A 69,745-nucleotide genomic window follows, 5' to 3' on the forward strand; every position below is an offset into this window, starting at 1 on the left:
CACTGAATCTCATAACAATGTACCTCTGGAGCTGGTGTGGTGTTTTTACTCACCCTGTAGCACTCAGCTATGGATCCAGCCCCACCAGAGTGAGGTGAAACACATGTGTGAGTTACACTGCCATTTAACCCCGGGCACATCAGTGACCTGTGCCACTGTTAACTCCTGAGGCTTACACTGCCCAGGGATCTCTCCAGGAGTCTTGCAAGAGTCAGCAAGCTGTTCTTCCCTCTAATGATGTTATTTCATCGTTCTGCATGGGGATTTTAAACCGTAAAGCAGTTTTGCACAAGCTGCTACCAAAGCTGCACATCCCATACTAAAGTTCCACACTACAGTCTAACCAGGGGAAGAGTCTGAAAAACAGGCAGGAGATAAAAAAGCCAGAAGTTAAGGAAGTCAAGAGGGTATGCAATGAGTATTGATAGTTCAGATAAAAGACAGAACAACCTAGTGAAGATTTCATGTTTTATTGTTATTAAAAGTTCATTATGAAACCAGCACAACACATAAAAATAGATCTGTGGTGAATGATACATATTACTGTTATTGCCCGGGCGTTTTGTGCACACTCTCACTTTTTAAAATCAGAAGCTAATGAATACAAGACATTTCACCAGCGAACTGTGAAACCAGTGTTCCTGCAGCACAGAGAGGCTGTGCTTCCTGTTGACTCTATCCAATGTATAATGCAGTCAGAAATAGTCCTCTATTCACACTTAAAAATAAACTCAGTTTTAGAGTATGCCCCAGCTGAAAATAACTGGAGAGTGAGAGCTAGAAATAACTCTTTTCTTAGGGACCTATTTCCATGAAAGTCAAAGGGATTTTTGACATGGATTTTAACAGCAGAAGGACATAGCTATTTGTTGACAGACGGATGGAGAGGCCTAGCAACAGGAGCTAGGGAGGACCTGTGGCAAATAGGAGTTTATTATTTTGATCTTGCACATGCTGCTGAATCTCCTTGTTGCAGTAATTGTCCATGTTCATTGCAGCAGTGATTGCTGGGAGGAGCTGGGAGGGTGTATCAAAGCCAGATAGGGCGTCTGCAGCTCGTATTTTTTTTTCTCCCTGTTTGGGTTGGCCTTGCTTCTAACGCTGCACGCCATTCATTGCAAAGTGACTTTCACCCGTGTGCTTTGTGATCCATGTGAGAAAATCAGAACAATACCACGATTACAAAACCCCTCACCAGGTCACTTGCTGTTCCTACACTGGTGTAAGCTTTTCTTCCTTACTTCTGTGCTTATCACAGCAGTCATTTGAGGCTGCCTTCAGCCCCTGACTTTTGCTCCTTACGTTGTCACACCAACTCCAGGGCTGCTGGGAGGTTGCTGACCAGCTCAGCAGAATTGTTGTTCTGCAGTTTTCTGCTTGGAAAGGTCTCTGTGCACCCTCAGTGCAGAAAAAAGTGCTGGAGCTCTCTGCGGGGAGCATCTCCTGTGAATAGGAGGCCAAATGAGTCCCACATCAGATATCCTGCTTGAATGTCTATGGGGGAAAAAACACCTTAGTGGTGTGGCTACTCCTACACTCTCCTGTTATTTATTTGGGACCTTCTTTTACATCAGGCAAGTAGGAACATGAACCAGTCCACGCTGTCCAAGCTTGTAAGCAATGCTGTTTTTTTTTTTTTTTTTTTTTGCCACAGGTCCTGGTAGGATGGCAGCTAAAAATGTGGGGAAAAGCCCATCCCTGGGAAGCTGCCCTGCATCTCCAGAGCCTGTGCCCTTGTCTGGCCCTGGAAATGCCCTCTGAAGTCCTGCTCTCTCAGGAATACAGCACATTATGCTCACTACCAAGCTGGAGAGCGCTGTGGCCACTCTGGCCTCGTTTCCTCCACACTCAACAGTTCCAAAGCCAAAGATAAAAATCTCAGCGCTGCTCCTTGCGCTGTGGGAAATCTCTGGCCTTCAGCCTCAGCCTCGCAGCAGGAGAGTGGCAAGGGTGGAAAGCTGTCACAGCAGAATGGTGATTAAGGCTCTGCCTTTGTTTTTCAGGCTGTTTGAGAAAAGCAGCCCTTGAGAAAGATGCTAGGCCTCAAGCACATGTCACATTCAACCGGTTTAGCAATATTAACGCCTGTTTCTGCTCAAAGTAGCCAGGGAGGGGAGGGAGAATATAATATGCTAGTGCAAGTTCTCATACACAACATAAGAATATTTAGTACAAAATGTTCTTTCAAGGTGGGGCAAACACTTCTAATTGTGACACAAAAAGAAGGTATTTTGTAACAGTTTTAACAAGTTGCCTGTGAAAAAGCGTTTGTGTGAAATATGTTTAGACAGACTACCTCACATGACACTGAAATATTTCAAGGCTCTTTCTGAGCAGGCAATAACCTAGTTTTGTTTTTTTTCTTAATCAAATCAGCTTTATCACAGCCAATCCCAAACATAATTAAATAATTTGGTTGTGATTTTTTTTTGTTAGTTGTATTATTTTCTTTTTCTTCTTTCAAAAAATAAAGCTATGCTGAGTGTTTCTGCTCCACATGGGTTTTACCCATTCAAGACTTCTTTCATTGCAGAATCAACTTCCTCATTCAGAGGAAACCACAGAAATATTCAGCTAGTAAATTTTAGCATAAGATTTCAAAGCTGGTTCATTCACTCCTGAAGTCCTGAAGAATTGCAGCTTCCAAGAGGCTCACAGACTCCTTCTCCCTACTGAAAAGCATTTTATAAACCTGGCCTAATCTGGACATAGTCTTTATTTCATGTCTACTAGGGCTTACATCCAAAACTAAGATATGAATAATCCCTAAATTGTGGAGAATGAAAAATTCAGGTATAAATTTTGCAGTGCAGTCTCCCATTTGAAACATTTGGATTTGACCCAAAGTCCAACTAAATAGAAACAATTAAGGCCTCAGTTTTCTATGATTTACACTGCATGTGCAAGTGTTCTGCAGTTGCATTTTAACATGATCAGCCAGTGTAAGTCAAGCACGAGTGGAACAGCCCTTGATTACACAGACATCATCCTTTTTTCGCCTGCCAACGCCTGGTTGTGCCAAGAGCAAAAGAAAAATACAGAGGCTTCCAATCAGGTGATAGACAGATAGATGTGTAAGCTTTCTTACAACTGTGACTTTCTGCCCTTTCTTGAGCTCTCAGCCAAGCCATAACCCATCAGAAGAGGATTCACAACCATTCTTGCCTTGAAGCTTGCCTCAGAAACCACAACAGGGCAGGTGGTGGAGTTATGCAAAGGCAAAACCAGAATTGGGGTCAAAAGAGCATTTTCCCCAGAGAGCAAACTCCTGGAGCAGGAACAAATGGGAGTGCCCAGCACAGCGGGTGGGAACAGGAGCAAGGCAGGAACACCAGGCCCTGGCTCCAGCAGAGATGCCCCTGACACTGCACTGAGCTCACCTTGGCATCCCTGGCATAGGCACCGTGCTGCGCCAGGCCCCCGCGGGAGAGAGAACGCGTGGGGGCTGTGAAAATCCAAGGCAGCCAAAATGCTTTTTCCAGGCTACAGTAAAGGCATGGAGAGGGAATCTCTGCTGGTGGGCTGGCAGGGAGATTCCCTTTGGGTTTGTGCTACTGTAGGGTCATGGTGCTACTTACATTTCCCACTGGCCCTGCATCAGCAAACCTGGCTTTGGATGTCCAGCTGGAGAAAGCACTAGGCACAGAGGCTGCTAAATTTCTCTCCAAACAGAATTCATCCCCTGCCTGCATCCGCTTTGGAACCATTGGGAATTTCCAAGCTGGAGAAAAATCCAAAATACCTCATGTAGAAGCACCTTTCCCTTGGATTTTTATTATAATCATTTTTAAGAATATATTTTGTACCGAAACACTGTCAGCATTCTTTATACAATGGAAAATGACACAGTCATTATGCATCATGTAAAAGAGTAAAAACAGAGCGAGACAGGAACATTTCAGTTCAATCTGGAATACAAATAGAATCTGATGTACAGCTTAAAAGCCACACACCAGACAAAAAGTTCATCTGGAAAACAACAGGTTCTCTTTTCTTTTGGGAGTAGGAAGAAAAGTCAGGGAACGTCAAATGTTAAGGCTAAAAATTAAAATTTTAACTTGTATTTTACAGGCTACAGGTGGTAGCCTGATTCTTAATTCATCTGCAGCAGCAGCAGCAACCCCACCTCTTTACAAACAGATTTGCACTTGCAAGAAGTAAGAATCAGGCTTCTATGCTCAGAGGACTCTGATTGACCTCAACAGGCTTTGGACTAGAGCCACAGTTGGAATTTCAGCTTGCAAGTCTAAGGCTTCTTAACTGCAGGCCAAATTAGCACAAAATGAGGCTTTGCATTGGCATTCTACCCTTAACTTTGGATATTCCAGTTCTGGTTGCTTTAAACCACACTTTTATTGCAGGTTTAACATAGTTCCATTTGTAAGATACTTTTTTTGTTTTTTCTTATATACTCTGCTACAGAAGATGTTTTTGTAGTCTGTTTTTTAGTCCCTATATTATGTGTTCTCAAAATTGCCTAAATGTATGTTTATATCATGATTACAACTACTCAGAAAGACCCATTAAAGTCCACTGTGAGTAGCCAAGGAAAAAAGTGTATTTAGACCTAAGGAAGTCAAAAAAAGTGGCTGTGTTCATTTATAGTGTAGCACAATGACTGTGTTTATACAGCTATACCTACTATTTAAAAAGCTACTTGAAAAGTTATTATTCATGTGCCGTAGCTGATTTTCAAGCATTATAACTTGGCTGTCTAGACAAGTTTTAATTGTCATATCAAAGGCCAAATATGTTCTCAAACAAGTGTAAAGAATCTCCCTTGGAAAGAAGCTGGTTCCCTTTCTGAATGAAGAGATTGCCAAATTTAACTTTTTCTCAGGTTATGAAAGCACAGTAAATTTAGTTTTGCTGTTTAAATTTTTTAAATGGATCGACTTCCACTCAAACCTATCCTGTGCAGCAAAGTTAGTAAGCCCTGAAAAACAGATTCTAGTGAATATGCAGAATTCCCCCCCACCAACTACCATGCCCACGTTTTCCCAGGGCCTAGAGGGCTCCATTAAAATGTAACTAAATGTGCAATAGGAAACATGGTTTTTCAAGAAGGATATGTAAAGTTTACCCGAAGAACCTAAGACATTTTGTACATTCAAAATGTTTACACTTTGCTGTTCTTAATCTTAAGATTGTTCGTTTTTACTAATAATACATACAATGAGTATAAATAAATAAACTACAGATAAGTTTTAAAAATTGTATTAACAATACGTTGTGCAAAAACTCATAACAATCTACATTCTATGCAAATACCCTGACTAAAATACACAGGCTGTGTCCACACACCCTCAGTCAGTTTTTGCACAGTCCTTGGGCCAAACCAGCAGCTGGGGGCAATCAGCAAAATTCCACTAAGAGTTATGGAAGTAATGCTGATTTACACCAGCAGAAGGACAGGCCCCAAGGTTTGTGCAAAAATGCCATAGAAATCAGTGGGAATTGTGCTTGACTAAGGACTAGACAGTTTGATTGTACCCCATTAAAGTGAGTGGGAGTTTTGCCATTGATTTCCATGGAACCAGGCTCAGGCCCTGGGTAAGGACGTCAGCACATGGCCCTATGTTGTGCTACACTACTCCACTTCAGTGCAGAAACAATATTTGCAAAAGATAAACTTGTTTTTGTCGTCACTACTGTTCAGTAACCGGTTTTAGCGCTGCATTGCAGAGATTGCCTTTTCTGTGAGATTTGAAACGGGACTGCAAGTCTTTCTGAATCCATTCCAATTTGATTATCCAGCACAGGTGGGCTATTTTGATCCAAGAAAAACGGCTCAATGTCTATAAACCAACAGTGCTCTTCATTAGGATAAAACACAGCCCGGTTCATCGGCACAGGAGTGAAGAACTGCATGCGGAAAAGGAACAGGGCAGCCTTCCTACCACAGCTGTGTCCAGAGCCGGCTGTCGCTGCTCCCAACGGACCACGGCACCTGAGCTGGTTTGGAATCTGCAGTCCTAACAAGCTCAGCCCAGTTTTGTAAGCTGAAGATCTCCATTTATCTTTATCGTGTCAATTGCTGACAGTGTTTCAATACGGTGGTAAAAATCAAAGAGTTGATGTCCGTCCACAAATATTCTAAAACGGGGATGCTCGCAAAGTATCTCAACCTGCAAAAGATAAAATGTTGAAGCATGTTGCTCACAGGGTAACTGGGGAGTTGTTTTACAGCACACAAAGAGCACTGGTGCAGCTGCACATTGTGCTACAATGTGCCACACAAGAGACACAGGTGAGACCAGTTTGCCCCCTTGACACCAGTTACACTCTGATGGATCTGCTCTTACCGCACAAGGACATTCATCCAATCTCAAATCTCATGCTGTCCTAGCAGTAAGCACACTGCAACCCAGTCCACTGGCTACTGGGAGGTTTTGTGTCCTGGAATAATGCCAGAAACAGACTCAAACTGCTAATCACAGCAGGAGGAAATTTAACCTCCAACCCAAACCTTGCATTCCTTGTGTGGCGGTTTCAGTTTGAACCAGGCAGGAAAGACTACAGACTACTTGTTGGTTTTGGTGGTGGTTTGTTGTTTTTTTTTTCTTTTCCTGCATAAGGAGGCAGCTCCCTCTGCAATGCTTTCCACACTACTTTTAATTTACTGGAAGGGAGTAAACACAGAAAGGGGATATTAAGTTTGTTCTCCCCTCCCACACACACACAGCTGCTGCAGAACTAAAACCCCTTCACTCCTGAGGCTGCAGACAGTCCCTGTCAGACTAGACTCCATCCTGGGGCTGCAGTGAAGGAAATGCAGTGCAGGATTGCTGGGAATTCAGCTAGACCATTCTCAGGAGGCACTAACAGAATCAGGGAAGGACACAGCTCATCCCTCTTCCTGAGAGACCAGCAGAAATGCTCTGGAAAAGCAACAAAGCCTGGAGCTGAACAAGCTTGGACACGTTGGGAGATTCCTGATGTTTGGGGTGGCTTGAGAGGGTGTCCTGTTGTTAAGCTTTGCTGGAGCTGCCCCAGCAGGAAGCTGGGACATGAGGACACAAAACATGCACTTATACAGGCTTTTGGAGACCTCCAGGTCTAGACACACTAAGGAGAAAATCTCCAGGGAAGCCACATGTAAATCTTGGGTCATTTCCAGAAGCTGGAAGTCCAGAGTGAAGTGCTGCTACCAGACACTTGACTCTGCTGCTATTACAGCGTATAAAAATGGGAACAGGGCTGTGACAAACTGACTGTGCCAAAGCCCAAGCGACTTAAAGCACACTGCACCAGGAGAAGTGGCAGCAGGCAGCCCAGGAGAGCTGGAACTCCTGGATCCCTGGTAGTGCACCAGGTACCAAGGAAGAGGCTGTGCAGCCATGGAGCTCCTGTGTCACTGCAACAGAGCCTGCCTGAGGCCTTGTTATGTAAAAGATATGGTTAGCACTGCTCACGGTCCGCTTTTCACGTCACCCGCGGCCACGCCACGGTGCTAATTGGACTGGATCACAGGTAATTGGCAAGAACACTTAATAGTCTTAATTTATTCACTGAGATGGAGACCATCAAAGGTACAAAGTCAATTGGGAGCCTCAATTCTGTTTGGGAATTTGGGAAAAAAAGGAGGAAAAAAAGGAAAAATAACTCCCCTTCTACTGTCTCCCATGATAGATGTGCAATATTGCTGTCCTCTAACATCGTCTCATTAGTGGGACATGCACAAAACTTGCTCTGGGTAATTTGTCTGGCTTGTCTGAGGGCCCAGTCACCACCCAGTGCAGAAGGCAGTGGAACCCTTTCAGATGCAGCAGGACCCAGCCTCCAAGCCTTTTCAAGTGCATTTCCCACACCACCAAAGGGTGTTGCCAGTTCTGATGGGAGGGTGAGTTTGTAGAAGCAAGTAGAGCGCAACCAATTTGCAGCAAAACCAGTCATGTAAACACCCTCTTAACATCAAGCATCTGGGGAGATGGTGAGCTTTTGGGGCTGGGGGAGATTATCTTGGGGGCAAGAAGGATTAAGAGAGTTTGGCAGCTGGTCATAGTACTGGCATTTAGCAGAGGGGCCAGTGAGGTTTTGTAAGAGGGACAGGGAGGAGGAGGGGTTTTCTGGGTCAGCTGCATGGAAAAGGCATGCAGCCTTTTTTCCTCAATGTAGTGAGAGGGAAGCAGCCCTCTGCAGCTGCATACTTTGTTAGTGCTGATTTGCAAAGACATCTTCACATAACCATAAACACTACAGATGGGAATCTGCTTCTAGGTCAACCCAGTCCATCCACAGCACCACAGCACTTCCATGTACACTGTTTTCAAGTGACTACAGATTTAAGTTTGATGGAAGGTTTAATCCCAGGGTTCAGAAAAGAATGCCACTATTGCTTAGCTGTTTAATCTGCTAACACGAAGAGCTACGGTCAACCTTAACGTAACATCCCTGGGGACAAAGGATGAACATGATCCTTATTAGCTGCACTAAATTGCAAACAGTATGTCCATTAAAAAACCCATCAATATTTACAGCAGCCCCACTGAACATTAACATTCTCCAGTAATAACTTGTAATGCTCTAATGACATAGAGGTACCTCTTAATTTATGGTTATAAAACTAAGCTCAGGAAGTTGCGCTCCATCACACAGTATTACAACCCTGTCATAGCGCCCAGGTGAGGTGCTCACAGCCCCATCTGAGCCGCCTGCAGCTGCACGTAGCAGCGGGATCTCCACGCAACTCGATGGATACAAACAAACCAGCAACTGGTGTCTCAACCGGAGCAGTGCCGGCTGCACTGTGATTTCATGAAAGGCACGTCAGGTTCTGCTGCGACTCGTGTCAAATGACACTTTATCAGACATGGTGCAAGCCACTGCCATCCTGGTACTCACCCTAAAAGGCTGGTCCGGTATAAATGGAAAGTAAGGAATAGACGACTGCTCTTCCCCCCATTCTCCGGCTACACAAGAGTTTCTGACAAACTGTCTCTCTGTAAACACAGCTTTCAGTTCTATGGCTACATCCGCAGGAGGATCTTCTGACTCCCCACAAGTCAGACTGATGCCAAAGCTGCAACACAAACAGAACAGCTCTCATTCAGCCAGAAAAAAAAGCAAACAAGCCCCAAATGCCACCAGTCTTATTTCTCAGCTTATTATAGCCATATAGTGGCACAGGCTGGAAGACAGCTCAGCTCATTCAGAGCTCTCTGAAAGCTCAACAGGGACAACAACATGGTTATGGAGTACATATGTGTGTGTGTGCAAGGCGTTGGGCATATATTTGTACATATATGCAGATATATATGCTTGATATGCTTCACTCCCCAGTGAAAACGGAATCCCTTGAAGAAATGCCCCCTCTATGGGTCAAAGGAGAAACCAGCATGCTATATTTAAAATGATAAAAATAATCCTTTCCAGAAAGCAGGGATCCGTGCGGATGTGTGTGTGTGTACGTGCGGGTGGCCGCCCCGCTTCGCCCCCTCCCCAGCACCGGCAGTCCTGTGCAGGTGTTACCTCTCGGGGTTGAGGTCCACTATGCCCATGACCAAGATCTTCTTTCCCGGCCTCATTCCTCCTTTGATGTGCCCGCAGAAGGGGACGATCTGGAAAGGACGGGCGGAAGGTGGTGAGGGTCAGCTCGGCATCACCAGCGGCCGGAGCTGAGCGGGGGCGGGGGACAGTAAAGGCATTGACAAAATAAAACAGACCACCAAAAAAAAAACAAAAAAAACAAAAACAAACAAACAAAAAAAAAACCGAAGAAAGGTGATTTACCAGGCGAGGGAAGTACACATCAGCCTGCACCGGAGATCCCAGCGAGTTGTTTAAATGCCCGTCCTCTATTTTCTGCAGGTGAGAAGGAGAGCGCTGAGGCAGGGCCGGCGGAGCCCCCAGCCCGCCCCGCTCCGCGGGAGCCCTGCCCGGCGCCCGGCCCCGTCCCGGCCCCGTCCCGGCCCCGTCCCGGCCCCGTCCCGGTGCCACGGCCGCACTCACCAGCGCGTCCCGCTCCGCCACGGTCCCCGCCATCTTGTGGAAGCGGCGGCGCTGGGGACAGGGCGGGGGAGAGGGAGGGAGGGAGGGATGGAGGGAGGGAGGGGGCTCTGTGGCGGCCCCGGCGGCGGAGGGGTAGCGGCCGAGCCGGAGCGGAGCCGCTGCAGAAGTAGGCAGGCGAGGAGGAGGAGGAGGAGGAGGAGGAGGAGGAGGAGGAGGGGAGGTGGCCGGCTGGCACTGCCTCGCCCGGCGGGGAGCCCAGCCCTCGGCCCGAGGGGAGCCGGGCAGGGCGGGGCGGGGGCTGCCGCCCTGCTCCGCTCGCAGCCCCGCGGCGGGGCCGGCCCTCAGCGGGCGGGCAGAGCGCGGCCCCGCCGGGCCCTCACCTGGCGCCTGCAGGTGATGGCTGCCGGGGGAGGGGCCGCAGCAGCCCCGCGCCCGTCGTGTCAGGGATCGCCTTTCTGTCCGGGCTCGCACGCCTCGGCGAAGAGAATGTGCCGAGCCGGGCGTCCTGGGTGGCTCCCTTCCTCCAGAGGTGTTGGGTGGGACGCTGCTCCGAAATGAGCCTCCACGCCTCTCCCCTCCGTGGGGAGCCCTCAGGGGGTGAGGCCCCGAGCGGGGTCGGTGGGCAGAGCCCCGAGGTGCGGGAGTGACTCCGTGCCGGCCGGTGCTGCCCCGGGCCCGCCGTGCCCGCAGCCTCCGGCGAGCTGCGGGCATTGCATAAGCCGGGCCGTGCCCGTGAGCTCCCGCTGACACGCCGTGGCCGCGGGTGTGCAACGCGGCGGGGTCTGCGGTGTGCCCTCTGCGGTGTGTGTGCCCTCTGCGGTGTGCCCTCTGCGGTGTGTGTGCCCTCTGTGGTGTCCCTCTGCGGGTGTCCCTTCTGCGGTGTGCCCTCTGCGGTATCCCTTCTGCGGTGTGCCCTCTGCGGTGTGCCTTCTGCGGGTGTCCTTTCTGGGGTGTCCTTCTGCGGTGTCCCTCTGCGGTGTGCCCTCTGCGGGTGTCCCTCTCTGTGGTGTCCCTCTCTGCGGTGTGCTCTCTGCGGTGTGCTCTCTGCGGTGTGCCCTCTGCGGGTGTCCCTCTGCGGGTGTCCCTCTGCCTGTGTCCCTTCTGCGGTGTGCCCTCTGCGGGTGTCCCTTCTGCAGTGTGCCCTCTGTGGTGTGCCCTCTGCGGGTGTCCCTCTGCGGTGTGCCCTCTGCGGTGTGCCCTCTGCGGGTGTCCCTTCTGCGGGTGTCCTTTCTGGGGTGTCCTTTCTGGGGTGTCCTTCTGCGGTGTGCCCTCTGCGGTGTGCCCTCTGCGGTGTGCCCTCTGTGGTGTCCCCACTGTGGTGTGCCCTCTGCGGGTGTCCCTTCTGCGGTGTGCCCTCTGCGGTGTGCCCTCTGCGGTATCCCTTCTGTAGTGTGCCCTCTGCGGTGTGCCCTCTGCGGTGTGCCCTCTGCGGTGTGCCCTCTGCGGTGTGCCCTCTGCGGGTGTCCCTTCTGCGGGTGTCCCCTCTGCGGTGTCCCTCTGCGGGTGTCCCCTCTGCGGTGTCCCCTCTGCGGGTGTCCCTTCTGCGGTGTGCCCTCTGCGGTGTGCCCTCTGCGGTGTGCCCTCTGCGGTGTGCCCTCTGCGGGTGTCCCCTCTGCGGTGTCCCCTCTGCGGTGTGCCCTCTGCGTTGTCCCTCTGCGGGTGTCCCTTCTGCGGTGTGCCCTCTGCGGTGTGCCCTCTGCGGGTGTCCCTTCTGCGGGTGTCCCTTCTGCGGGTGCCCCACTCTGCGGCAGCTCGGCCACCACCGGCCCTGCTCGTGCCTCACCTGGACCACAGCAGGGGTGACCCGCCCCGCCGAACGCGCTGTCATGGTCCTTTTGATGAGTTCAAGGTCTTGGGAATTGAGGAAGGCTTTCTTGTCGCTTGGGATTTGATGGCATGAGCATCCCCTTAGGAACGTGACACAGCAACTGGAATTGGCCTGTGCTCTGCAGGAGCTCACACAGGGACTGGGCTTTTTGTGGCTCTTGCTTGCACACTGGGCTGGGTTGGTGAGTGTCCTCGTCCTTCCTTCCTCTGAGGCACTGTCAGGGTTAATTACATTGGGTAAAGTGGAGTGGGGGAAGCAAAGTCACTGCAATATTTAGGGTTTCAATATGATGGTGTCTGTTGGGAAACACCTGCAATCAGTAGGTGATGCCATTTGGGAAATCGAGAGGTACTGAGTGTAAAGAACAGATTGTGCAAGTGTTTAGCTGTGGCTATTTTTTCAGTAGTGCCCACTAATTTGGGCATGTTTTCCTCTCTGGATGCCCAGTTGGAGATGGCTCATAGAAGCTCATGTTTGGAAGTCACGTACTGAAGTCATGGCTCCTTCAGGGTGTACCAGCACAGCTGGGCAAGAGGCAGCGAGCATCCCTGTGGCCCAGGTCTTGGCATGGGAGAACCACTGGACTGTTTTCTTCTTGCCAAAACCCTGAATGTCTCATCACCACATGGAAAAGCATCTTGCTGGAGAATGAATTTGTAAATAGTGCAGTAACATGAACCCATCACACATGAGAAACAGCTGGCTTTACAGTGGTCAGGTGAGTGCATTCACAAGTTTACCACAAAGTGGAACTGGAATTAGCTTGATGTGTTTCACCTCCTGTATGCTGCTCACCTCACCGTGATGATGATGCCAACTGCATTATGTTATCTTTTTCTGTTGGCCGAAGAGAGAACAGAAATCATCCTAAGCTTTTTTTTTTTTTTTTTTTTAATTTAGTTGTATGGTGTTACATGTTATCCAAAAAGCTCTTTTCAGAACCCTTTGTCTTCTCTGCTGTACAGAGAGACACTTTGTTGGATAAAATTAAATTCATTGGACATAAAATCAGGCCAGCCAGTTGTTTGTGCCAAAGAACGATGTTTTATGAAGGGAGAGGCCATCATTATGTATCTATTTTGTAGCTGCTTTTAAATGAACTTTTTCATTTCAAAACAATTAAATAACAAGACTTGTCCCTTTGGCTAGCTGCTTTGCCTTGTGCTTGTCTTTTTGGCATGTTTTCCCAAAACTAGCACAAATGCAGCATTTGTTTTGTTGGCCATGGACTGACTGGAACAACCCGCACTATTAAATTTTGATGGAAAAGGACATTCATAAGATTTTAAAGCTCTGGTGGCCTGTGCCTCTGTGTTTCTGTGCCGTGTTATCCTCATAGCCTGAAACAGTCCAGGAGGACACCAAAATCTTTCTCTGTATACCATGAACAGTGTGAGGCAACCAGAGAGGAGCTCTGCCTCGGTGTGCTGCTGTCCTGCCTGTGGGATGGTCACTCCTGTAGGGAGGTGTTCTCCAGCAGAAGATTTCCTGCATTGCCCAGCAGTCCATGGAGCAGGATTCCACCATGTTTCTCACCCACGGAGGAGCTTCCTTGGGACCCAGCTTCCCAGGAAATCCCCCTCTGCAAACAGCTGCAGGGTGAGTGCTGCACCTAAGCTCCTCTGCTTGTTCTTCTGAAAATGTAGACATCTGAGCCAAATCTGTTCCTTCACCCATGTAGTGCTTGTAAAATCCTGTACAAAATAGCCCCCAATCAGTATTTTTAACAGCTTTCTTGGCAGGGAAGCTCTTGAGTTATCCTGCTTGAGGGCCTGAGCTTGCAGACCTTGTGGTAGTAGCTAGGGCAACATAAATATTTGTGCACCACTGAAATGGTGCTGAAGTACAAGCTACTAAACTTGTCTCGTTGGCCAAGTGCAAAAAACCTTGTGGACAGGTATTGTCTTTCATTTCTGGGTTCGTACAGCCTTTTGCTCAGTGAGAGCCTGGGACTCTTGAAATGCAGAGAATCATGTAAAGATTAAAAAGAAGTGGCATGGTGTGAACACCATTTGGGAGCAATTAATGACATGCCCAGCCACCAAAGCCATTGCTGAGAACTGGCAAACCCAGAACTTCATCTTAATCCCAGCACCTTGTATCTTGCAGCCACTCCCTTTGATGATTTAAAAAGGTGTATCTAATTCTTAGCTGGCCTTCACTGGCAAGGAATGCAGTACGATTGCAAATTTGGTGTGGTATAATTACCCTGCCTTTCTTGCCCCATTACCACTGACATTACTCTCCTCATGCCTGGGTTTATAGGCTGACTTGTAGAACCTCTCTGGTTTGTTTTGCTTTTTTAATGACAATGTTGAGAGGATGGGAGGTGTTTGCTGGTTTCATGGAAGCTTCCTTTGGTTTCTGGGTGGCAAGGCACCCCACTCCTGGTTTTTGTAAGACTCGGAAAAAGCTGAGTAATACAATAAAGGAGAATGTTTGGGAATACATGTGATTCAGTGGTTGGAGCCAAGTGTTTAACAGTTAGAGGAAGTGCTCCTTTCAGGATTACACCTGAATGGCAGTGCTGATAAACAATTATTTGGATTGCACAGTGGTTTTGGGGTTTTTTTTTACCTTTGTAGCTTTGCCAGTACAAATCCTCAGTTAGAGGGTTTTTTTCAGGTACAAATTTACCCTGGGCAGGGTGTCCAAGGCAGGACTTGGGAGAGGGTGGTACTGCCAATTACAGGGGTTTGGCAGGGGCTGGAGAGCAGAGCAGGAGATGTTGTTCATGCCGTCTTGCTGCGTGGCTTCAAGGCGTTCCGAGGGCAGGTTCCTCTGGCACCGTGCACCAAGGCGAAACCACTGCTGTGTTCTGGTGGAGTGTCCCTGGACCTGTCCTCCCATGCTCACCCGTGGGAAACACAAGTGACAGTTATCAGCAGGGACAGAGTGGAGGGAGTGTTCAGCAGCCTGTGTGCTTTCACAGCCTCGTGCTGTCACATCCCTGGGCAGGGAGGAGGGAACCCAGGGCCAGGAGCAGCAACCCTCTCTTGACATTTATTTCATGTGGCTTCACTGCTTCTTGTTGCCCCCTGAATCATTGCGGTCGAGGGTTTTGCCCTTAGGGTTTGAGCTCTGGCTGTGTGTGAATCCCCTGGAGAAGTTTGTTCTCTGAGGCTCCCAGTAACAGATTGTGTAAAGTGGTGTTTAAGGAGGTGGTCCTGGTGGCTGAGTTGGCTGGTTGCACACAGAACTGCTGCACATGTGGTATCAGAAATATCTAATAGTTTTAAAGACTGTGTACTGAAGTTTGCCCCAGGATCTGAGGGTATGTACATGAATGCATGTCAGACACAGTGGAAGCCACCTCCAGCTCACTGCTTGCCCCTCCTTGTAGCAAACAGGGCACCAAACTGCACCCACAGCTCCCTTTGTCCCCTGGACCAGCTGTGGGTGCCAGGTGGGAGGAATGAGCTGGCTGGGGAAGGAAAGCAGGGAGGTCACCATGAAGACAAGACATTTGTTACCTGCATCTTTCCCACTGGCTCCTGCGTTGCCAGTGTCAGGTGAGTCGTGCTTCCCACATTAAGAGGCAGGCAGGAGAGGTTCCCAGCTGTGCCCATGCCACACAGAGGGCAGAGGAGGGAGCCAGAGCTTGGACAGCGCCTCTATTCTGCCACTGTGCCCTTCCCCAGGAGTGCAAAGACCCATCTCTGCTCTCCTTCTGGGGTCAGCAGGGCCTGAGGCTGTTTCTGCAGCAGAAAGAGCTGTGGGTGGACATACCATTGGGGTAAGCTGGGGGATGCTCCAGGCACAGGTGGGATGGGGAACACAGCTCCCAGCTGGGGAGAGGGGTCCCTGTGGCTGCAGCAGGAGTTGCCTGACAAGAGAGAAGAGGTGGCTTGGAGCTCAGCTCACTCCATGTCCATTCCTGCTGCACAGGACACCACAAGGAACCAGGAGAGCCTGGGTGACCCAGCTGGAGCTGAGCTGCCTCCATGCCAGTGGGAGTCTCTGCTCTGGGCTGTCACTGAGTGCTGGTGCTCCAGCCAAGCTGTAGAGGCATCTCTGCACACCTTCTCCTACTCCTCTCTCTCCCAGTGGAGTCCAGCCAGTGCTGGGAGCCTGGAGAAACTGGTGGAGGCCAGCAGAGGTGACAGTGGGAAACTTTCAGCTGCCTCTGGCTATGCTGTGGTACAGGGATGTGCAGATTGAACTTGTGTAGGAGGAAGGGAGCAAAGTGGAGTCCCACTGGTGCCAGTCAGGGAGATGGAGAGGTCTGGGGAGCCACCAGCAGCACTGGTATGTGCTCCCTGGCAGTGCTGGGAGAAAACCTGTCATGCAGGACAGGGAGCCTGGGAGCACAGAGTCCTGGCTCTGCTGTCCTCAGGTGCCAGTGCCAGGTGACAACTCACCAGTGGTCCTTTCTGCTGAGGGGCTGCTCTCCCAAAGGGAACAAAATCCTGCCTCTTTCTGCCTTCTGGTTTTCTCAGAGTTCTGGGACTCTGTTGCTGCAGGTGTGGATTCGTGTTCAGCAGCTGAAGGCTGTGACTCCTGGCCCCCCAGGAGTTGATGTCCACAATAAAATGGTCTTTTCTGAATGTGTTGCCACAGGATTTTCTGGAGTGGGGAACTATTGTTTGGGGATGAATCCTGAAGGAGGATTGAGTTTGAGATCATTCCTTGTCCCAGCATTCTTCCTAACAGCTGGTCTGAGTTGAGGTGCCTTAGGAGACAAACCAAATCATAGTATCCCACCCAAGTGTAGAGCATAAGGGACCTGTGGAGGTCTCCTGGTCCAACATCTGTCCCAGGTGTATTCCCTGGAGCAGGCTGGCCAGGACCATGTCCTGGTGAGTTTAGGGGATCTCCTTAGAGCAGGGCTACGTGCTCAGAGTGGGGGCAGGACATAGACAGGGCATGGTGCCAGGAAGGGCTGTTATGGATTAGAGAACCTGGGTGTTGGAAACCTAATGAATTAAGTGGTGAATGAGTGAAATGACATGTTAGATTCCTATGTTTAAAGGGGATTGAGTCTTTATTTGCCAGGTTTTCCTGTTTGCTTTCCTAATGAGCTCATAAAATATAGTTGAATTTATGAAGTACCTTGTACTGCGAAGATGAGGTATCCAAACATACCATAACACTGCTCAGTCCAGAAGAGGCTTCCTGTAGCTTTTCACTGTCTGCAGGACAGGGTGAGGGCTGTTCACTATTTTTAAAACCTCTGCAGGGAATATTCTTCACCTGTAATTTTAAAAAAACTGCCTTAATATTCTTGCTTTTAAAGTACTTTCTGCAAATGAAATGTGGAACATGGGAATCTCATCTTTACGTTTTAATTGGTGGCCCAGCAGTCCTAGTTCTATGCAGAGCAAATTCTGCACTTAGTCATATGTGGGCAATGCAGTCCCTGCTGGATTTCCTGCACACCACTGGTTTGTCCAAAGTGGTTTGCTGGTTTTGGTGCATCAGGAGCAGAGCCAGCATCTGACTGAGTCCCAAACATCTGCAGGTACAGTGTAAAACTCACAACGTCCACAATGCCTTCAGAAGACCCCATTCAGTCAGCACATCTGCCCAGGCTGGGAACAAGGCCATTCCTGTGAGGAAAAGGAGAGCTGGGAGCTGCACTGAGGGGCTGATCCAGCCAGGTTTCCCAGCCTGTGCACATGGGTTTCAGGTACTGCATTCCCACCCAGCACTTGTTGCAGTCTGAACTCCTCTTCCTGTCTGGGTCATGTGAGGTACCCTCCATGAGCAGCACTTTGCTCTTACAGGCATCCTGCTGTGCATTGCAGCAATTCAGGGCTAAATAATTTATCTAGGAAGAATGTTTTCTACGTGACTTAAAAAATGGAAGAGGAATATTGCAACAGTAAACTGCGGGGCGGACAAATACATTCTGCCTCTCAGTTTCTGAGCATTGCACTTTGCCACTTTTGTTTCAAAATTGCTTTCTCTCCCATAATTATCTTCAAAAGAGAAAGCTGATCCAAAATGTTTCCCTTTATATATATATATATATATATATATATATATATATATATATATATATATACACATATATTTTAGGGTGGTTCATTGATTTCCATTTTTAATAATCAAAATGAATTAAACAAAAGAAAAAAGCCCCACAGCAATATATTGCCTAGTATATTTAAAATAGAGAGAATGCTCATATGTGCTGCAGCACACTTCATCTGTGGACATCAAAGTGTCTCACAGAGGTCGTAATCCTCATTTCAAAGATGAGGAAACAGAGGTGCTGAGAGAGAAAGTGGCTTAGCAGGTCAGTGACAAAGCAGGACAAGAGTCCCCTGAGCCTGTACTGCAGGCAGAGGTGAGAGAGCAGAGGAGAACAAACCTGTCCTCACCTAATCAGGACAGCTGAGTCCCAAGTGCAGTGAAGGAACAGTGACACTGCCTTTGATGTCACAATAATGAGGTTCCACTTGTCTTTCTCTCACCAAGGGTACTGGGGGAGTCTAGCTTCTCAGCTTTGTCTGTTTTCCCAAAGCATTTGGGGTACTTGAGAATTTTTGAGCCTTCCTGTTGTCTGCGATCACTGTGGCAGTGGAGTCACAAAGAACTCATCCTTGCATGTACACACAGGCACGTTTGTCTCAGCATTGCAGTTGGGGGTTGCCTTATCCTATGGAACTACTTGATCAGTCAGCACTTTAATGCTGCAGATTTGTGGCTTTTAACATTTTAAATTTAACATTTTCTATTCTGTAACAGAGTTCTGGAACTGGATACAGTGTGGTGCAATAAGGATGTTCACAATGTTCGTCCAGTAACCACTTATGGGAGAATATTTCCCAAGGGGAGAGACAAAATTGGACTTTCAGCTCTGTAGCTTCAACTTCTTTGAGACCTGGGAGGCTCACAGCACAGTAAGACTCATTCATGTTATTCATTTGATGAATAACTTGAGTGAGAAGGCTTCTTCATGCCTGCAGCCATGCCCCCTTGGGTCATGGTCCTCTCACATCTAGTTACCCAGAGAGGGAGAGGTTCAATGGGAATTTTGATGGGAAGATCTAACACAGCAGGTTGTAAGCTGTCTTAATTTGTAAACTCTGGAAATACTCTGGGTGGGCTGGTAAATTGAAACCTGCTGATAAGAAGTTGGTTTCCTTAACTTTAACAGACCTGTGAAAGGTAGACCATGGGAGGCACAGGTCTGCTGGCCAAAAACTGAAGGCACATAGACTAAAGAATCCCCCTGGTATTTTAGGAATGCTTCTAATGGCTCAGAAGAGAGCATTGTGCTCTCTGAGGACTAGATGACAGCTGCTGGATGAGTGGCATGAGTTTCATGGTGTGATATGGCTATAAGTTAATTGAAGATCTTGGAGTGCTCTCCATAAAGGGATTTGCCTCTGAAACACAGACACAATTTGGGAGATTGTCCCACTCTACTCATATTGTAGGAAGCATCAAAATCAATGGGAATTTACAAGTGAAAGCAGGTTTGCTAAAGATATTTTTTTCTCCTTCCAGGTGCTGTGAGTGACACTTCCAGTGGGTGCTGCAGTGGGTGGGATCCCTGTGTATCTGCTTACTCCTGGCAGGATGCTTTATCTGGAAGGTAAGGCCCTCACCCATTAGCTTCTAGTCCACTGGCTGTCTACTGAATATTTTATATCCCCAGGTGCTTTAGTAATCTTCCCTTAATACCAAGGCTGTTGTTCACAAACAATTATTTGGACAACATGCACAAATGATGCTCAGGGAGGGATACCCGAAGATCCCTCTCCTTCACACCTTACCAGAAGAATATTCTTTTTACTGGGCTAGGTGGTCCTCCTCCATCTCTTCTGTGTCTTCTGTGTCATTCCTCATTGGCTGCCCAGTGGTCTGATGCCAAGATGAGCCAAGACATCTTTCCTTCCCTCCAGCCAGCGTGGGTGCTTTGACAGGATGTGCTGGATTGATCTCAGACTGAAGGTGACATTTCTGTGTCTGCCTTGCCTTTGGTGAGTGTCACAGTGCCCAAATCTGGGCATGACAACACGAGAGATAAAGCAAGGATCAATCCTCCTTTGTTCCTATGTACCAGTGGGATTCAAAATCCACCTGGAGGAGGCAGGAGGTGCATTTTCTTAGCGTTTCATCTTGGCCACTTTAGGTATTAATTGCAATTACCCAGCAATTATGGTACCTCATATTGAAGGTGTAGGTGAGTAGCTGGGGTTTGGATATTTCCCTGCTGGATCCAAGCACACAGAAGGGAGGTGGAGGAGTTTCTGTCACCACACCTAAACCCTTTGTCAGTCTTGGGCCAGAGCACCCAGAGTGATTAATTTTTAATGATGGAGGAGCTGCACTGTTTGTCCACAGAATAAATAAAGCATATTTTCCAGCTGTTTCCTCCTCCAGGTCTCTCCCTGCTTCTTCCAGTTTCCCCACATCACTCCCTTTTCTTAATCTCCCCATTTTTATGTGACTTTCTTCTGCTGTTTCAGCTCTGGTGGGCAATTCCCAGGGTGACAGAGGGCTTTCCAAGGGCAACCTGAATGTCCCAAATGTCCTCCTTCCCAAAATCATCTGTGTCAAAAAGCGATGGCTTTGCCTTTTTGCAATGATCAGGTTTAATTATTAAATATCGAGGTCAGCAGCCACTCCTATCCCTAAAGAAGCGCTATGCATTTAAACAAGTGGAGCTGGAGGGCAAAGGCATTCAATGATCAAACCATCTGCAGAAGAATTGACCTTCCCATTTGTCCTTCAAAGCCAAGGTTGCCATATTTTCCCAGAACCGTGACCCAAATAGCAAGTTGGTGTCCTATCAGGGTGGGTGGTCCTAAGGTGCCCATGTTTGCTGCCACCTGTTTCAGAAACTGCCATGGTTTCAGTGTCCTTATGGAAAACAATTCCATCATTCCATCAGGTCTTTCCAAAAGCAGGAATGCAGCATGATGGGACACACCAAAACCCATTCTGAAAGTAGTGCACCAGTTAAATGCACAGACCCTGAGGACACTCTGAATCAATATGTAATAACAGTGCTGCTGTATGAAGCTCCCATTCCATCACAGCAGCTCTGTGACATTGATTTGTGCCAGAGAATAACTAGGAAGCTTTTCTCTCTGTAAATCCACTTCCTAACCTGGCAGACTTTTACAGCATGGAAGTGTCTGTGTGATATTAGTTCTAGTTTCTTCCATGTGTTCTGACAGGGATATGTATCTAGTCCTCTTTGCTGAGAGTACATCTCCTTTAGATTTATTTTTTTTTCCATAAGAGCTTTACTTGGGAAAAGAAGTTAATTTTAATGACAGTTTTATTACATTCAAATATTGGAGTCTTTTCTAGCAAAGGTATGTATGTTTTTTCTAGCATAAAAATGCATATGTATGCTGGGTTCTGGGAATCAGTGGAAATTATGTTAGCAAGACCATGGGTTTTGTTCATATGTTGGAAAAGCCAGTGCTGCCATTGACTATAACTCTAAACAAAAATAAGATGGGTACTGTTTTTCACTCAAAGGCCACCCAATTGAGAAATGTTCTCAATATATCAGCAAGGAAAACTGTGAGAAGTCAAGTGTGTTGGAGTCAGACTCATCTCACCATCTTCAGGTGTCCAACTTCAGCACCATCAGCTTGACACTGAGACTCTCAGGAATTCAGGGTGGAATGAGCCATCATGGTTCCTGTGGAAACATGGGGTCTACAATTGTTTATTTCTTTCCACAGGGTTTTAAGGGAGCCCAGAACTGCCACTTACAGTGTAAATATCCAGCATCAGCCTAGATAAATCCTGTGTTTGACCCCTGAGGTTCTCAGTAGCCCTCCAGACTCCCATTCTTACCTCCCACTCACCTGGGTGCAGTGCACACTGTGTATATACAGCACCAGTCCCTGCTCATCCTGTCTTAATTAATAACAGCTTTATCATCTGATAGGGACCAACAGAATATCACCTGTGTCACAGAAGGCTCCTGCCCTGAGGATGGCTCCCTGCAGACAGATGGCAAGCAGAAAATATGCCAGAAATGCTCTGCCTCAGAAGGTTCCCTCTCAGGCATGGCTGGCTGGTGTGGGCGCCAGTTATAGAGGAGTTCTTCGAGGCTAAGGCAGCAAGGAAAACCTGCAAGGGAAAAACATGAAACCAAACAAGGGTAGAAGACCCAAGCAGTTAGTATTCTCCAGTGAGGGTTTTATTTCAGCCCGTTGCTCTCCCTCCTTGCTTAGCACTGTGGATATACACCACGTGGGAGAGCAGCTCTGCCCAGGGAGATGCAGCATCCACCCAGGCAGGGGAAGGGGTGGGAGACAGCACGTACCCAGCTGGGTTTTACAGACTCAGAGCAGATTTCAGCAGCTGACGTCATGGCTGGGGTGAACCCAGCTGGGTTTTAGAGACTCAGAGCAGATTTCTGCAGCTGATGTCATGGCTGGTGTGAGGCTGGTGGGACGTTGGTGGCAGAGGCAGTAATTAAACCCCTGGCATTCTGGCCAGAGGCACAGTCACGTCCTGCTTCATCTGAAGAGAGCTGGTCTGACACAGCAGAAGCCTTTACATAACCAGGCCAGATTTTCACTTTGGAGCAACAGTTTCAGAAGAACTACAGAGACTGCAGGCAGGATTTGTCGCTACTTATGAGCAGGGGGTGAGCACACTTCTGTCGCCTCCTGTCTCGCACCTCGCTGGGTGACAAGTATGTCAGGGAGTGAGAGCTGGTCTTGCAGGCTTCTGCTTGCATTCCCATTTCCTCTGTGCTTTCTGTTGGGATAGCAGAGGTTTGCACTGGCATGTGAGACGTTTTCTTATTGCTCTCTGCAACCGCAGTCGCATTTCAGAAGCGTTTTGGCACGTTGCCCCGCTGGCAGCCCACGAACCCAGTAGCAGCTTCTCAGGCTGAAATGTTTTTGTTGCCATGCATTTAGCCCATCTCTATTATTGCACAGGCTTTTCCTTTCTCCCTCATCTGCTCTGGCTGTATCTCACACAGGAGATGTGAACCTTTTTCAGGGAATCTTTTATCTTTTTCAGCAATTGGAGTGAACCTGAATAAACACTTGTTAGGTAAAAAAGCTTAATTGTAAAGACATAGTGTGTTTCTTGGCTTCTTGTTCTGGCTGACACCATCTCTTGCAGAGTATTGCAAGTGCAGCAATACACTTACAATAGCATGGTGCATGTGAATACCAGTGGGAAAGAATCATACTGACATGCCTTCCAACTCCTGATGTTGTCATTGCCTATCCTATGAGCGTGCTTTCCTTGTAGACACACTCACCCAGTGGTTTCCTGGAAAATACAGGCTTAAAACTGATAGGCATTTTTTAACAACACCAAAAACTGTGAGATAATTAAAGTCAAATGCTTTAATTCACTGGTTCCCTTTCCAAATAAAACCATTCAGCCAGAATAAGAACAATAGATGACTCCCCGTGAGTTCATCAGCTGTAAATCCAGTGTGTAAAGTAAAACAAACACATCATAAAATTTCTGCCCTGTTTTTTTCCCCACCTGTTCTTTAGACGATTCACCTCCTTTGGAAAGCTTATTATTTCAAGACTTTAAAATCATGGGCTCTGCATGGGGAACAACGATGATGTGCAGGCAGAGGACACTGAGGTCTTGGTTTGAGGCAGGGGTGAGAAGTGTTGGCATCCTTGGTGAGGAATGAAGTGACCCAGAGAGAAGTGGGCTGGGGGGACATGCATGCTTTGGGGATCCCTGCCCAAGTTCAAAGCACGTGTGCAGACACTTGCCTGTAATTATGAATTTAAACACAGACCCAAAGATCTTAAATACATGCACAAACCTAAAACTCTAAACCTGTCACCTCAACATGTGCCTGTGTGCTTTTCTGAGTCAAAGCTGCACAATGAGGTGGGTTTGGGGAGAGCATTGCTGGGATACAGGCTCACAATGACTGGGACTGGCAGGGCAGAGCTGGAGTCCTTTGTAGGAACTCAGCTACCACTGTCAGTCTGTAGAAGCCACAGTCTCAAATTAACATCTTTAATCTTATTATCTCAAGCCTTTTATCTTCACATTTTCTTGTCTGTTTGTTTGTTTTCTTTAAATTTGTTTACATATACCGAACAGAAAGTTTTTCTGGAAATGCTGGTATGGCTTTTAACTGCAAGAGTGATTCACAGAGAATAATTAGTTCAAAGATCTTGGCATCTCTTTTCCTTGTAAAAAAAAAGTGGTGGATATTCTGTGATTTTCTTGAAAGATTTTTCCCTCTAAATGTGCATGTTTACACTCACACCCACACAGAGTCACACACATTTGCAAATGCAGATACTTCCCTCTTCTTCTGGAGCTTTCAAGTTCTGGAGCAGCACATCTGACCTGTACAATTAACCCTTTCTGCTATGTATCTCCTTTATTTATGTCTAAAAGCAAGACAGAGCTTTTAGGGTTGGTGGGGCTCATCCTATAGGTTTTTGTCCACACCTTAAACTTCCTGAGCTTCCTGCACTGAGCAGGCACATGCAAACAGCAAAGATCTGTGCCCCATGCTAACTCCTGCAGGAGTGGCAATTTCAGGCTCCATCTGGGGGGCTGCTGCTTGGCCTGGGTCAAACCAGGCATTTTTCTAAGGAATTAAACAGCACTGATCATCTCCCAGTGCCCAGGATTGTTCCTGTTCAACTTACTAAATATTGCAGTTGATATAAAGGTTTTAGCTTACTCTCATTTTACTATCTATTAGCAGCAAAAAGAGTGAGTTCTACCTCAGACTTTGTAATCCCTCAAGAGTATTCTTGAGGCAATAAATTAACCCTGAACCTTGCAAGTCTGTAAAACAAGTTCATTCAGAACATAAGGGGTGGGATTTCCCCATTGGCACCATAAATGAAGTCTCCCATGAAACCTGGAGTGGCTCCTCATTGTAAACATCAGCCGTACTTGAGGTATTTGCTTATTAGAGCTCACAATTTAATTTGAAATTTAGGCACCTAAAGAAAAAAAAACAAGTTGCTAAACACCTTTGAAGAGTAAGATCTTATTTCTTCCCTTGTTCTGAAAAAAGGTCACTTAGGCAATGCCAGAATTCCTGTAGCTTAGTAATTTCCAGTATTATTTCAGAAGTTAAAAGCTATGATGCTGCTTTTTAATCACCATCACAGCATGACAAAAATCCTACTTACTTTGCAGTGGTGGTTATATCATTGCAAAACTGACAGCTCCCCTAGGACCTGTGCAAGGTAACAAGAAGGCTGGAGGTGAGCTGGGTTCAGCCAAATAAACACAAGGAGCCCACAGCAGAATATGGAGTCACTCTGTAATTATACTCCAGTTTTTTCTGCCTTGTCTATGAAGCAGAGTCACTGGAATAGGAGAGCTTCTAAAAATCAGGGAGGACCAAGATTATTATAACTAATTATAAAAACTCTTGGCTCTTTGAGGCCATTTATTCAAATGCCTCTAAGCCCTTGCTATTCACAAAGAGAGATAAATGTAATTATCACAGCTCTAAAGTGTGGAAAGATGAGGTTTAATTAACTACTCATGGATATACAGCAAATGAGTAGCAGAGATGAGAACAGAAACCAGTTTTCCTGACTTCCTCTGGCACCTGGATCCCAGTGCCACCTCTGTCAGGTACACACCACAGTGAGATAAGCATGACAAAAGTACCACTAGGTCAAAGCCCAGACCACAGCCAGTCCTCAGCCCAGCTGAATGTCTCTGGATGCACCTATGGGCTGGCACTTGGTGAACACAGCCTGGCACCAGGGACCTGCACGTTGTATGTCTGAGACCAGCTGGATTGTCATAGTCTTGTCCTCCCAACAATCCTAAAGTTTACTTGTGGGAAAGAGTTACCTGCTGAGGCATCGCCCACCTGGCTGCTCCCTGCTGCTCCACCACTCCAGCTGTGCCAGCCAGGGACTCCTGGCTTTATCCAGGTCAGAGGTTTGGGATGCAGCCACAGTGATACACACCCTGCACCATCCACAGAGGGCTCCTGGTTCCCAACCTCTGTCGCTTGTGTTCCAATGGCAGGAATGCTCATGCAGGCTCAGACAGGACCTGTGGCCACTCAGCCATGCACTGGGAGGCTCCTTGTTCCAGAAAACTGAGGCACAGCCTGGAAGAAGAGGCTGTACTAGGAGGTGCAGAGATGAGATAAGCCAGGCACTGCTTCCTCAAAGCCAGCATTTAGTCATTGTTTTCCCAAAAGGCTGATGAGGGAGAAGGATAGCTTTAAAGTGTTCTGCTCTGAATAAACAGTGCCAAAGCAGAGGAAGGGATCTCTCTTTCACCCCTCTTACTGACTCTGGGGCAGGAATATTCAAACTCTTTTTCCTCAGTGCCTGCACAGCCTGGGTGCTGTGTCTTCCTTAGGCACTGCCAGCTGTTCTAACAGCTCTGGAAGCCAAGGTGCTCACGGCATCTCCACAGGCTCTCTGGAGGTTTATCCACCTGCTTGTCCTAGGGTTTTCTTTTCCTATGGTTGTGATAGAATTGTCTCAGCAAATGAGGAGAATTCATTGCTACACAACTGAGATAATTTTCCTGTTTGGGTCAAAATGTAATCTAGAGCTTTCAGGCTCCACTCACTGTGGCTTCCTGAGCACACTGCTGTGTGTCTACAGCCATTTACCCAACTCCAGGAGGCAAATCAAGTTAAAATGCTCAGAACAAGTTTTTTTCTGGCTTTGATTCATTACTTATTACATTGCAGCAGTGAGGCTTTTAAGACAAGAAGGTGTTTCTACACCAGGCTGAAATAACAGGCTTTAGCACAGCCAGCAGGTGTCTTGCTGCTCACAGCCTGGGCAATACCTGCTTTTGCTGAGAGTGGAAGTAGCTACAGCTGTGGCAAGGGGTGACTCTGATGGCAGAGGGAAACCTGTAAATGGGAATCATGGCTTTTACTTCCAGCCACAATCAGAAGACCTACTTAGCATTTGCTCAGCTTCCTACAGGAGAATGTTATTTTTACCCTACTAAATCTTAAGGGCAAGCAAAGAAATCTTTGAAAACTTGCTGTCTTAACTAGGCTGAGTCAAAGTGACCACTGGATGCTACATGCAAATGCATGCATGTACATGTACGTATCTTCTATTGAAGGTTCTCCAGTGTGACTTTGTATTCAGGGCTTTCAGGTGGCACTCAAAGATACTCAAGTGCTTGTAGAGAGAAGTGGAGACTGACTCAGTGTTCAGGTGGCAGCCTGATCCATCACCCGGATTCTCTCTTCCAAGGGAAAATGTCAAAACAGATGTCATTAAAGTGCTTATTTATGATAAACAACCTAAAGACTGAAGGCAAGGAGGAGGGAGGGAGAGAGGGAGAGAGGAGCAGCAGCAGCAGCAGCCATTATCTGAAGGTGCTGTGGGTGGAGATGCTGCTGCAGCTCTCCTGCATCCCCTTCCACTGTGCAGATGTCAACAGCTGTAAGAGGAGCCCTGGATGCAGCTCAGGTTTTGTTGACATCACTAATTCCAGAAGCTATTCTGGAATGCCACCTGCTGGCATTTTTCCTGTTAACTACCCTGGAGATGAACTGTTGTGTGGTCACATCCCAAGCCTGGAAGCAAAGAGACATGGCTGACCTTTTCAGTCCTTTTCAGTGAATGTCCTTCTTGTTTTCTTGGAGAGAGGTTGCCCTGAGGCCCTGTAAAAAGTCCAATTATGTAAGGGGGGGGGACTTGTTATGTGGGATCAGGAAAGCGGATGCCGATGCCAGAAGAAGTGATGAGAATGGATTTGGGTGAAAGAAACAAGGAAAAAAGTAAAACAAGAGAAAAAAAGTCTTCAGGACTAGTGAGGGATAAATGAGGTCTTCTGTCAAGCACCAGTTTAAATGGCCCTTAAAAAGGAGCATTTAAGTCCATGATTTTGCTTTTTCCATTGAAGTTTATATGGAAGCGATTAAAAAAACCCAAACCAACATCTTTTTAGTTTTTAGCTGAAACACTTTAAATTGGAAAGGAGGAGGAGGCACAGCTTCTGGCTGCTCTGCTCTTTGGCACCAACACCAAAATCTGCAGTGCTGATGTTTATAATCCCTGACAGTCCTGACAGCCAGACCAAAGCAAAGAACAAAGGCCCGTGGTGGTCAGTCGCCCTCATTCACACAACAGGCAGAGTTCTGCATGCTGCTGCTGCATGCAGTGGGCATAAACCTCCCAGCTGCCATTCTGCTGATGGAGACTCCATCCTGCTGCTCCTCCAGCTGCCTACCTCTGACCTGCTGCAGCTTTTCCAGTGAAAAACCCCTAACACACTCCCAAAGCACCCAGAGCATCCCAAGTGCTCTGGGCAGCCTCACTGGGAACCTCCACCCAACTCTCTGCCCAGCAGCTTTATTTAAGGCCAGCCCTGGGCTGCCTCCTAGGTGGGCTGGTCTCTGCTTTTGCTGTCAGGATGGGCCCTTGAGGGGATGTTTTGTAGCTTCTCTCCAGCCTTTTTCACCCCCAGGTGACACCTGGGCTTGGGCCACCCCTTTGCTGTGTCTGGGGTTGTTGAGGAAAGCTCCTGCCAGCACCCAGCTCTGCTCAGAGACTGTGCTGTGGGTCTCCTTGTCCCGCTTTGTGGGACAATGCTGGTCCCTGATATACATATACAAATATATATACAAATATATATATATATATATTTGTATAGTCCTCTCCTGTTCTCAGAGAGTTTTCACAAGTTTTCTTTTAGTAAGTGCTGTGAACGAAATTGTTTATCTGGAAATCCCTGTGTTGGATGATGGTGAAATCCTGCTGTCTGTGGCTGCCATGAATGAGTAGCTTTGAGCACTCGACCTCTAGCCTTATCCAAGACACAAAGATCCCTAGATAGTCTAGTTGGGAGGCCTTGGCTTCGCACTCATCCTTCTGGAATGGTCTGAGCTCTTTTCCAAGCTTTTATTTTAAGAGACAGTGAACTTCTGGGCATAAATCTGATTCTCACTGATAGCTGGGAGGGCAGAACTGAACAGGATTGTTCTGCTGCTGTGCATCCAATGGTCTGAGTAAACCATCTATACCTGCAGAGATCCTGTTGGCATCTCTGAAAAGCCTCCTGCTCATGGTCAGGTAGGGGAGCTGGGACTTCGAGGGGTTTTGTTGGGTTTTACATACTTATTTCCCTATATGTTGGATGTAGAAGTTGATGTATTAAAGATTTATCTGGCATGTGGAGCAGCCTTTGGAAGTGGAGCTTCTTCAGTGTGGTATACTTAGGGTGTGAGTACAGCATAATGGCTGTTAACATTTGGAGCTCTATCAAGTGATCATGATGCCTCTTCCCCCAGTAAAGCTGAAATTCTCTTCTTCCAGACACTTTCACTTTCTGTTGTATGGCACATTGCAGAAAACAGCTTCCACTTCTGTGCTGAATCACCCAGGGCTCTCCTTTTGGGTGAGCACTGCCAAGTGATGGATGTGTTCCTGCAGAACACTCACATGCCTTGAGAGCACAGCTCTGGCTCAGCAGCTTTCTCTGACTGGGAAAGTGCTCTTTTCGTGGGGAGTAAAATACAAGGAGATTTATGGCCTCCACAGATAAAATGTGATCCAGCCATGACAGTCCTTTCATCACAATGAATCATGGATTGTGATGTTATTACTCTGATTTACTGCTGTAACAGGTAGGTTTGATCTACACTTGCCACAAAGAATGAACGTCTTAGGAAGGATAACACTGGAGTTGTTGTGGTTCAAACCCACTCAAGAAAAACCACTCTGCATGGAAGGTGTGGAGGGTTTTATGTTGGTGGAAAGAAGCCAAAAGAAAAACCCCAAACCTTTTCTCTTTTTGTTTGCTCTTTTCAGTGTGTATCTCCTAATTTTTGAAAGCAAAATTCCTGTGTTCTGCTTCTCACATTGTTGGTGAGTTCTGTCTGGAAGCATCAGTGGTCAGAACAAGTCTTTAAGCAATTGGCACCAGCCATGAGTCTCCTTGATTTGCAGCAGATGAGTTTTTCTAAGTGGGTCTTAGGTCTGCTGGTGTTTTAGCACAGGAGTTTTGCAGGGCCACGTAGCAGATATACATAACCTCTTTTGCAGTAATAACCAGTGTCTTTAAAAAAAAATACACTTGGTGAGAATGATCCTGTGTTTATCTGTAGGACTGGACTCCGTCACTTCTGCAAACTTTCAAACAAAATTGAGTCACGATATGCCTCAACTTGTGTCTGAGCTTCTAAAGCTGATGAGAGAGGGGTGGGGACTGACTGGCCAGTGTTCTGTGTCTTGCATGGCCCACTTTACTACGTGCCAGTGAGGTGCCTTAGTCTGTGAGTCTGCCAAAGATTTGGAAGGTGTAATGCAGGAGAAAAGGCTGTTGTGCTATTTTCCAGAGAGCTGATAGCTCAGCTGGCTTCCCAGGCATGACAGCAAGCTCACAGTGATGGCACTGCTGAGGCTTTGTGGATTCTGACTGTAGGCAATCCTCAACAGAACAACCAGATCAAAACTGCTAACACCATAAGTTTTGCTTAAAAATTAATTAGTAGGAAGGAGGAAAAGGAGGAAGGGCAGACACTGCTTTGATGATTGAATTGCAAAAAGTTGCACCACGATAATGCTGAAGGGTGTTTGAGCTAGGACAACATAAGGCTTGGAGATATGTGGAAAATATGTTAAGAGGCACCTCTCCAATGTGCACAGGATTTGGACTCTTATTGGCTTTTTCTGACACTTGTGGGAGCTCAGTCCTCATCAATCTGTTGCTAATTGTGTTTGAAAGAGGTAGCTGATCACTTCTGACCTTTCTGGATGCTTCTGGATGCTTCTGATGTTCTGAGGTTTAGACTGGATATTAGGAAACATTTCTTCACTGAAAGCATTGCCCAGCCCTGGCATAGCCTACCCAGAGAAGTGGTGGAGTCACCATGCCTGGATGTACTTAAAAGATGTGTAGGATGTGGCACTTGGAAACACATTCAGTGCTGGCTTAACTTGTGGACTCAATGGTCTTAGAAACCTTTTTAAGCCTAAACAATTCTAATATTCCACATTGCCCAAGGAAAGGATTCTAGTCCCTCCAAAGAATAAGCCAAAGGACAAGATAGGGCATCTCAGGTGCAAAGCACAGGTAGCCCAAATCTCCAGCTGCACTGGGGTGCACAGGGGGCAGGTCCTCCTGTGCATCTGCAGGAGCAGGCAGGCTTCCAGGGGTGGGTGGCAGGGCCTGGGAGCTTTTGTGTGTTGAAAAAGGCTTCTGTGAGAGCCTGCATTTCACCTTGTTGAGGTGCAAAGCCTTTGTGTTCAGCTGGCTTTCCATGGAAATGCCTGGTCTCCTGCTTGAAGGAATAAAAGCACCCACTGCATGACTCTGGGGAGGCTGCAAAGTGAGGATCTGCATGGATGGGTGTGCATGCAGCCTTCAGTAAAATGTGCATTTATTGTAGACAAAAACCACACCATTGTTTGCAGTTATGGCCTCCTTATTCTTGCTGCTAGAGCTCCCTTTTTTCTCTTCTGACTTCACCAAAATTCCCACTTTGGCTGCAGTTTTCCCTTGTTGCTGCAATTTTCCATTGTTTCTTTCTTGCCTCAGGCTTGGCTTGTTTTTGCAAAGTTACAGTACAAGAGGTCTCAATGGTTTTGACTAAGTTTAGAAGGGAACTGATGTTTTGTCTTAACTTTCTGTCTGAAATTTTTTTTTTTTTCATTATTTGAACACTTCCATGTTCTGAAAGGCAGCCTGGAAATTTGACTGGAAGATGAACATGGAGTAAAGGGTGTGCTTTTTTTGCCTTCAGGAAGTAGCCAAATGATTCTGTTGAGTTGTAGGTCTGAAAATACTTTTGCAGATCCTTGTGGGAGAGGAAAGGGTAGGCACTGGCAGAAACCAGCCTTTGGAAGTGGCATTTCTTCTAAGGGAAAGGGGATGGGAGCAATTGTATGGAATACTGAGAATGAGACAGGTGAGCAGATGGAAAACCAAGGATAAGGGATGTGGGCAGGAGGGTGAATGAAGCTTGTGTGGTAACATAGAAACAGAAGAATCACTTAAAGGGGCTGCTGCCTAAAATTTGCCACAACACACAGACATTTTCAACCTCTGTGTTTCTGTATGGCCAGACAGAAACCATGTAATTTGTTGCCAAAATTGTTCCCTGCCCTGGTTCACAGGAAGTTAACAGCTTCAAAATTGTGCCTGGGTCTCACGTGGTTAAGGCATGCTTGATGTGGAGGTTTTGTAGCAGAAATACCAATACAGATGTGAAAGGAAACAGCTGCCTGAAGGCACCAGAAAAGCAGCAGGTGAAGGGTTAAAGGAGTGGCGTGTATTAATTGCTGCAGAACCACACCATGTGTTTCATGCAAATAAATAACCAGAGGACAAAACCCAAACTGGAGCCTTAGAGATAAGGTGACAAGATGATGACCCACAGTGGAGAAACTGTGAAATGCCCAGATAAGGGTAAAAAAAGACTCCGTTTTGCCTGAAACTCTTGAAGGGATAGACACAGGATCATCATATCCACTGCTGAAGGGTATGGAAGGAGCATACAAAAATGAAGAAGAGCCCATCCCAGAGATGCAGGGAAGTGGTGGTGTTATCCTAAGTGCTTGGCTGATCCTGATCCTGAGCAGGTTGATCCATACAGTCCTGTGCATGTGGGAGAGTGGGACTGGGTAGGACCAGCTTACTGGAATCTTTTTAACAAAAAATCACCTTCCCTACCTCTAAGGTCTTGCAAAGAGTTTTGTTCTACAAATTTCCCACAGTAATGAGATTAAATGTTCTAGTTCTGCTAATAGTGCATGTAGGAGGTGACATATACCCATATACATTTTATATAAACCCCAGTTGCCTTAAAAAACACCTAGATAATTAGATTGCAAAGTTGCTGTGTTAAAGGAGTATTCCTACCTAAGAGTGGCACTCAGCTGCTGTGAATGGAAGTTGTCTGTTTAATTGCCCTCTTGTAGGAAAGCTGCTGCCATCCAAATATTTCTCATTTTCTAAATGCTCAGCTTGAGAAGTGCATTGAATGCTGCCAATTATAGGTGACACTACTGCATTGAAGCATATAAAGTGCCACAAAAAAAGGCACCATTAAGAAAATCAGGCCACCACAGTTCCCTCTCAAGCAGGCTTTCTGCATGAGAGGTTCTGGCTGACCTGGATGCTGCAGCTATAAATGGAGGCAGCTTTCTGCTCCCACAGAAGTAAGAAAAACTGGTGCTCTGAGCACGGTCCAGGTGCTTTTCCTCCCTTTCCTTCCTGTCTCTGTTCCTGACCATGCTGGTGTGAGCTCTGCAAAGCAGCCACTGTACCCAGTGAGGGCTTAGAGCTCCACTGCTGTCACTGCAAGGGGCTGGCTTCTGCTTTTCTCGTGGAACTGTGGGGAGAGAAACAATGAAATGCTTGTGAAGCATTCCTGGGTGATAGTGATGAGGTATCCAGGAGAATAATATGTCTGTGTTCTTAGCATCAGTAAGGGCAGAGAAGTGACACTGAGCAAACAGGGTGCTGAATGAGTGCTCTTGGTTTTTTCATTCCTTCAGCGGTGGAGGAGAACCTGGGAGAGTCCTGTGAGCAACAGTAGTGCCATGGGATTGAATAAAATAACCTTTATGCAATTAAGAAGTCTGTAAATGGAAGATATCCAGCCATGTAAGTGTGCCTCTGTTCATTGCTGCTCAGCTCTGCTGTTTTCCTCACCTTTTCAGAGCCATCCTCTCTGAAGGGGTGGCTGTGCAGGTGAGTTTCTGGTTCCCTGGGCCTTCCTGCTGCCGTGCTCCTGATCTGATGCTGTGGATGCTGTCTGCCAGACACTGGACACTGCTGCAGGCAGACTCTTGGGCTGCCTTTGAAGAAGGCAAACTCACCAGTCCTTAACCAGTAAGTGAGAACATCTGGGGATAATTTGTTTTATTACTTCTTAGATGTTCAGTTTAGAGAAAAAACATTGTCTTTTACCCTCTTTCTCTCACAAGAGTTGGCAGGATTTAGTTTGAGTTACTTAAATGTTTGTAATAATGTCCTTAATCTAGAGTTCAATGAAAAGATTTGGAGATCAATGATTTTTAGCATGGCATCTTAAAGTCAAGTTGAGAATATGAGGGTAGTGAGTTCCTTACTCTTCTTGCTCTCTCAAACATGGGGATATTTCCCTGCTGCCAAAGGGTGGATCTGTTCTGTTCTCAATAAAAAGCAGATGATTTTCCTTCTTAAAATACCCAAAGGGAATGGCTAACACAGATCCTCTTCTCTGTGTGCCCATCCTCAAGTGCAGAGCCAAATCCCATCCCTTCTAGCAGCAAGGAAAAGCAAATCCCTGCCATTGAGGGCACCCAGATTAACCCACTGCAGGATTAGGATGCTTGAGCTGTTGTTAGAAGATTAGTATATTTGGTTGTCAACACTTGCTGAACTTTGCCTGAAAATGATTTCCCAAGAGGCCACATACTCGTGGGTGCCAGTTTGCCCAGCACACTGGGAAAGCCCTGGAGTTAAAGTGGCTGCAAGGATGAAACTGGAGCACTGAGTGTGCAGAATGTCTTTAGGACTTAAACCCATCATTGCTGCTGGTGGGGACAGAAGGCTCTGGCAGGCTGATCATAATATCTGAGCTCCTGCCCTGCTGGGGAGGTGTTTCTGGAGCTTGGCTTTCTGGAGTTTCCTGCTGATGGCAGTGTGTGCCATTAGGTGGGTGAGCTGCCCACAGATGAACTTTTCTCAGCTCCTGCACAGTGCAAAATGAGTTTATTTTGAGGACAGAGCCTCCACAGGCACATCTCTAGGTAGAAAGCAATTGGCTTCCACTTTCTCTTCTGGGACTCAAACTGTCTGTGCTCATCATGTTTTATTTCAGCTACTAGCAGGAGGATTCATGTCGAGGGTTTTTTTTTTTAAATATAGGATCTTCGTCTTTGTGTATTTTCCTCTGCTTATCAGTGGAAAACTGCCTTGATGGTAAAATAACTGTTAGCTGGAAACTGTTTTTTCTATCATGAGCCAGATGAATACAAACTTATATTTGATTCAAAGCAACTTGTCTTGAAAAACACCAACCACTGTCTGTGTCATGGAATTGGTCCCAGTGATTTCCTTCAGTGGCATTATCTGGATTTCAAGACACATCCTCTTGTAAATATGGATTTTATCATGCTTCTCTTTGTGCATCCAAACATTAGCATCCATTTCATGTCTGAAATTCATATAACTGCATTTGCCACTCCTGTGACAATATAATTTTATTTCTTCCACAGCAAAGATATTCAAACCCACGTCAAAGAAATAAGCCTAAAAGCTCTCTCAGAGAAGATACACTATAGAAAGGTAGGGCCTTTCCATAAAGGATTCCTTTGAGTTTAACTCTGGTACCTTAAGGCTATAGCTGTCCTCAGCATTCCCAAAAGTGGGAATCTGTGCAGCCTAGTGAAGCAAGAGATGTTCAATTTTAATAACTTTATAAGCACTAAGTACATTGCTCTGTATTTTATGAACGTACCTGAGGGGATTTTTGTAGAGCTGCATGATAAAATAATTCTGAATATTTTATCCAAGGCCTGTGTTGTGATTTATTCTGAAAAAAACCAAAACCTTCTGAAACCCAGAATGTGGGCTTTAAATTTCTGTCTGGATTACAGGGTGTGGCCAAGGACAAGGCCACCACTGTGGTGGCATTGCTTCCACTTGTCTCACTGCAACAAAAGATGCATTCTGGAACAACCAGCAAGAACATGGAACAGCAAGCTGTGTCTAGTGTTTTCTGCATGCAGAACTTTCTGTAGATTTAGCTCAGCATGGACCTGGCTGACCAGCTGTGCCTAACAGGCAAAGGCTTGATAAAGTGGCCTGTATTCATTGAAGAATTTGGGTTTAAGAAAATGTCATGTCTGACATCATGCTGAGGTCATTTGGACTGTCTGATAAGTAGAGACATATATATGCCTATAGACACTAGATATGTATGAGAGGGCCATAAATAAGACATGCTCCAGTGTGGGAAAAGGTGCATTGTAGATTTTAATCTATTAGGAGGAGAGGCCATCCAGTGTTTGTAATGGTTCTGCTTGTACTTCAGCCCATGCTTGCTGCAACAAGGGCTGGTAAACCTGTGATTTGAAGGCAGTTTCTAGGACATGGGCAGAGTCACTGTGCACATATCTGGGGGGAGTTCACAAAGTGAAAAAGGGAGAGAAAAATGCCAATGCCACCATGCTGTGAGCTCAGGCCTCTGCCTTCTTCAAGGAGCACACTATGCACAAGCAGCTCTTGTTTCTGATCCATGTGTAGAGCACAATTATTTCTTAATTAATAAGAAATAATCATATGTAAACCACTGGTTTCCACATCAGAATACCTCCAAAGGGTGGACCTCAGAATGCCTCCAAAGGGTGGACCTCACATCTACACTGATAAATAGACAGCAACAGTGCTGGCTGGATGCCCTGCACTTCCCACGGCTGGCAAATCCCTGTTCATGTGGGCTTTCCACCCTAGCTCAGTGGCCAAGGAAGCTCCAGCTGGGTTAATTCCCAGTCCCATGATGTTGTTTCCAATGGGTAAAATAGGTGCTAATTAATTCACTGCCTTTATATTTGACATGGGGCAGTTCCCAGCCAGACTGTTTGTTTGGTAAGCACTGTGGATGCACAAGGTAAACAACATTTTGGTGCTGAAGAATATTTTAAATTGGCTATAAAATTAAAATTTAAGAGGAAACAAGCAGAAATATAAAATGAAAGTAGTGGATGTGGTGAGACTGGTTCTGCAGCAGATAGAAGGTGCAGGTGATCAGCTTGCATGGCTTGCACTGCTTCTGCGGACTGGGCTTGCACGGGGGGGGCAGCAACCTTTTCTATATCAAAGAACAAAAATTTACTTGTGACCCAATCTCCATCTGGGGCTGTAGGAAGGTCTGAAGATGCTCACAGGATCCAGACTATGGATCTAGGTTGTTTATGATTAGACTGGATCTTAGAGTTCTTTTCCAACCCAACCTTTCCCGTGGTTCTCTGTGCTCACCTCTGGAAATGTTTAAGGCCAGGCTGGGAGGGGCTTTGAGTGACCTGGCTGAGTGGGAGGTGTCCCTGCTGGAGCCACAGGATCTTTCAGGTCCCTTCCAGTTCAAACCATTTTTATCTCCATCCTGCCCAAACCCTGTCACTATGGGACACGAGAAAGCACAACACGAGCCACCATGATGGCAAGGTAAAAAAGAAGAAGGTTTATTTTCTGACTCCAACTTTTATACTTTTCCAAAGGTGACAGTGGATTGGAGAGTGAATGGGCCACCTCTCCAAAGACATTGGACAAACCATCAGTACATCAACTTCCTCCACCCCCATGAAGGAATGCAAAACAATATGTTGTTTATAGAAAATGTGTGGGAAAGTTTCCTAACAGAGTGTAAACTCAGAAAGCTTTAGAAAAATCTTAAGAATTAGGGCAACAAAACCCCACATCCAGTCCATTTCTCCAGCCCCCCTGCCAGCATTTCCCACTCAGGAGTGCTCAGATTTTGAGATGCAGTACTCCTCAGTTTCCCTCCTCCTGGCAGGGCTGGGGAAGGACAAAGCAGGCAACAGCCCAGAGCATGCACTCATTAGCTTCTGTCTGCCAACAAGTTGGGAGCATGCAATGTTCTATGAGATGTCTGGCTGTTATAAAAGGCTTTGGTTAAGTAATCACACTTCTCTTGCATAAGTGCTTGTTTTTGGGAGGCTTTAGCCAATTGGAGGCTGCAGCAGCACGCAGAGAGAAAGTATGTCTGACTTCTGTGAGGTGTTTTTTTAAATAATAATAAGTGATTAATAATCTGCTGAGAGCTGTATGAAATCTCTTTAGATAAGGTTAGGAGGCGGAGATTCCCCAGCGCTGCTTATAGCTGAACCACAGCTGTAAAACTCTGCCATAAAGCCTGTGTGGATTCCTGTGAGTAATATTTCTGATTCTTCTAATGGGTGTTTGTGACTGGAGACTGCAGGCAGGAAATGTTGCAGAAGTTTATTGCAAGCAATAAGTTAGAGGGAGGCAGGAGGTGAGAGACACTAGTGGAACTATTGACCTGTTTAATAAGGCTTTCCTCCTGGACTTGTGAAAGCAAACATGGATTTCTCTGAAGCTGTGCAATCAAGGTTCTTCCAAATATGCTAATGAAAAGAAATGTGATTCTGAAGTCAACTACAGGACTATGGGAGGTCAGAGTTTTGGCCTGACAGGGAGATCACAGGACCATCTAGCCCCGTGTGCTGGTTTGGAGCAGGCAAATGTCCTATTCTTATATTATTTCCTTGATCATTGGCAAGTGTACAGTGATATTTTTCTTCTACATTTTCATAGCTTTCAGAAATCTGAATGTCAGTTATTTCCTGAGCCAGAAATGGTATCCCTAATAGTACAATGCAATAGTACAACACAAGAGTACATTAGTAGATTTTTCTTTTCAGAATTTGCTAATCCAGTGTATCTGTTGAAGACAACATGTTGTTCTGAGATTTGACTGACATAAATCTAATGGCATTTCATATCTTGCATTCTTCCACAGAGGATTTTAATTTTTATTGTTTTAAATGGTGCTTTTTTCTGTTAAGATAGAACTGAAAAGGAAAAAAACCATATATAGATTCACAGGAAACAAGACCTCCCTTCCCACTTCCTTGTGACGTGTCTGGATGCAGCGCGTTCTGTGAACAAAAGCTGGAACTATAAAACAATCCACTGAAGTGGGAACTGGAATTTATTGTTCAAGACTGAGCAACGTGAAACAACTCAGTTGTTATTCCTGCCAGCCCTGGAAAGCATTGACGTGCCACTGTAGAGAGAGAGCAGCTCAAGTGCTGAGCTGTGAGGAGAAATAAAGCTGTTGCCTATAGTTGGGTGTGTGTGTGCTTCCACTTAGAGGTGGCACTGAATTTTTCTGGCATAGAAAAAATGCTGGACTAGTGGAAATCTCTTGGGAAAGCTCAATCCACTACTTACTAGCTTTGAAAAATTGTAGAATGTGGATTTTATAGTCTATAAAGTTCTTGAGACGTGCTAAAGCATTTAAAGCTTATTTGCAGCTAGTAGATGAGGAGGTAATACCACCATGAAAGGAAGTTAATTTGTCACAGTTATAGGATTAGAGAGGTAAATGTGAGAAGTTTTGTTGAACTAAAAGGCATTTGGCTGCAAAGTGAAGGCTGCAACATTTTCATATTTGCTTCCTAGAGTGGGCAAAATCGGTAAGCCTGTTTGCTTCAGTAAAACTGCAACAGTGATGCCAGATAAGCTGATTTTGTGGGCTAATTATTTAGGCCTTTGTGAAAACTTTAGGCAAATTTAAGTTATGGCTCTTGCAATGGAGGGTGGCAGAGCAGGTGGCTCTATCAAAACTTCCCATTTCTATTCTGCAACCTCATAAGATCTTACCAAAGAGAGATGCTCCCAGCCCATGCAAAGGCCTTTTCAGTTCTAATGAAAACTCCACAAATGAAACTAGGCAGTTAAAATTTGTGAATTTGCAACATTATTTCCAAAACAGTCTCTGGGATGTGGAACAAATCCAGGCTTCCTTTAGGATAAGCCAACAATATCTCTGATGTGTTTCAGAGTAAGATGGATGCTCTACATAAGTTGAAGATCTTGGTGATGTTTCTGTCTCTGGCTACTTTCATGATCATGGTGATAATGAATGCTGGAAATGCCACTGGGACTTTCAAAGGTAATACAAGCAAATTTTCTTTATTCGGAGGTGGGTTTCATGCTTGGTATTATGCAGTGATACAAGGTGTCTTATATGGGACAGATGTGTTTGCTGCCTCACCAACTCTCCAAACTCACCTTGTTCTGTGAAAGCTGGGAGTAGCTGGTGCATCCTCCAGGTTTACAGCCAAATGCCTGAACCCTATCCAGTCCCTGGAAATCCAAGTCAATGTCCCCACTGGAGCTCGTGGTGGTTGGAAGGCAGTCTTTGCATACCCCTGTATCCCTGCTGGAAGAGGTTCAGGATGCTGCTGTGGGTTTGTAGTGCTGCATTTGAACACTCCTGGCTGAACCTGCCATCACGCCACCCTCTGCATTACACAGACAGCTGTTTCTTCTGGCTCTGGGGAAGAGGGAAGGTGCACAGTGTTCCCAATAAAGGACAGTGATCCCATCGTGGGTGTCTAAACCAACTGCAGCACGTGGCTGGTTTGCACCAAGGGCGTGCTCTCATCATCCCTGAACCCACTGAGGCAGGGAGGAAGGCTGAAGGCTGAGGAAAATCAGCATCTTTCCCCATCCTCTGGATGCAATAACACTTTTGCCTGCAACAACATTCCACAGGTCTGTTCAGGACAACCCCTGGAAACATCTCAGCCAAGTACAGCACGGATTTCACACCAGCTGGCTGGACTTTCCTCATCTGGAACGTCATCTACGCCTGGCAGCTCGCCTGGCTGCTCTACGCCTTGTCAGGGATCTGCCGAAGGTATTTCCCCTATTTCTCTTTGCAGTATGCATGAGAAGGGACAGAGACTTCTCTTTTGGGCTCTTACCTTCCTTTCAGGGGTTTCTAGCAAGAGCAAACCCATTGCCATTGCCTGAAATGTTGAAGCTCTGTGGCTGGAGCATCTCTTACATCCAGCATCCAAACCTGGGACACAGTTTGGAGGTCTACATGAACTCCTCTGAAGTGTGGGCAGCTATCAAAGTGTGTAAAGTCCTCAATGAATCCTTGTTTCCAGAAATTCAGGGAATCTGACAGATTTACCCAGTACCTGCACTTACCCACTGCTAGAGGCTGAGAATCCACAGGGGCAAAATGAATGGATTACAGAGCCAAAATATTTAATTTCAATGTAAAGTCCCTCCTAATATAAGGCAAATGAGGCCAGAAAGGTTTGTTTGGTCAATGCAGGCATTGTTTTTCTCTCTCCATACCCCCTTTTTCCTGGCAGGAATGAACTTGGATATGTCTTCATAAAGCCAGACTTGCTGCCAATACCTTTTTATGTGGCGTGGTGTCTGAATAATGGCCTCAATGTTGGATGGCTCTTTCTGTGGGACCGAGAGTAAGTTACAAAGTCTTCTGCTACAAATACTTTCTAACACTCTTCATGGGATTGCCCCAGTAGTTTTGGGGTTGGTTTTTTTTTGTTTTTTTGTGGTTTTCTTGGGTTTTTAAATTTTTTTTTTATCTGTGTGTGAACACTTAATCACACCTGGAAAACTATGCCAGGTTTTGACAAAATGTAGCCTTCATAAAAGTTTGGGGGTTTTGCATTATGTTGTCATCTTGCCCATGAAACAGACTGGTCCCTGAAGTCTAAGGTCTCCTCAAAGCTGTTGTTCTACATTTTTGCCTCCATAGGTAAGACAGGAGCCATGCCTCCCTGCATTAATGCAGTTAAGCTCCTTGCCTTGGATTGTTTCCATAATGATGGTCACATTAAGGGCTTAGGAGAGCACCATTGTCAAGAGGTGAAGAAATAATTTGCAGCCAGGAAAACAACTTCATGATTAACAGAGTAAAACTGCAACAGGAATATGTCAAAATGAGGGCTATGTAGTGATTACCTTTATTAAAGGCTGATCAACTTAGAGCCAGTAAAGACCAAACACTAAAGCTACAAATTAGGGCATTGTGACACCACTGAGAAAAATGTGATGTCTGCTGTGTGTGTACATGTTCTTTGTCCTAGATACCTCCTTCCAGCCCTGGTGTTCCTGGCAGTCCTGTCCCTTACCACATGTGCCTGCTTGTTTGTTTCCCACCGAGCCTTGAGCATCCATTCCTCGTGGTTTGTGAAGGCTCACAAGGCTGAGCTCTGGCTCATCCGCATTCTGGTAGGTGGCTTTTGAGAAGCTGTGGGTACATGGTAAATAAAAACAACCTCTGGGCAGTGCTGGAGGCATCAGGAGTGAAATATCCAGTGGCAGAACATAAGTAAGGAAAAATTTCTGCCCTGCACAGGAAAGTTCCTAGCAGGAACTTTTGGAAAGGCATCTACATGTCATCTACATCCACATCTCTTGGCACAAACTGGGGGTGGGCTCTGTTCTTGGCACTTCTTGGCACACCAGTGTAGCACATGGCTGGGCTGGATCTCCAGAGCGCCTCTGGACTCCAAGGTTTCACCTTTTCTCTGTGTTGAGGGACTTCTCCTGCAGCTGGGTCCAGAAGTCTGGCTTAACTCCAGCGGGGCCTAGGGGCCAGCAAAGACAAGCAGAGTGTGTCACTCCTGTCCCCTGCTGTGCTGCGTGGCAGGTGCAGAACGGGCTGGCTCTGTACCTGACGTGGACCAGCATCGCCACGCTGCTCAACTTCACCGTCGTGCTCATCCACAAGTGGAACGTGCCCAACGAGAAAGCAACCACTGCTTCCCTGAGCATCCTGGCTCTCAGCCTGGTGATATGGTAAGCGACCCCGAGGATCCCCACTGAGCCTCAGAAACCCCTTCCACCTGTCACCAGTGGTGACTAGCTGCTCCACTTCACTCATCACTTGTCCCTCCCCCAACACTGAGGACAAAGGCCTCTGGTACAATTCATGGCAGATGAACTACGAGTCTGGGCAGAGCTTTTATGCCCTGACCTCAGCAATGCCAATAAGTATTGTGGGCCAGGAACATGTTTTTGTGACTTGCATGTATTGCCTTGATCCTTAAGATTTTCTAAAGCCTTCTGAGTTTACACTCTGTTAGAAAACTTTCCCACACATTTTCTATAAACAACATATTGTTTTGCATTCCTTCGTGGGGGTGGAGGAAGTTGATGTACTGATGGTTTGTCCAATGTCTTTGGAGAGGTGGCCCATTCACTCTCCAATCCACTGTCACCTTTGGGAAAGTATAAAAGTTGGAGTCAGCAAATAAACCTTCTTCTTTTTTACCTTGCCATCGCAGTGGCTCGTGTTGTGCTTTCTCGTGTCCTGTAGCGACATGCACGAGCCCAACCTGCCTTAGGTTTACAGCTGAAGGTGTGATACCGAAACCATATGAAACAAGACTTTATTCTTCCCCAAAGTTACCTTAAATAAATGATTTATGAACTTTTTGAATATTATAAAATGAAACATTTTGGTCTCTTGTCCCAGCTGGCCCACAAAACCACCCCATTCCCTGTCTAATTCCTTTCTTAGGGAATGGAAAACAACATACAGAGAGAATCCTTACTTTGGTCACTCTTTTTCTTCACAGGTTTTATCTAGAAAACTACCTGCTTGACAAGTACGTCCGCTACAACCTCACAGTCTACCCCGTGGTCATAGCAGCTCTGACAGGCAGCGCCTGTGGGAACGGCTCCTTTTCATCCCCACAGACCAACCACGTTTTCATAGGTGAATCTCTGCAGCTCCTGTAAAAGAAGGCCTGTAAACACTTCCCATCCTTCCTCTGACTTGCCACATGAAGAGCTCTATTTGTTCAAAGCAGAACTAGGGATGTATTGGAAGGTATTTGTTTTGCTAAGGAAAAAGCAGAGCAGAAATCATGGCCCACGAGCCTCGGGGCTGAACCCAAACCTTGTGTTGTCTCAAGTTCACTTCCCAGAGCAATGTGTTTGTCCTGCAATCCTCCAGCACCCCCTTGGCTCCTCCAGCAGCTCCATCTGACACAGAGCAGGGTTGGGATGAAGGCTGAGGGCTCCCATTTGCCCATTGGAGGTGCATGAGGGCAGAGGGCTTCAGATGCTCCTCTCCTATGCACAGCTCAGGCTAGCCTTAACAAGTTTTCCTGGGATTATCTGTTTGCTGCCAGCCACTGTAGCAGAGTTGAGTGTAGTCATCCGTGGTAAAAGGGCTTAAGCTGTCCAAATTCTGTACAATCACAGTCTGGCAGGATCTGCACTATTATGAGCAGTTTTGTGCTGGCATGAAAGGCACTGAGCTCTGTGAACTCTGAATCCTGCTGAAACAGTTTGAGATGCCCATTCCCACCACGGGGTCAGCTGAAGGGAGCATGTTCCCACCCTTCAGCCTTCCCACTGCCACAAACCAGTGGCTCAAGCTAAATTCTGGACTGGCACCACCACTGGAGCTGCTCCAGTCAAGCTCCCTTTGCTGTGAGTGCAGCTGGAGCCTGGCACTGAAAACACCCAGCAGGACTTGGCAAAGCTTCTCTGCCACTGCCAGGGGGGCACTGGGAGCTCGTGTCCTGATGGCTGTGGCCACCAGGAGTGTGGAGGTGTGCTTGGTCTCTAGCAGGCAGCTCTGTTCCTGCAGCAGGTACATTTCTTACCAGCAAAACTTCATTCGTAGTGGTTCAGCTGGTTTGGCTGGTAGGACAAGAATGTGCTTTTCCCAAACTAGTACATGTTTCTTTATATAGTTCTACTATTCTTGGAGTATTTTGTTAATGTAATGTATTTTAACCCCTGTGTCCAGGAAGCCTCCCCCTTTTTAGACATTCCTTGACCTGGAAGCATTGGGCAAATTTCACTGTGTAGCAGTAAAACTCTGAGAGATACAACTCTGGATCCTGTACAGGCAATTGTGGGTTTTTTCTCTTTCCCTGAATACCCCTGTTCTGGGAGTTAAAGTATGACAAGAGGAACTGTCTTTTTTATGCTCTGACATGGCTCTGTGTTTTTTCCCCAGTTGTTCTGCTGGCACTGACGTGCTTGATCTTTGCTGTTCGGCTGGGACTGGTCATGTGGAGACACTGGAAGAGACCACTGGAAGCATGAGAACCCTGAGGTCCATCAGGCACAGTGGCCTGAGACCTCTGGCACATGGTGGCTGATACTTGAAAAGGAGAAAAAAGAATTGGGCATGTGCTGGCCCTTCCTTCCTGCATCCACTCCCTTCTGCATTTCTCTCTTATTCTCTGTTCCAAATGCAGATGTCTTGTGTCTGCAAATGTGTCTTGCTCCCACATTCTCTCAGATCAGTTACTCACAACCCTGTCTTGACTTCCTTTGGTTTTATCCTGGAAAAGTTCAGGAAAAGGTCCTGAGCAGCCCTGTGCAGCTTTGTGATGCCTGGGCCATGGCTCTCTTCTCCTGCCAGTGCAAGCAGGGCTGCCAACAGGCACCCAGCAGGCCTGCACACACAGTTGTTCCTGTTTTTTCCCTTGGTATCCCACTTTCTTGGAAGTGCAGACCCAAGTGAACTGTCCCTGGGGTTCCAGGGGGGAGAACTGTCATTCATTCCCTTGGCATCAGTGCTGAGCATCCTCACGCCTGGTGATGTCAGCAGATCTCCTGCAGGCAGCCACTGCTCCTTTTCCTGCTTCTCTTCAGCATGACAGGAGCAGATACTAGGATTTGACATCTGCCTTTGTAGTGTCAGCTCTGCTGTTTGGTATTCAAGGGGGCAGGGGGAGGGACTGAAGGTTTCTGACACAAACCTGTTGGTGTTGCCTTTCCCTGAGCTGTGCACAGCTTGGGCTGGCTGGATGTCTCTCACTGGGGCAGTTTGTGGCTGCTCTGGAAGGAGGTTAGATGTACAGATGAGCTGGTCCCTGATCTGGGGTGAAGCCTGATGCTTCAAAGGAAGCCTGTTAAAAAAAAAAAATAAATAAAAATGGAACCTGTAGAGCAAGTTCATCCTGGATCGCTGCCTTCTCATGTGGCTTCACCACTTCTGAGTTGGGATTAGGAAGCCTAAAACTGGATTGACTGAATTTTTGGACCACTGCCTTTCCTTCCTGTGCCTAATTGAGAGCTGGTGGTGCCTCACAGGTGTCTGGAAAGTCCTGGCACCAGGAAGGTGCTTTCAGTGCATCTTGCAGTATTATTAACAAAGCTAAATTCTAAAACAACATGTGCTATTGTTCACATTTAGCAAAAACCAAAAGCAGTGTAATGCATCTCCCCTCATCATTCTGGTCTGTTTGTTTTTTTGTTTTTTTTTTTTTAATTTTCAAATAAATCAGCTAATTCTACACTCTGCCACTAACTCTGTAAATCATCTAAAGCAGCTGTCCTGGCCCCTGCCTCACTCATGCCCAGAGTTCCAGAGTGACTCTGGTCCCTTGCTGGAATCTCATGGAGGTGAGGAGTTGGAGGATGTAGATTGCTAGGTATGATTTAAACTCCTTTGACCAGCACCCTGTTCATTAAGTTTCTATTTTATAGGCTCTGCCTCCCAAGATCCCAGCTAATAAATTCCCAGCAGCCTCTCCCTAAGCTGCCTTCTTTAATACAGAGGTATTAAAGCCACTGGCAGGGGGATTAGGGGGTCCAGGCAAGGTGAGAAGCTGCTGTGAGGCTGTGCAGCAGTTCATGCATGGCCAGGTTTTGCAGCCTCCCTCTTGCAGCAAGAGCACTGCAAAGAGCTCCTGGGCCAGGGAAGCTGCACTAAAATTAAAAAAATGCCTTCTCAGAAGGTTTCTTGGTGTCTGTACCTCATTTCTGTGCTGGCCAATGACCAGAAACTATATCAAGAATGCAATTAATTGTCTGGGGAGTGTTTACAGGGCTTTTGCAAAGGGGAAAAAAACTCTGTCTCACAAATCTCTGAAGGGCTCAGAAAGCACAAGCAAGGGTGAAGGGTCTCCTGTTGTCACTGGCCACTACAGAGGCACAAAAGCTGCCACGAAAATCAAAGTCCTCCCACTGGAGACTAAAGCTGGGAAGCAGAGGGGATGTTCCTCCAGGAAGGGAGGTTGATGACACCATGTGCCAGGGGCTGGATAATGTGCTCGCTGAAAATTAAGGGATTGCTTTGGGATGGACAAATTATTTAGGATGGTAAAGGAGGAGGTAGACTGGGGAATTGCAAAAAGCTGCTCTGGAACTGAGAGAGGACAGAGGTCATTGCAGGGGTGTGCCAAAGGATGCTGTGCTTCACCTTGCAAGTGACACCCCCTTACCTGGCCCCTGCCACCTGGGCACAGGGTTTGGGGTGCTGGCAGCCATTCTCACCCAGACACCTCCTCAGCTGGCAGCAGCAGAGGCAAACCATGGATCAGGAATGGCAGGAAAGGAGTCAAATTTACAGCACCTCCTGCCTCTCTAGAGCCACTGTGCCCCCACATCTTGAGGGCTTTGTGCAGCACTGGCCCTTGCTCTCCCAGGAGATTATTTTGGGTTTGGGCAGAGCAATGGCACCAGGGACTGGGATGCTCCCAGAGCTGAGCAGCAGATCAGGAACGTCAGCCCCTTCCCCATGGGCACCTTGAGGTGGTGGCACAGTGGGTGCTGCTCTTCCCCTGCTCTCACCTCTCCAAAACCAGCTGTGAGGAGAGACTCCAAGGCCCTTTTCACCCATTTAATCCTCCCTGTGAGAAAGCCCCTGATGACTGCCCTGCAATGATAACTCTGAGCTGCCCCAACCCTCATTTGGCCAGCCACAAATCATTTCCTGGTCCTCAAAACCCTCTCTGAGCCTTGTTTTCTCACAGCTGGGGCAGACAGAGGTTCCCACAGCTGTCCCAGCACACAAAGATCCAGCCAGCTTTGGGAAAATGGCTTTTCTTGCATCTGCAGCAGGAACGGGAGCCTAAAAATAAACCACCTGCCCCTTTCTTTTTCAGTGGACAGCAGGAGGAAGCAGATAAAAAAAAAGTGTGACCCTCCCTCTTCCAAACTTGGGGATAAAGATAGCTTCAAGACCATTTGTAAAGGCTTTTTTGTTTTTCCTGAAATGCCTCATTTTTTACTTGTCTCCAAAACCACCAGTGTACATGATTTTGCCTACAAAAGATCTTCCTTTCAGCAGAGAGGCATTTCAGAAAGCTGGAAGCCTGCCAACCTTTTAGCAAAAAAAGAAAAAAAAATCAGTCCAGCCTTTGTTTCCATTAGGGATTATGGGATTTGGGTGAATTTTAGAGGATTTAAAATTTCTTGGAAAGCTGGTGGCCTTTAGAAGGCAAGGTCTGAAAAATTAGTTTAGTTTGTGGAAAAGTGGTTCTGAAAAGGTTCATGTGCCTTGTAGCCCAGCTTGGGATGTGACCCAAGTGCCCTGGACACGAGGGCTGGAGATGGATGGGGCTGGCAAAGCCAGGTGTGATGAGGTTCCCGGGACACAAAGGTTTATTTTGCTTTCTGATACAAAATCTGGGTTTACACTTCCCACCTCTGCAGAGAAAAAGGGAAAAGCAGAGTGATCTGTAAAACACCACTGGGTAGACAACTTTAATTCTGTGTGGGGATGCTCCTTCCCCAGTCTGGGGCCAGCTCCCTCTGGGAATGACCCATCAGTTCATCACGGCTTTTCCTTGGGGATGTACTGGCTGGGCTGGACATTTCTGAGGCTGCTAGGCTGTTGTTTTCAGTAAAATTTCTGTGAAAATCTGATTCAAAAGAATGCTGTATGGGAGAAGCTGTGGGGCAAGGGAAATATGCATTTGAACTGGGAAAGCGAATGTGTTAATTCAAAAGGAATTCCTCTAAAAAAAAAAAAAAAAAAAGAGGTTATAAGACCCTGAGTCAGGCTCTTATTAAAGCCCACACAGCTTCCAGAGAAAACCATGCTTCATTTCTTGCCTTAGGGCTCAGCTGGCTCCTGTTCAGCCATGGTGAGAGCTGATGGGAGGCTGGGGCTGGGGCAGCTTCCTTGGACACCTCCCAGCAGCAGGAGCTTGCTCCAAGCAGAGCTCCCTGCACTTCATCCTGCCCACACCCCCAAAAACTGCACCCCCTCGTGATGCTCTTGGTACAGAGCCCAGGCAGGAGCCTCGCCTGCTGGGCTCCCAAAAACCAGAGCACCCAGGCAGGGGAGACATTGCCTTGCAGCCTGATTTGTTCTTGTCTTAATGCCACCCTCAGGACTAATTACTTTATATTAAAACATCTGTGAAATGGAGTAATAAATAAATAAAGCTGAGAGAAAAGAGATGTTAGTCCACGATGCAAAGCACCAGGACAGAAAGCAGCATTGATTTTCATGTGCAATTCCACTTTGCAAAAACCTCTCTCCTGGCTGCATCCAGGGGCACAGTGGGACACAGGGATTGCTGCTGAGTTATGGGCACAAGTGGCACCAGCAGCAGGAAAACAGGAATACAGGAAAACAGGAATACAGGAAAACAGAAAACAGGAAACAGGAAAACAGGAAAAAAGAAAAACAGGAAAACAGGAAAACAGGAAACAGGAAAACAGGAAAACAGAAAAACAGGAAAACAGGCAAAAAGGAAAACAGGAAAACAGAAAAACAGGAAAAGAGGAATACAGGAAAACAGGAAAACAGAAAAACAGGAAAACAGGAAAACAGGAAAACCAGAAAAACAGGATAACAGGAAAACCAGAATACAGAAAAACAGGAAAACAGGAAAAAAGAAAAACAGGAATACAGGAAAACAGGAAAACAGGAAAACAGGAAAACACTTCTCATGTCACCTTGTCGGAGGAGCCTTGGACAGGGAACACAAGGAAGGGTGGCTCCAAACGTGGTACCCCCAGCACCCCCATTTCCTTATCTGGGATGCAGAGATGAACAGGACAAACCTCTCTGTGGAGGACTGGGAAGAAGTGCAGATAAAAGCATGGAATACATACAGGGATGATTAAAGACAGCAATGCCCTTTGCTGTGCACGCAGTCTAAACACGCCGGGCCATCCTGAGCTCTTTGAAAACTGTTAGATGTTCTCCAGCTAAATATTTATTTTATCTGCTGGGACAGCCCCTGTCGGGAGATCAGCTCACTCCCTCTGTCAAAGGCATCCCAGCAAAGGCTTGTGGGCTGGGGCAGGACTCATGCATGGGCTGAACATGTGGGAAAAATGCTGGAGCAGCCCCAGAGCCTGACCCTGCTCCCAGCAGAGCTGGGGCACTGCTCAGAACAGCCATTGGCAGGGGGAATGGCTCCATGGGCCTTCCCTGCTGGAAAATTGGACTCAAAGCCCTTGAATAGCCACACAAGGATGCTGTTTCCTCCCTCCTCTTTGGGAAGTGAGGGTCTTGAAGGCCTTTGACCAAGAAGTTGGAGCTCACCTGGCCAAAAGGTGATAGGAAACGAGGGATATACTGTCCACACAACACTAGCCAGAGGAGTGTATCCTACTCAAAATAGTGGGAAGAAAAGCTGCTGGTGTGGTTTAATAGGATAGATGGAAAACCAGGAAAAACACTGTTGTGGTTCCTCAGACAAGAACATCTTGTTCAGCCAAATGCAAAGGTGCTCCTTGAGGACACTCCTGAGGAGACAGGGAGACGGGGTGGTGGCAGGGATGTTGGTGCCTGGCTGGGAAAATGTAAAGGAAGCATCTGAGAATTATCACAGATTACCACAGAACATCTGCAGGCAGGGTAGGAACGGGGTCAGGACTTGTGCAGCATCTGATCCTTTTTCCTTTATTTCCAGCACTGCTGTGGTGCTCCTGCCCATATTCCAGGCTGAGGGCAGGGAGGATCCCTGCTGCCCTTAGGGAAATTTGGTCACACAGCTGCTGCCAGGCTGAGGAACTACAGTGGCAGTGGGGACACGGATCCTGCAGCAAATCCAAACCCTGCAGAGCCAGCCACGGCTGCCTGTGGATTCCTTTGCTCTCTGCAGCAGGTTATTGAGTGCAGGATCAGCTGCATGTTTATCAGCTTGGGCAGGGAAAAGCTGAAACAAAGCAAAAAGCCATCCCAAAAATGCCCTTGATCCTGGCCTGGTGACCTCACTCAGATGCTGTGCCCATGGTCCTGTGTGGGATGCCAGCCCTGCTCACCACCCCATTCTCTGCCTGAAAACCTGGCCCTGGGGCTCTCCCCGAGGGTATATATATATATGCTGAGAGTCACAAATGTGTGCTCCTTAAGCAGTCAGGAATTGCAGCCCAGCCCCAGCACCACTCCACAAAGGCTGAGCTAAAACCCAGCCAAGTTTGAATCTGCCTGGACACTGAGGGCAGCAGGCATTCACTGGTGGGTGCAGAGAGCTTGCTGCAGGCAGCTGAGATGATCTCCACAGGCATGAGGGTGCAGGGAGATGGGTTTTTTTTTCAATATTAATGAACCCTTCTATGTTTCATTCTGTTAAAAGGGAGGAAGTGAGCAGCACCAGGTGTCCTGGGGCTGGCTGACACCAGCCCTCGTGCTACATGAAACTCAAGCTCTTAGGAGACGAGCTTCAGCCCTACCAAAAATCTCCAGTGGTAAGTTTAAAAACACTTTGCTCCCACCCACTCAGGGATTGCAGGTGTGCTGCTGAATGGGCAGCAGCAACTTCAGCACCTCAACCAGACCCTGGGGCTATCCAGTGCCTGGGGGCAGGAAAAAACTCATATCTAGACTGGGACTTGGGGCTGGCATGAAGAAAATCCACATTAGGAAGCCCTAGAGCATCTCAAGGAGGAGACACACTTGTGGGGTTTCCCATGGTGCTGCCTTTGATGTGTGGCTCAGAGAAGCCCATGGGGGAAAAGGAGCTCCCATTTCTCTCCCTCTTCCACTGATGCTGTCCAGATGCAGAAGTGGTTGAGCCTCTCAAAAGATGCAAGGCTTGGCATAAAGGGTTGGGCTTCCTCACTGGCCCCAGCAACCTCCTGAATGCTGTTTCCTCATTACTCATCTCCTCACACCCCTCTAGAAACCCCCTGATCTTCAAATGTCTCTCAAAAAGCAAAAAACCACTTGGTGGGAGGCAGGACTGGAGCAGCACTGGGATGGAGATGGTCAGGGAAATTACTCTGTGGGACTCAGATTCAGTCAAAGGAAGAAATGGAGAGTTTCTGTCCAGGAAGAGGCCTGGGAAAGAGCTGGGAAAGAATGTAAATGATTTTTTATCTCTCTTGTTTTTCACATTGTTTATAGTTAAGTTCTATCACTGTGCATCACTTTGCACCAATGGTGGTGGGTTGTTTTCACTTCAGAACCAATGGATTTGATCCTTGTGGAGCTCTGTATAAAAGAGTGGTGCATTTTGAATAAAGGAGTTTACTCTCAACAGCCTTCCGAGTCAGAGTTCTCTTCATTCCTGTCCTGCCTCGACAACAACATTACTCCAACTGAGCTGGTGAAACAAGAATCATTTTATCCCTTTGCCCTCTTCTGGTAGAAAGGCAGCTCATTTCCTCAGCCCTGATGGGATCTGCTGCCTTTCAGCACTGATGGATCACAAATCAAAGCTCTTCTCCTGCTGGGACAGCTCTTGCTGTGAGCAGCAGACATTATCCATGCTCTGGTCCCAGCCTGGAGGCTGGGCAAGGCTAAGTGACATCACAGCCTGAAATCCTGATTGTGCTTCCCAATATTTGCTTGTTTCTCCTCTGCATGTTCAGGAAATGATTTTTTAAGAGGCCTGGAAGGTGCCACAGCTTTAAGGAAATGCATGGAGGACGTGGCCAACCCAAGGGAATATCGGGGGCCTGCTGCTCTGAAAGCCTGTGGAAACAATCTCATTCCCCCACGGGCAGCAGTGATCTGGCTTGAGAATTTGGCTTGAGATGTCTCTAAGGCTGGGCCTGATTCTTTTGTTACACTGAAATGATTCTAATGAATCTGGGAGGGTGGCAGTGCCCAAAATGCCACGTCTGGGAAGAGGCCTGGCTCGTGACTCCTGCAAAGCCAAGCTCTGTGCCCAGGCTTTCCCACCAGGGTGTGTAAAGCAGAGAAGATCCCCCCAAACCTCTTGACAGCTTCCAAAGGAGAGGCTGTGAGCACTGAAGGCATCCATGACAGTGTACAAACCTCTCTGGGGGTTTTCCCTGCAAAACTGGATTTCAGGAAAGGCTTGTCCTCGGGCAATGTTTTCTGTCTTCGCCACGGGGGGTTGGACAGGCTTCAAAAAGAGCAACAAATGCAAAAAGCCATTGGCTAACTCACGGGTCAGAGGCTTCACGATGAGACCCCCCCACACAGACTTTGCAAAGCAAATACAGGATATTCAGGCAAAAAAAACTTGAAAATCCCTTTTCCAGCCAGAGCAGCCCGTCTGTGTCCCTGGGCAGCTCTCAGAAAGCCTCTCCACTTCCCAGCTGTACATAAACACATGCCATATTCCCCATCAGAGGGTGATGAACACACTTTTAACTCCAAGTGTGTTTATCTGTTGGCTGACAAGCGCCGCTTAAGAGCTTTTTTTTGCCAGGGTCCCAAAGAGGCATCCTGCCCGTGGGTGCCAGGAGGGAGCTGCAGTGTGTCTGGTGCTGCCAGGGCAGAGCTGGCACTCAGCCCCCAGCTCTCTGCAGCCCCACACAGGGTTCTTTTTATCTGACAGCAAAGCCCGTGGCAGGGCAGGGCTTTCCAAGGGGTGATGGAGGAGCCACGGGTGCTGCTAGGGTGCTGGGGCTCCCAGGATGTTTTTGGAAGTGTTTGCCCACAAAGCTTCCAAGGAGTTTTTCAAAAAAGAGGGGAAAATTTTCCTCCTTCAGCCACGTCCTGGTGAGGGAAAGCTTGGACATCCTCTGCCAGGACACGATTGCTCCGTGGGGGCAAATCAGTGCAAACAGGGATCTCCCAGGCAGGGGGAATGATGGTGCCTTTTGCTCCATCTGCTCAGCCTCCTCCTCTTCCTCGATGCATTTCCCACTGCATTTCAGCACTGCCTGGGGTTCTCCAAACCCCACTGCCCATCCTGCAGAAAGCATCCCCCGGACAGGAGAATATCCCTTCTCCTCCCAGCCGAGGCTGCAGCTGGAAATGCAGCAGGAGAGAAAAGGGCTCTGGCTGTAAAAGGCATTTCTTGGGAGGGTGTAGAGCACCATCTAGTGAAGGCGAGCCAGGGGACCGGCCTGGGGACCAGCTGTGTCCTGGGATCACAGAATCACAGAATTGCTGGAGTGGGAAAAGACCTGTGAGATCACCGAGCCCAGCCACGAACCCAGCCCAGCACTAAACCGTGTCCCCAGGTGCCACATCAATGCATTTTTTAAACATTTCCAAGGATAGTGATTCTACCAGATCACTGAGCAGCCTGCTCCAGTGTCTGAGCACCCTTCCAGTGGGGAATATTCAGTTAATAATGATGACTTTCCTTTCAAGAGCATTTTGGCTTTAGCTGTAGGTGCTTACACCTTAGGTAGGCACTGAGCAGGATCCTGCTTGTCTTCTCCCAGGGTTTGCACTGAGAAGATTTGTCTCACCTGCAGAAAAAGTGGGCATTAGAAGGGAGTGCAGCTGCTTGTGGTGCTTCTTTTTCCAGCTTTCTTCTGTTCCTTCTGGAGGGGACAGGGCAGCTGGGATGTGTATGCAGACAGAAAGCAGGAGCCTTGCTCTCACAGCTGGGCACAGCTGAGCTGGGCATTGCTCCCACAGCTGAGCAGAGCCCTTTGTCAAAGGGCCTGGGGACAATTTCAGGTTCCCTACAGCTCCATGTGTTTAGACCTCAAACCATTTTGTGCAAGGAAAACTTAAAAGCGCCCAAAAGCTCTTTCCTGGTGCTCTTTTTTGTTGTGTGACCTCTTTCTGTTTGTGATTTTGGCCTGAGAGGTGGAGAGCCACGACTCCCTCCCAAAGCTGTGAGATGCTGCCCACCTGCCAGCCTGCCCCTGCAGCTGCTCTAATTAAACCCTCAAGGATGAGCTAACATGGCTAACATCTTTTTTTTTTTTTTTTTTTTTTTTTTTTTTTTTTTAATGTGTTTGAAGTTCCTCATTGCTTTGGGCAGTCTGGGCTGTAACTAAGTTATTAGCAAGAAAACTTTAAGCTTTACAATCACCCTTTATGACAAAATATCTCAGAGGGCTGTCAAGCAGGGGTGAAAATGCCTTTTTGGTGGCAGAGCAGTCTGTGACAGCAAATCCCTGCCAGCACCCCCAGCCAGGAGCAGCCTGTCTGTGCTGAGCTGCCCCAGGGGTGCCTGGCTGGGTTTTCCTCCAAGGCTGCTCCTGCTCTGACGAGGGGCTCATCCTGGTGTCTAGGACCTTGTCCTAGTTTAGGGCAAATTTGGGGAAAACCCTCTGGAAGGAGCCCCTAGAAAACAAACCCCCATGGCCCCTCCCCACCCACCTGGTTTGGGAAAAAATTTCCTCTGAGAGAAGTGGAAAAGAACCTGTTTATTTAACAAACAAAGCACTCCCCAGCACCAAAAAAATTAACAACACCAGATGACCACAAAACACTTTCACCACTCTGAAGAGATGAACAAATCCAGAAAATCTCTCCTGGGTCTGGGCACTGAGGATGGCTGCTGCAGATGACAAAATGCAGGCTCTGGGTGTTCCTTGGTGTTTCCAGGTCCCAGTCTGGAGCAGCTTGGATGGTATTAAGGGAAAGGGAAAGGGAAAGGAAAGGGTCCAGGGAAAGAATTGGACTGCTTGGCTAAACTCACTAGGAAGCAAAGGCAAAAGCAGAAGCAAGCAAAGGAAAAAGCAAAGCAAGCAAGCCAAGCCAGCACCAGCCTTTTCTAGCCAGCAGACCATGGTGGGAGGTGAGTCGGCTGATAACAAGGCAAAACAAACCTTCACTTTCAGAGTCAGTTCTGAAAGTACAGAACAGAATATCAGGCATAAACAGAACACAGGATTGGAGACACAAACCCCATAATGTCACCCTAGGACAGACCTTCCTGCTGGGACGTGTCTCCTGCTGGCAGCCCCTGCCCCAAGCTCTGCTGCCCCGAGGTGAGCAGCTCCTGCTCACAGTCCTGCTCTCACCCAGCATGTGCTGCTTGGCCCCAAATGGTTCCAAGCCCTCTGCAGGATTTCCAGGCTTGGATTCAGCTCTGCACAAAGTCACTTCCAGCATCCCTGTCCCCAAATCCTGCTTGGTGAAATGATCCGTGTGTTATAAATGGGAATTTATTCAGCCAGATTAAAAATAAAAATTAATTTCATTAGCGGTTAAATTCTATCTAGCCAGCCACAAGGAAAGAACAGAGCCGAGCCCAGGGTCTGCCCTGGGTGTGCCACAAGGGAGTCAGCCTCAGCAGAGGTTTTCCTCTGTGCCCACACACCTCCATCCTGGCACATGTGGATTTTATAGGGAAAATTCCGCCTGGGGCCAAGATTTCAGCAATCAGTCTTTTCTTCTATTCAGAGTCTATAGGTTAATAATATTTTCCTTTTTTTGGTGATGAGGAGAAATAATTCAGTGTCCGGAGTAGGTGAATCCCTGATGAGTTTTTACAGGAAGGCTGCATTCACATGGATCTGTCTGAGGATTTCCGTGAGATCCATCTCGGGCTGTTTATGGGATGATCAGCACCCGATGACCAACACCTGGAGTCCCGATGGGAGTCTGGACACGGCCCATCTCCTGGCCGAGCCAATCCTTTTAATTGCAAATCAGTTTCCAATTTACACCCAGTCTCGCCTGCAAAGGGGAGAACTAATACAACGGGCATAATCTAACAAGTATCCAATATTCCATATTTCATACAAGGAATGGCGCCAATTATATTTCCTACACATAACAGGTGTGAGCATTCCTTGCACACCCTCGGTGACTCAGGGCACTTTGGGGGTGCTCCTCAGGCCTGGAGCCCCATCCTTGCCCTTCCCAAGGCCGTGGCCATTCGCTGTGCAAAACCCTCTAGAGGGAGCCCCGAGCTCAGACATCCCCAGGCGAGGTCACACAGATGCTCTGAGCGTGTTCCCATGGTGGTTTTGGGGGGATTTGTCGTTTTTTGGGCTTTTTTCCCTTAAGGATTCACGCTGCCCTCATGGTTCCATCGGCTGCAGCTGGGGCTTGCCTGCCCTCTCCGAATATTTCTGCGTGTTCCCATCTCCCCAGTGCCTCCCCAGCCACCTCCAGCATCTTGAACCTCGCTGGAGAGGGCTGGAATCTCCTCCAAGGGCACTGCACCAACAGAGGGAGGGCAGCTCAGCGCCCTGGCCCCACAACCAGCTCTGCTGGGAGCATTTTGGGGCAGCAGCCGTCCTGCTCGGCATTCCCAGCTCTTCACCCAGGCTCCTGTGCAAGGAGCACGACTTGGTTTCCTCCTGGGAGCTCCTGTGGGGCTCCACGGTGGCTCCGTGCCCAGCCCATGGTGACAGCCAGCCCAGGGCGAGCAGGAATGGGCTTCCCACAGCGAGCTGCTGGGAAATAGCAAGGACAGGCTTTTTCTGTGTGTGCCTGCCTGGCAGGCTGAGCCTGGTGCATGGAAAGGGCCGCTAGGAACTGTTGAATTTCTGAGAGACAGAGGGCATGGTTTATGTTTGGAATGAGGTTTGAGCCACCCCTCAGCCTTGGTGGGGCCTCGAAGGCTTCGATGCAGTGAGAATTCAGTCGTGACGCAGACAGAAATTGTGTTAAGGTAACTACAAAGTAATCAGCTATCCGAGCATGAATTAGAGCAGAGCTGCAGTGTGAAAAGTTTAGCCACCTGAAGGCAAAGGTAAACAATGTTAGCTTGCCAATCAGAGTGTCTTTGTTTTTGTAAACTATGTAGAAGCTTATATAAACTACCATCTTATCTCCAATAAGGGGGGAACGTTTGATCAACCACATTGGTTCAGATCTGCGTTTGTCTTGTCCAGCTTCCCGTTTTCCTGAGATCTCCTGGCTTTTAGGAACACTGTGCTTCCAAGCAGAGCCTGCCCTGGACCTGCTCTCTCAGTCCAAAAATGGGTCATGGTGTACCCCTTCAGCCTCCGTGCAGAACAGGCAGGGCCCAGCACCAGCCAGGTTCAGCTCCGAGGGGTTCATAGAAGTCTCTAAGCTTTCCCCTATTTGGCATGGGTGATACAGAGCTCACAAAGGCTTCTTTGGCTGTCCCTGCTGCTTCTTGCATGGGTTTCCCCTTTTAGCAGGTGGGTGCAGACAGGAGGTCCTGCAGGAGATGCTGGATCGAGTGGTGTCTCAAGGATTTGTGTGTGCATGTGTATAATAAAGGCACGGGCATGGGCAGCTCCTTCCTTTAGTCTCCAGGGGTATCCCATGGTCTGCACATGGAACAGCAAAAGTCACTTGATCTCCAAAGGCAGCTGTGTCCATCCTGCTGTAGAGCTTCCCAAGGGAGCATCCCCCCTCTTCTGCCAGCCCTCTGTCCTTCTCCTGCCACTCTGGACCTCGGGGTCATCCATGCCCAGCAGATGCCCTGGCATACACAGGCCACGTAGGTGAGTTGGGCACAGCAGTGGAAGCTGCCCAGTGCCACTAGAGCAGCTGTGTTCCCCCGTGTTCCAGCAAGGCTCTCTTCCCCATCCTCATGACTCCCTCCTCCTCCTCAGCTGCTTGCAGCATCAAAGCCCTGAAGTCTCCATGCTCCATTCTCAGGAGATCTGGTTTAGCAGTCAGTGAAGGATTTCTGCTGCCATAGGACAGTCCCTGCTGCCTGTAGGGGTAAGTCTCACAGATATTAACCATTTTGGGATCAAGGCCCTGCTGGTTCGTCTTCTCCAGCCTGGCTGGATCTTCCCCCCTTTCCTGCCCATTCCTTTATTCATTTGCAAGTCCTGTGAAGTCCCAAGCGACATCTGATTTCCATCCAGTTGGACAGCAAACTTACATTTTTCTCACGGTCTCTGTGCTCTTGTGCTTTGGGTCTCTGCCAGGCACTTCACATCTTTAACTTGCCTTTTTTTCTTCTTTTTTTTTTTTTTTTTTTCTTTTACACCACATTGCTCAGGTCCTCCCTCCCTCTTTCCTCCCAGCCTTTAAAGGAAGCAAAATAAAAACGGCTGACAAGAAGAGCCAGACTCCTTCCAGAACTCCCCAGGGATCGACCTGCTCCCCTCCCTCCATGCCAACTGGCCCAGGGAAGCTTTCCTGCAGCCCCAGCAGCAGCAGCTGCTCAACTTTCTACCCCAACAGTGAGAAAAGTAGCAGCCAGTGCTGATAAAAGGGACTGCTCTCCTTCTCCATCCCATTTCACTCTGCTGGCATTTGGGCACAAATCCCCCCCTCAGTCACTTGCCAATGCCAGATACCCTGCATGGTGCCTTTGTTTCCAAAATTCTGGGTAACTGTCCTCATTCTGGGGGGCTGATCAGATGCTCCTGTCCCCAGGGGTGGTGGTGCTCTGCTGCTCACCCACCTCCAGCCACCATGGGAATGCAGAGGGAATGCAGCAAGTGCCTCAAGCTTACTTCCTTTCCCACCACCCGTGGCCTTTTCACTTTCTGCTCTGCTGGTGGCAGGGTGGGAAAGAGAGAGGAGCACATCCTGGTTTCCCCCTCCTCAAACCTTTTTCTTCCCAGGGCTTTTTCCCTTTGGCACCCATCTGGCCAGCTGTGGATACAGGGACAACACAGAGATGCTGACCCAGGCACCAAACTCCAGAATGGTAGAAATTTCTGCTGGCAGCAAAGACTTGGAGCTGCCTGAGGACAGCAGGGACCAAGGCAGTTTTCCTCAAATATCCCAAGAGCTCTCACCAATCCCATTAGCTGCTGGCACTCAAAGGCACCACGGCCACGTTGGGGTTGGGGATTTGCTAGCGATCCACACCGAATTGGAGCACCATGGTGGCTTTTCTTCTGCTCAGAGACAGCCTGGAGGCAGAGTGAACCTGCAGCCATGGTGAAAATGTCTTTCTGGACCAGATATTTTCTGGGCTGCTGGGGCTGTGCACCCCCTTCTTGCATACAGTGTGTGGAAATCTGCTCTTGTGCCAAGATTTATTTCGATCGCAGTGAACTTCGCTCCCTCTTGATTTCCTGCGCAGGAGGCAAAGTCCCTCAGGTCAAAAGGTCTCCCTGTTTTACGCAGGGGAAGTCTTGTGGCAGCACAGATATACAGCCTTGCCATGCAGACTGAACTGTTTTTTTCCTAGGAAAAATGATTGATTCTTAAATTACATCATGTTTTGAATCAGGAGTAGGAGCCTTGCGTTGGCAGCTGAGCCTGCCCTCGAGTTGTTAAGGGCATGATGAATCTCACCAGTCGATTACTGAAGCCAAAGGCTGCTCATCCCTTTAGGCTGGGCATTTTCTGCTCATGGAGATGCCTATTTGAAGCCAGGTAACTGCAGAAATGTCTGTCATGTTACAGAACAGCAAAAGATGCACTTGATCTTCCTTTCAGACTGGACTGATTGGTTTTGGCACCCCAGAGGGTGACAGGAATCTGCTGAGACAGCAGTAAGTGCATTTGGAGGAAATTGGAAACATCATTTTCTCATTTTCTTAGTTGACAAAACTTTGATGTGTACTGGATACCTCTCCTCCTTACCCCAAGCTGTCCCCACATGCCTGGGACAGGTTTGTGGGGTATTGTAAACGCAGGTGAACCCAATGGGAAGAAATTACCATCTTGGAAAGAAAACAGAGGAGAAATGTGAATCTGAATTTGAGATGCTTCACAGGAGCGACCTGCTCAGTGTGCCTAAAAGTCTGGTTTTCATCAGCTCTCTCATGTGGATTCTCTGATGTCTGATATGGGACAGGGTAACCCACAGCCAGAGCCGTCAGCAGGATTATTTTTTAATTTTATAACCACTCACCATTCTTTGTGAAAAAACTATGGAGTCTTAATAACAATCTTGGAGGGTTCTACCCTCTGAAGTGTCTTGCTGAAAATAGGCAAGTGTCCCTACTCAATGGAGACTGCAGGACTGTGCCAGGTGGTACATGCCAATAAACAAATCTTAAAAGTGTCACAGTCCCTCTTAGGAAAAGTGGAATAAAAGAGTCCAAAGCTTTAGGGGTTTTGGGGCAGAAGTGGGTTCATCAGCATGCTAATCCCTGATATTCATTACAACTTTAAATCAGTGCTTTAAAAATAGGTCCTGTGGTGATGGAACACACTGTCAGGAAATGTCACCCACCTTGTGACGTGGCAGATGGAGATTTATATGGTAACACCTAATGATTTTATTGGGTTCTGCCTGAAATGGGACTTGGTGCTGAAAACCCAGCTGCACAAGGTTACAGCGAGTGTGGGGCCACTGCTGGCAGGGCCCTGCAAACAGAGGAAATTCTGTGGTGAGCACTTGGCAACAGCACTGAGACATTGCAGCAGTAAAACCTCAAAGCACATCCCCAAAATGCAGCTTGGGACTGTGCATGGAGGCTGGCATGGGGACACGTATGGCTTCCATTCCTCGAGTGATGTTGCACAGAAAGGATTAAGAAAAGTCTTATTTTGGGTGCAGACAAACCACTGGCAACTGAAAATAAACAGGCAAGGCATCAGCTCCAACTGAGCTTTGAATAAAATGCAGGGTTTGAAAACAATAGTTGTTTGGTTCAAGCACAACTTCAAGGAAGGCAGAAGAACCTTTGATCTCCTGAGCCCCTCTGCTGTGCAGCTTTCAGATTTAGATGTGTGTCTTGTAATATAGGTATTATCTTACATGCTTGATGAAAAATGAAAAAGCTTGCTGGTCGTGGCTTTGGGGCAAGATATCTGGGTGTCAGAGAGCTTGGGAGGTGATGGAGGCAGCGGTCCAGCAGCTTCCAGGAAGTTTTCCTTTGAGGCACCCCTACCTCCCCTCTCTGCAGTTCCCTCCAATGAAAGGGAGCCCTGACACCCCCAAGGACTGATTTTCAGAGGAGGGACAAGAGGGATGGAATTTTTTTTTTCCTAAAAAAACTTTTGGTTCAAAGTGATGCCACTGACCCACGGAATCATTTTGAGCTCAGTTCTTTTCTCCCTCCTTCTAAATCTCTGATTTCAAAGCTTTGGTTTTCTCTTTAAACAGACACAGATTGCTTTAAAGACAGAGCAGTGCTTCCCTGCTTGGCTAATAATTAAAGGCCCAGAATTTGCCTTAGTGCAGTGGGGTTGCCTGGTGCTCAGTGAGCACAGAGATAACTCTGCTGTAGCCCAGCTGCTCCTGCTGCCCTGGAGCCACTCCAGGCTTGGAGAAAAGGCAATTGTGGACATCTCATGGCTGGACAGATCTACTCAAAGGTTATTAAGACCTAAGAGCAAGACCAAAGTTCATGTTGATCCTGGCTCTCCCTAAAGGGAAGGGTGAAAATCAATCACGCCCCTCCAAAGTGAAATGATGGATAGTGTTTGGGATAACTTCTCTTGTGAAAGTCATTTGAAGCATCTCTCCTTTAATTACAGCTGATCAGCCCAATGGCTTGAGGTTTAAATACAGTTCTGGAGCAGCAGCAAGGCCTCCCAGGACCCACCAACCTGTGCAGGGACCACACTTCTTGTCTTTCAGACAATTTTTTAACCCTCATCTATTATTACACAGCCCTTCAACCCTTCCTCAGAGGAATCTTTGCCTCAAGTTTTCCTCCTCCCACCTGATGAACTGTGAGAACCCCGGGCTTGGTCTGGGGTCTCATGTGGTGGAAAAGTCTCTCCTCCAACCCGAGCTTCCAAAGAAAACTCTGCAGCCTCTTGTTGTCCTGTCTCAAGGCAGTTTATTGCAAGTTATCTAAAAGATTTTATTCTGGGGCTGCTGTGGTTTGCTCACAGCTCAGGCAGAGGCACACACACACCCTGACATCCTCTCTGTCTGCTGTCCTCTTCTCTGCCCCCTGCCCCTGCTTGCTGCTATTTTTTATATGGTACATTACGTGTTACATGGTTACAGTTTTTCCCCAATATCTACTACCTATATTATAAAGTGTTTTTCTACTCTAAACTCATTTGCGAGTGCCAATATTACCAAGAACATGGAGGCAAGGAAGAAGAAGGAGGAAGAACAGGATCTTTCCTCCATCTTAGAACTTCTGACCCCCATGTACAAAGTGAAAACCCCCCTGTACAGGTGCTAAAACCCCCCTGTACAATACTAAAAAATTTCCCCTCTGTTTTGTAGCTACATTTACTATGCTATCTAACCCTTTGTGACTGCTTGTTCCACCTCCAAAGTTGGTAACTCATTCCATGGCTCAAACTCAAAATCTCAGCTGTTTCCAGCTGCCTGCCAGGGTCTAAAATGCTTCTGACCAAGACCTGGAACCTCTAAAAATGTCTGAGGGACATTTTGAGTTCCAACAATGAATGATTTTGGCACCCACAGCCCTATTACCTTCTGGAGTTTGGTGGCCTCTGAGTAAGAAGCCAGCCCCGCTGCCCTGCAAGTCCTTTCACTCTCTTTGCACGTACCAGGCTTCCTTGTGCATGCAGAACCACTGGGCCTCCAGATGCTTGTGTATATGAATGTGTAAGAAGATGTCTCCTTACTCAGAGAAGAAAGTGCAGCAAGAAATGCCTGTTCTGGCAACCTCGGAGTCCTTCCTGTGGAGTTGTTTGAAGAGATGCCACACGAGGCAGCACCAGGCTCTTCTTCTGGTCCTTCTCGGGCTTTGTCCAGCAGGAAATATTTCAGAGGCATATGAAAATGAAAATTCCTGAAACTTCAGTGCACGCTTGAAGCATGTGGTTTTTCCTACCAAATCCTTTCCTCAGCCACCTCCTCTTGAAATGCCAGCTAATCCTGTCTCCAGGCAGAGCAACCCCCTCCTGCTGCCTGTTCCAATGGGAGGCAGATCCTGCCTGCCCTCAGACTCCCCTCTGTTACCAGACCTCTTCTCGTCCCATTAAAGCTGTTTTCCTTTAAACACAGTGAAAAAAGCCCTTTGTGTTAGGCTGACCCATCCCCCAGGCTCAGTTCTCCCCAGGTGCCCATTCCCAGGGAGTCAGAGGCTGCTCTGTGCAGGGCCTGGTGGCTGGGACAAGGGACACGTGTCCTGCCAAGGGGCACCAGGTGCTCCTCAAGCCTCGTGGTGTGACAGGCTTTCAGAAACTGCCCAGAGAAACACCTGGGTTTGGGGGCAAGGTGCTGCTGGCACCAGGCAGGAGCACACCTGGATGCTCTGCCTGCAGGTTTGGTAGGTGTGGAGAGAAATACAGGCAGCCCACTGAGAAATTCACATTTCAGGAATCCATCCCTGGGCATTCCCATGGAGTAACCCTGCCACGAGGTGTGTTGGGATTTATGGCTCCTGTGAGCCATTTGCAGAGCCATAGGAGAAATCATTTTGGGATGCTTCAAGCTGAAGTCTGCTTCTCCATGGTGATAATTTCACATTCCTGCTGTGCTCGGTGATGCTGCCTTTGAAATGATCCCAGTTTTCAGACAGAGGCTCCCTGTGTTTCTGTCTGTGATGGGGTGGGTTGAGTGTCTCCTGGTGGTGCTGTCAGCTGGGGGATGAATTTGGAAGCTGTGCTCTGTGCCCAGCTGCGATGCTGCCCCTCGGGGAAGGTCCTAGCTGGGTGGCATTGGGGGTGGCAGTGCTGTGTGGCACTGGTCACTGGGAGCAGGGTGCTGGGCACTGTGCACAGACCATGAGGAGATGCAGACCAAGCCCCCAGGAGGTTGCACTCTGCAGCCCCAGCTTTGCTTGGCATCGCAGCTCCCTGCCATAATTTGGCTCACTGCGAGGCTTTTGCTGACAGACCAAACCTCCAGCAGCCTCAAAGCTCCCCAGCCAGGCAGATCTGCACCAGAGACATCTCTGGGTGAGCAAGACAATTCCTCACCTTTGAAGTCCAGGTGTCCCCACCCCAACACTTCTGCTCCTGGGGAGCTGGCAGTGGGGCAGCCACCAAAATGAGTGTCCCCGTGTCCCACTGACAGAGGCTCACATGTCACCCCTTAGAGGGTGGCTGTGCTCCAGGCTGGAGGACAGGCTCCAGAAAGAAGCTGTGTGTGAGTGGTGTGACTTGGATCCTTCCAGCTCCTTGGAGCTGCATTAGCACCCCTGGATTTCCATGTGGTGACTCTGCAAGCATCTGCAATGACAAGGTGCTAGCTAGCGTGACTAAAGGAATTCACAGCTGGCCCTGGGATTGCCAAATCTCTGCCTTTGACTAGAAACACCTAGTGTTTCTCACCAGTGTCACCTGCCCGTGGAAAATACACAATCAAACACCTGGATCCCTTCTTGCCCCTCCCTCACCAGGCTGTGAGGATTTCAGGAGCTTTGGGACTCAAAAGCAGCTGATGAAGCCCCAGGAGCATGACCTAAAGCACACGGGCTGGGGGATGCTGGGGCTGTGCTTGCAGAGGCAGCGCTGTGGGGAGGGGGCAGGAGCCCAAAGCCAGAGCTGCTGATGGGCTGTGGCACAGTGCAGCCCCTGCCCAGCTGTGTGCAAGCACAGAGCATCCCCTGCTTTCACATCCAGAGCAATTTGCAGCTGAGTGCTCTTTTCACTTGCACAGAACAGCTGAACAACCTCCACGTGAGCAGGAGGAGTCACTAACCAGAGTTGTCTGCAGAAGGTGGGCAAGCATCACTTCCCAGCACTGAGCTGCAGAGCTGGAGCAGGAAAAACCAAGTTGGTGGCTTGGGAGAACAGCTCTGAGGACACAGATGGGAAAAATGTTGCATTTGAGCTGCTCTAATGATTTTTTTATTGCAGGCACAAGGCCTGACATTTGTAATAGGTGCAAGGGCTGGGGTTTGTTATTTGTTCAGACTGCTGTGGGCTTCCTGGCTATGTGTTTTACAGGTATGAGTGTTTGTAATGAGTACTGCATCCAGGTTTTTACATTAATCCCTCCATCCTGGTTCTCAGGGACTGTGGATGAAGTCATGACAAGTACGTATTTGGACTTTGATAATGCTGATCCTGATATTCCAGTCCGTGGTGTAAGGGGTGGAGTTCATAACAGACAAAAACTGGGGTTGTAATGCTGATAACTCCCAGGCTCTCTGATCCCCAGGGGCAAGGAGTGAAATTTTAGTGCATATGCACACTTTGTTTCAGTATTAACCCCTCTGTCCGGTGTGCAGGAAGCAAGAGAGGAGCATGGAATCATTATGTATCAGGACTGTGATGACGTTGAAAGGCAAGTTGATAATGGATTTGTGTTCAAATGGCTTTTAAGGATGATCTTCAAGGACAGGAATGAGCTGGGCACGAGCTGCAGGGGTTGCTGCATTCACCCATGGGTTCCAGTGAGCTCACACAGGAGCACCCAACAGGTTCGTGCACGAGCAGCTGACGAGTGCCTGCAGAGCAGCCTATTCACTCAGGCACGGGTCCCCAGACAATGCCTGCCCAGGTCACCCGTGGGCAGCACATCCATGTCCCATGCCTGCCTGACCAGTTGGCACATAAGAAGCTCTTCTGTCCACGCCTGAGCTCCCCAATGAGTCACACAGCAGCACCCGGCTCGTCACGGGCACCCAGTGATCCTGGGAGCAGCAGGAGTTCATCGCTGCATTGTCACCCGACCGGTTCATGCTGAACACCCAAACAGCTCAGGAAAGGCTGAGGAGAAGGTTCTGCTAGCTGGTAGTAACAGAAATGGAGCCAGAAGTCCCCAGGTGAGACTCTTCTACCTGCAGTGCTCCCGAGTTCCTGATCCCGCAGCAGCAGGGTTGTGGGAATCCAGGGATTCCCTCTGGCTGCCCTGGGACCCTGGCAGGGGTCAGGAACCCCCCTGGACAGAGCCCCAGAGACACTGGCTGTGATCTCTGTCCATGGAAAAGAGTTTGCAATCTTACAGGATGAATTACAACCTCTGAGTGTTTGATATAATTAATAATTGTGTGGCACGGGTGCAAAAGTAAAATTTTAGGATTCTAGATGAGGGGTCCAAAGGGGACAAGATGGAGGAAATTGGGTGTGTCTTGTCCTTTTTCTCCTTCTTCATGCCCTCCATGTTTCACTGTGGTGTTGGCATTTTTCTGTTGGTTCAGGCTGGGGACACACTGTCCAACGTAGGTGACAGATATTGGCACGTTCTTGTAAATGCAGCCCAGGGAGTTTCTGGTATTTAATGTTTGTCACATCCCACTGAGGGCAGAGCCCCACACGCTGCCCTGCAGGACAGAGCTGGGCAGGGCAGCAGAACATGTGAGAGATAAACAGAATAAACAACCTGGAAACCAGCACAGACCAATTATGGCTTCTGCTTTGGCAATGGGGCAGAAAGACAGAGACTTTCTACAATTTCAGAATCATCAATAGCACAGATTCTGACACAGGGTCATGCAGGACCCGACTCCAGGCCATGGAAGGGAGCTGGAAAGTGGAAAGAGGGAGGCAGGGGCAGGTTTTGTCCTGGTGGTGATGCTGGGGACAGAACCTTTGGGAGCACCCCCTTCTATGTGCTTTGTTTCATCCCTCTAAGCAGCTCCCAAGATGAGTTTTGTGGCACATTCTGTGCTCTGAAAGGCTTTGCCAGCCTCCTCTGCCTGGACTCCTGGGGGAGTAGAAACTCCAGCTGCAGGCAAACAATACGTTCTCTAGACAAAAAGCTGTGTTTTTGGTTTTTTTTTTTACTTGCTTTGCAGTGGGCACATCAGTAGGGGGTAACCTGTCACCAGCCAGCCACTCAGAAACTGGCACTGGGCTGAGATCTGAGTTTTAGATACTGTGGTTTCCACCTCACAGGGGCCAGAGCATCGTGGCTGTGGCTGCCTCTGCTGCACAAGATTTTTATGGGTTGAGTGTTCCACCTGGGGCTTTTGCTCAGCACAACACAGCACAGGATCCTCCACCAAGGTAGGGTCAGATGGGCACTTTCTCATTCTCTGCAGGCACACACAGGGTGAAACTGCTGGCTCAGGCAGATGGCCACCCACAGCCAGCCATTGCCTCTGTTCAGCTGGTTGGGTGTTAGTGCAGATGCCACTTATTTGGTTGTCTTTTTGTTCTGCTTTGCATGACCCAGCAAACACAAATAATTGACCAGTTGCAGGGTTGAATGACAAATAATAATCAGGTAGGCACAGGCATATTTGCACAAGAAAGAGACAAAGTAGGTGGTGCCCGAGGTTGGAGGCATTAAATCACTTTAGGAACAAACTCAGCAGAAATCTCCATTTATTTCCTTTACTTCCACGTGGACCTGATCTCAGGTAGCTCAGGGAAACCCAGCTCAACATTAGCAAAGCACACACAGAGCTTTACAGGACAAACTTCTGTCGTTATTAGACATGAAATGAGTACACAGAAGTTTGGTAAGTTCAAAAGAGAAAATGAGCCAATTTTATTTCTGACCTCATAATATATAGAATTTTAAAAGTGACAGTGGATTGGAGGATGAAATTGCTACTTCTCTAACCACACTGGTCAAATTAACAGTCTATCAATTCTCTCTTCTCACAAAGAATGCAAAACAATCATTATTTACATGAACAGTGCATGAGAACTCCAGTAGAAACATGCAAACATTATCAGAAGGCTAAAGAAATTTTATGAGAACTTTAAAACTTTCAAGAGGACTATAAAAGAAAACTTAACACTTTTAAAAATCAGGGCAACAAATTTCAAAGCTCACACCTCCAGAACCATGGAGTGCTCATTGCAGACATGGATCCTGGAGGACAAATCCATCCTTGGACCTTGCTCCTGGCCAGGGAAATCCAGTTTGGAGTGGCTGAGCCTGTGAGAGTCTCTGCCAGAGTGGCCAGCTGAGCACAGCAGGGTGATGGGGGTCACACAGGGAGCAGGAGGCAGGGGGGGTGGTGATGGCCACTCTGGGGTGTCCCCTGCCATCCATCCCTGCCTGGCCGTGGGTGGAGCTGCCTTGCCCTGGCGTGGTTGTTTGGGACTGGGACTTCAAGGGAAGGTGCACTTGAACCCATCTGGCAGATGGAGGTTGGCACTGAGAGGATGGGATGGACCCTGAGCTCCTCATCCAGCTCAGATGATACATCCATCTCACATTCAGGGGGGAATGCTTCTCTCACACATCTGCTGCCCACCTGGGGTGCTGGGAAAAACTCCTCCCTTTTTCTCTGGCCTTTTCTAATCTTTCTAATCATAGGAGGAAAAATTGCTACTTCCAAAAAAAAAAAAAAAAAAAAAAGAGATGGGGAAGCCTAAACCTTTAGAAAATAATTTTTTGCTTTTAAAGTGTTTTATCTTCTCAAAGCCTAAACTAAAATGTTTTGCTGTCTTTTTTTGGGGGGGGGTTTTTTTGGGGTGGGAGTGGGGCATTGTGGAGGGAGATGAGTGGGGTAGGGGGTTTTTTTTGGGGTTTTTTGTGGTTTTTTGTTTTTTTTTTTTTAAAGTTAAGCAGCTGCTCTGTCCCAGATAGACAAGGGCTGACCAACCTCCCACAGCAACTCCACAGTACCAGGATGGAGCGTGGGCAGGCAGGAGGCTCTGCTTTGTGTGGACACCCTGGTATCTGCCAAACACCCCTCCTGTGGCTGAGGTCGAGCAGGGCCAGCAGGACATTTTCCCTTCCTCAATCCAGATTTGCAAGTGCTCTGCTCCAGGTTTGCCAAGCACCATGGCAGCAGGAGCTGGCAAACCTTTCTCCAAACAAAAGCTCCGCGGGGCTGGGGGAAGCTGAGAAGGGTCCTAAATTCATAAATGTGAAAGTAGGAGAAACCCACACCAGGGCAGTTGCTTTAATGGAAATAAGCCACTTGATTTTGCCCTTGAAAGTTTACGGCCTTTAAAACAATTGTAAACATGTCAGTGTACATGGATACGGTTTCTATAGCAGCACAGCAACAGTTAAGGGCTTGCTCCCAAACATACCCCAAAGGACACTAAAAATAGTGTGTCTGTTGGATCAAAATCTGTATACACATGCAGGAAGACATACAGAAACCAGGAGTTTGTGAGCCTCCCTTGGTTTTTTTTTTTTCCCATTTCCCCCCTTATTTCCTCCCCCGTTTCTGAAGGCGCTGGGGGAAGGTGCTGAGTTCAGCAGCAGCGTGGCGGGGCTGTGCCCAGCAATCCTGCTGCCACTCCTGCCTGGCAGTGCCCGGCTGCTTGGATGCCGTGTCCTCTCCCCGCCCTGGCAGCACCAGACCTTGAAGGGATGCCTGCTCCTCTCCCCTCTGCCCCGTGCCCGGGGCTGCCTGGCTGCCAGCAGAGCTGCAGCTTTGCCCTGGCAGCACGGAGAGCTCCGGGGGCACCGCTCACACCGAGCCCCCCGCCCTTCCTGCGACCCTGCCCGGCCCTGCAGCGGGCTGCGTGCAAGCTGGCATGGATTTAGGGCTTGGGGAAGCTCCCTCCTGCCTTGGAAGCTGCGTTAAAAGCAGCTGGATGCTCTGCAGAGCAGGACCCTGCTGGGACAGAAGCCTGGCCCGGGCACCCGTGTCCATTCCCAGGGTGGCTTTTGCCCACCAGCATCTGCTCTGGCAAGCCAAGGCTGCCTTTGAAGCAGAGGGAGCTTTGCTCCTGTGGTTTGGCAGTGGGAAAAAGGCTTTTCTGGGAAGGAGGGCGTGTGCTCCTCCAGAGGAGCATTCAGCAGCACTCCTGTGGCTGATGGGAAGGGCCTGCAGTGACAGCATCCCTGGGACCGAGAGTGCAAAAGTCCACGGTGTTCCTGAGAGATGCGTGTCACAGCAAAAGCCAAGATGTGCAGCAGAGAGCCCAGCCAAAATACACAGCGGATACAGCACGACAGAGCCAGCACTGAGAAATCTAGCTTGATGCAAAACAAGGACTATCAGGGAAAAAGGGAACCACATGCCATGGGCAATCTCCTTCCAAAGAACAGGGCCTTAATATTACCCTTTTTTTCCGTGCACTTTCACACTCAAAAAAAGGCCAGTTATAAATGCTGAATGAAGGAACACTTAAAA

The 69,745-nt window shown here is 47.8% G+C and overlaps 2 protein-coding genes and 1 long non-coding RNA gene across 13 annotated transcripts in view; 2 read left to right on the top strand and 1 right to left on the bottom strand.

Moving 5' to 3' along the window:
- Window positions 1-454: 454 nt before the first annotated feature.
- Window positions 455-10,237, bottom strand: LGALSL (galectin like). The gene is made up of 5 exons (XM_021555846.2): window positions 9,952-10,237; window positions 9,733-9,804; window positions 9,472-9,560; window positions 8,845-9,022; window positions 455-6,128 (listed from the first exon to the last, which is right to left on the bottom strand). The coding sequence occupies exons 1-5, from the start codon at window positions 9,982-9,984 to the stop codon at window positions 5,985-5,987; spliced, it is 516 nt and encodes a 171-aa protein (XP_021411521.1). The 5' UTR covers window positions 9,985-10,237; the 3' UTR covers window positions 455-5,984.
- Window positions 10,238-11,635: 1,398 nt separating this feature from the next.
- LOC110484903 (uncharacterized) lies at window positions 11,636-45,905 on the top strand. 11 transcript variants are annotated; one of them, XM_085576129.1, is made up of 14 exons: window positions 11,639-12,497; window positions 12,680-13,378; window positions 18,470-19,322; window positions 33,334-33,505; window positions 34,876-34,945; window positions 35,257-35,364; window positions 37,460-37,546; window positions 39,206-39,317; window positions 39,923-40,067; window positions 40,537-40,650; window positions 41,281-41,425; window positions 41,847-41,995; window positions 42,778-42,917; window positions 44,175-45,905. In XM_085576129.1, the coding sequence occupies exons 8-14, from the start codon at window positions 39,212-39,214 to the stop codon at window positions 44,261-44,263; spliced, it is 888 nt and encodes a 295-aa protein (XP_085432255.1). In that variant the 5' UTR covers window positions 11,639-12,497; window positions 12,680-13,378; window positions 18,470-19,322; window positions 33,334-33,505; window positions 34,876-34,945; window positions 35,257-35,364; window positions 37,460-37,546; window positions 39,206-39,211; the 3' UTR covers window positions 44,264-45,905. The 11 variants fall into 11 exon arrangements, with proteins under 11 accessions (XP_085432262.1, XP_085432260.1, XP_085432263.1 ...); XM_085576130.1 differs by having other exon boundaries at window positions 13,171-13,378; XM_085576131.1 differs by lacking the exon at window positions 33,334-33,505 and adding an exon at window positions 33,169-33,277 and having other exon boundaries at window positions 11,639-13,378.
- An 18,486-nt stretch (window positions 45,906-64,391) lies between these two features.
- The window catches only part of LOC146768068 (uncharacterized), a 13,540-nt gene continuing 8,186 nt past the window's right edge, over window positions 64,392-69,745 (top strand). Inside the window, exons 1-2 of the long non-coding RNA XR_014954085.1 lie at window positions 64,392-65,515; window positions 66,588-69,745. The exon at window positions 66,588-69,745 is cut by the window's right edge and continues 8,186 nt beyond it. This is a non-coding gene — a long non-coding RNA (uncharacterized LOC146768068). The remainder of the gene's footprint in view (window positions 65,516-66,587) is intronic.

Source organism: Lonchura striata, chromosome 3 (assembly GCF_050655825.1).
Source record: "Lonchura striata isolate lonStrDom1 chromosome 3, ASM5065582v1, whole genome shotgun sequence".
Classification (NCBI taxonomy): domain Eukaryota; kingdom Metazoa; phylum Chordata; class Aves; order Passeriformes; family Estrildidae; genus Lonchura; species Lonchura striata.

Excerpts from the sequence above, each read along its gene's own strand:
- LGALSL (XM_021555846.2), bottom strand. The coding sequence starts at position 9,984 with ATGGCGGGGACCGTGGCGGAGCGGGACGCGCTG. Across the intron at positions 9,805-9,951 it reads TGGCGGAGCGGGACGCGCTG|AAAATAGAGGACGGGCATTT; the intron begins GTGAGTGCGGCC and ends TCTCACCTGCAG. Across the intron at positions 6,129-8,844 it reads TACCGGACCAGCCTTTTAGG|GTTGAGATACTTTGCGAGCA; the intron begins GTGAGTACCAGG and ends TATCTTTTGCAG.
- LOC110484903 (XM_085576136.1), top strand. The coding sequence starts at position 39,212 with ATGGATGCTCTACATAAGTTGAAGATCTTGGTGATGTTTCTGTCTCTG. Across the intron at positions 40,068-40,536 it reads TTGTCAGGGATCTGCCGAAG|GAATGAACTTGGATATGTCT; the intron begins GTATTTCCCCTA and ends TTTTCCTGGCAG. Across the intron at positions 41,996-42,777 it reads GCTCTCAGCCTGGTGATATG|GTTTTATCTAGAAAACTACC; the intron begins GTAAGCGACCCC and ends TTTTCTTCACAG.